We start from the raw sequence: 72,089 nt of genomic DNA, 5'->3' as shown, positions 1-72,089 counted from the left end.
TCTTCTTTCATTCATAGTAGCATTTAACAAAAAGCATAACTCAGAAAAAAGGGAGAGCATTGCCTCAACACACATAAAAAGCTTATCATCTGTTTGAAGCTCAGACTTGGAAAGCTATAATTTCTATCAAAATGAATTATTAGTACCAGACTGTTGACTTCAGGCTTTTTTTTTTTTTACTTCTACTTTTTTTCCAGTGTTAGCTAGAAACACTTCATCTAGTCAAATATTAAACAGCAATTTGAAATACTCAAGAATGCTTTAAGAACTTGTTATAAGTGCCCTTACATGTGGAAGACTCACCCCGAATCGCGGCAAACACCTTAACAGTCACTCATATGAAACAGATTATGGAGGGTAAAAATATTTAAAAGTATTCTTCATAATTTTGAGTTTGTTAGGAATGAATTATTTTGCTCTTACGTGTTATGCTTTTCAAATTTCTCATGTATTTTTGGTGCTCTTTGGAAAGCTCACTGTGACCCTTGAACCAAATGGACAGAATCATGCTGAAGCTATAAAGTCTTTATTTCTAAATGTTGGAAACATATTTCTGTTCTCATGGACCAGAGTTTAACATGATGTTTCTCTACTTTGGCTGCACAGCAGAATCACAGTAGAAAACAAATAAACAACAACAAAATAATCTATTGATCAAATCTTTCCCCTCACCCCGCCTCCCCCCCGAAGATTTTGATTTATGATGTAGGAAGACGCCAGGTACCAGGTTTTCAAAGCTCCCAGACCCTGCAGATTCTAATGTGCAGCCAGGATTGAGAAACACTGATTTCACACTAATAAATAAATTATCTAATATATCTCAAATAAATAAGTAATAAAGTTAAAACTTAAAAATAAAATGATGCATATCTCGGCCGGGCGCAGTGGCTCAGGCCTGTAATCCCAGCTCTTTGGGAGGCCAAGGTGGGCGGATCACGAGGTCAAGAGATCTATACCATCCTGGCCAACATGGCGAAACCCCGTCTCTACTAAAAATACAAAAATTAGCTGGGCCTGGTTGCACGCACCTGTGGTCCCAGCTACTCGGGAGGTTGAGGCGGAAGAATAGCTTGAACCCAGGAGGCAGAGGTTGCAGTGAGCAGAGATTGCGCCACTGCACTCCCGCCTGGCGACAGAGCAAGACTCAGTCTCAAAAAAAAAAAAAAAAAAAAAAAAAGCATATCTCATAAATACTCTAAGAAAGGGAACAATATATCTAGTGCATGGGTAATGCTTTTCAAACATCTAAAATGCTGGTGTTTGCCCAGACATGTTATAATTACCTTGCTATTAGAAAGCAGGGTAATGAATGAGTAGAGATGGCTTAGCAGTCTGCGATTTGTGCTCAAGGAGCAGGCCTCTGGCACTGCCGCGGGCTGCTGGGCACAGAGCGTGGGCTGAAACCTCATGGTGTGCCCCTGTCACAGTCACGCCCTGGGAGGAGAAGTTCTGGATTTCGAAGTGTGATTGTGGAGAATTTTTTCAATGTCTCTTCAAGACGCTAATAATCAAGATTAATCTTTAGTGGTTAATGGATTCCTGACTGAAGAGAAGGCACTGGATTGTACACTCTCTGGAGATGAGTTCCATCTCAGAGGCTGGACAACATCAAAGGGTCAATTACCATGCTGTCCCATATGTCTTGTCGTCCCAAGTCACTATAGATATTTAACTTCTGATGGTCTTATTTTCTTCTGATTATGGGCTGAAAGACGTTACACCTTTAATATTGGAGATCAGGTCAGGAAGAAAAATACTGAGGCTAGGATTAGAGTTTGGGGTAGGAATATGAGATGGATTGATTCTTAAATATATAAGTCTAGAATTCTAGCCAAGAGATGGTCAGAATTTGAATGGTCAATTTAATGGAAGAATAAACCATAAAGGAGAGATACATTGAAAAAAAAGAATTGGCAAGATCGAGTAATAGTCTGAATGGGGGGGCTGAAAGATAAGTAGCTTTTTAGTGATTGTTTTACCAGGAGATACACTTTATTGAGATTAATAAATATAACCAGCCTAAGAGTCAGCTTCAGAGTGTAGACTTTGGATTCACATTGCTTTGGCTCAAATCCTAGATTCACAAGCTACTTAGAATTGGGCAAGTTACTTAACCCCCCTCAGCCTTAATTTCTGCATCTAAGAAATATGTAGGTTGATGGTGAGGATTAAGGGAGTCAACACATGTAAAATGCTTACAACAGGGCCTGACACGTGGTAACTCAATACATGTTAGTTATTATGATGAAGATACTGTTGGATGCAGAAAAAACTATTTCAGAAGAATGGAACGCTTGTCATCAATTATTTGGAAGTTTAGAGAAAACAATTATGTAAACTACGCTAAACTTGTCTTTCATCTCGCCATATAATGAGAGAGACAGACACATCTACTCAAACCTGTTATAAGGCACAATATCCTGTAGGCCACAACAGATATTCTTGGAGCATGGGGAATAGTGTGATCATTGATTGTCTCTTTAACATCCATTTCCCCCTGCTTCCTAGAAAAATACTTAGAATTTTTTTGAGGAATAGTTTCTTTTCTATTTTAATTATGTAGTTTTGCTGTTATTGAGCCTATTCTTAATTGCAAAGGTGAACTCTGATTGACATAGCCTATCAGATCCTTCCTGCCTCTGGAAATTGGTTTAGAGATAAGGCAATGAGATGTAAGATGTGTCAAAGGATCTTCCCCTTTACTGCTCAAGAGACACTGTTTTTCTGTGGACAGTGTGGAGTGAGAATGTGCAGCCATTTTTTTTTTCTATTATGAGGACAGCCTGAAAGCAGAATTGAGAAAATCACAAAGAAAAATAGCAGGATGATGCAATGAGACTCCAGACAAAACTGTCTGAAGCCAGCCCATAACTTACAGCAACATGATCCTATACATTCAAGCTAAAGTGAGTTGGTTTTCTTGTTGCTTACAACTTAAGGAACCCTGACTCTTGCAGGCATGGAAAGAGTAAGTCAGAGGGGGTGAGGGGGAGGAGTAGGGATTCCAGAGACTTCTTGGGGTGTCTTTTTAAAGAGGGGCCAACTGCATATGGGCAGATATTGGAATAAAGCACATTCAAGGCATAGAGAATGCAGTGAGCAAGAGACAGAAAAGTATAAAGCGTTTTCTGGAGGTAGCTAGTGAAATCTAGAAGGTTGAACTAAGACTGTCCATGGTATACTGGGAGGTAAGTTGTATAAATAGGAAGCAGCGAAGAACAACACCTTTAAACAAAAGGCTTATAATTTGGGGCTTTGCGCTGTGTAAATGGTCAACTGTCCAAGGTGAAGGACAGATGAACTTTGTGTTTTAGGAAGATAACTTTGGCAGTGGAGTGAGGAATGGACTGGCATATTTAAAGAAAAAGGCAAACTGGTCATGAGTCAAGGCAGTCTGATGAATGAAAATAGGAGATGGAGATGAGGGAAGTAAAGAAGGTAGATAAAATTAGATTTGAGAGGAAAAGAAAAGGCAGGGGAATACCATGGTTCCATGGAATGAAATATAAGCATTCAGAGGGACTTTGAGCTTGAGAAGGCTGAAGGAGGCAGGGTAGGTGTAAAGAGACAAAAAGTTCAGTTTTCGGCACTTGAATTTAAGAAATGGGTGGAACTTACACAGAGATGTCCAGGAAGAAGTAGAGATTAGAGGCTGGAGCTAGGGTAGAAAATCAGAGTTGGAGAGCACAAATTTTTGAGTTTTCTCCATAAGGAAGATAGTCAAAGGCACAAGAAGAAATAAAATCCCTAAGAAAGTCATGGAAGACTACAAGGGATGGTGACCAAGAATGGATTTGGAGATCCCTGTGTTTAGGGCTGAGCAAAGGCATGTCAGTCAGTGAAGGACATTGGCTGGTAGGTAGGAGTGTACCTATGAGTGTTTCGAGCTTCAGCAAAGACAGAGGTTCAAGAAGAGGGTGGACAATGGGATGGCTGTTGTGGAGATGCTGGCAGAGTCAAGACCAAGAAGTTATTGCCTCTGCGGAGAGAAGGTGAGGGATGGCCTTTTATCTTTCAAGAACTTGTCTGAAGGAAAGGTCAAAGTACCAGACTACTAAAGCTTGCTTTAGGGAGCAGCAAGCTCAACTTTTCTTAGGATAAGGAAATACAAGCATTTTTGCATATATCCAAAGACCATTTTAATGATGAATATTTTTGATGTGGTGCTTTGTTACTAGAATCACTTTCTCCACAGCTGGATCTTCTATTTATTTTGTGTGATCAGATGCATGAAATGACTCCCTTACAGCCTTTCATCTGCCTATAATCAGCCTGACCAATTTTTGGATAATTATCAATTAGATGTAAAGCCGTATTTTTCATTTTGTTTTAAAATTTCTCTTTGTGAACCATTCCTTGGTGAGTTTTAAAAATTATTATTATGTGGGGCAAGGCAGCGATATATTAGAAATGAACGTTCAGAAACACTGCTCAAAGAAAAAAATTTTATTTGTGCCTCCAGGGACTATTCACCAATGTTTTGGAAACTCTGGAGACTAAATTTAAATACAAAAAACATAAAACTTTTCTGCTGTCATTGACTTGCTGTCAACACTGGTGAAGTAGTATTACTGGGAAATATTTTTAGTCTATAAAAATGTGAACAGTATTGCAAACGAATACAACTAACCTGGAAGTGTATATATTCTTCTTGTAAGGGATTGGTAATATTTAGCACTCCTCTGGGAACCAAAAGTATTTTTTGCACTGCAAATTGAACAGATGCAACATTTCAATCACGTGTTTCGTGTATAGTACATACAAATCTTATCGATGCTTTATTTCTTTTCCTTCATTGTACTCAAAATCAAAAACAAAAATCTTCAGTCCCCACTGCTTAATAAATTAGGAATTAACTCTTTCACTCTATTGTGTCTATGTTGACATTGTATTGTTCCATTTATTCCCACAAGTTGCTCTCTGTAAAGACAAAGGCATTTGTGAAGGATACCCAAGAGGCGTGTGATTCTGGAGAGAAAAAAAAAAAGCAAAGAAGGAACAAAGAGCAGCAGAAATGGAAATGACAAAAATAACTTAGGCATCATTAATGTGCTGAGAGGTGAGTATGCAGAGAGACTGTGATAGGCCCTGGGAATACAAAATCAACGTGACCTACTCCCTGATTTGAGGAAGAAACATTTGCACAAATGTGTGATTATGTTATCAGATGTGCATAAGCGCTATGTGTATACAAGAAAAGGAAAATAATTTCCTAGTTCTGCGAATAACAAAATAGTCCACGTTAATTTGTCAATGATAAAGTCTGAATTCAGTATAACTGGGCATATTTATTAAATGGATGATTATTACCTAAATGTGGATTTAAGAATAGCCATCTAAAGTACATTTTATATAGCTAGTACATATAATATTAACCCCAAAGTATCTTTATAATAGTTTTATTTAATTAGACCTACCACAATAAGTCTATAGTATGCAATATGGATTTTGTTAATAGGCATTATCATCATGTCCTTAACCATTTTTATTAGACCTTAACAACCATCCAAACTTAACTATTTGCTCAGGTAAGATTTATCTTTGCCTATTTCTCCTAGGAGGGTCTGAATGGAAGAAGATAGCTGAATAAAAAACAAAACATATCACAGATATTTGCACTGGGTATGGAAGGAGGTCCAGGAGGACAAATGGCAAAAATTCATGGCAGAAAAAAAATGCCCCAAATACGCAAGTGATTATTTGTATAGAAACAACTACTTTTTTTTTTTTTTTTTTTGGAGAAGATCTGTGGTTTTGGGGGTTGGGTGGAAGGTGGATATCCAATCAATGTGGCTGGGATTCTGCAGGTGGAGAGGGCAAGATCTAATTACCTGCTTTACATTCTTCCATGGTCAGCCATCTCAGAGTGCCTCTTCTAGGTCACTCAGCCTTTCTTAGGAAAATGGAAGCCATTGTTATGGAGACGCAGAGGAAGTCAGTGGCATCAATTCACTCATGCCTTGAATGAGATTAGTCCTCAAAAAAACAAAAAAACACAAAAACAAAAAGCTATTTGTATGTGCTTGGAGGGGTCTGTTTTGGATGCTTAATACCTCTCTGTGTTTAAATCCTGATCTGACCACTTACAGTTATGGGACATTGGAAAAGTTACTTAAACTTTCTAAGCCTCATTTCTCCACCTCCCTTAAATGGGAATAATTATAGTATCTTTTCTACTGAGTTATTATGAGCATTAAATAAAATAATCCAAGGGAAATACCTGACACATAGTAAGTGCTCTAAAAATCTACCCCTTCTTTTTATTATTATTGAAAAATGCAAAGAATGCCTTGCCTTTTATCATGTTGCTAATTAATGATGAAAAAACTTTATTGATTATTTACAAAGCAATATAACAACTTTTTCTTGCAAGACTTTTAGGAAGGCAAAGGGCTACTTACTTAAATTAAGAATAAATGTTTTTTCTTTTGCTTCTTTTCTTTCTAAGGAATAATGATAGTGCTTGCCACCTCATGGGATGTTATTAGAAATGATGAAATGAGAAATAAAGTATTCAAAACAGAGCCTGCTCATGATGTGCTCAAAAAGTGTCAGCTCTTATTATTTTTTAGCATTCTTCTCTGGTGCTATGTGGGCTTTCAGTTGATCATTTGAATTCTTTGCATCTTTTACACATTTAAAAATTATTATATCTATTCTTATGTAAGCTATTCCAAGAAACTATACAGGAGAGTTTGGGGCTGGAACATAGTTATACATATTTATAGTAACAGAGGTTTTTTTTTTTTTCCTTTGCAGGGAGCGAGTAATCAAGTTCTCTTCAATCTCTTTCATAAAGGGGATGGAGAGTTTGCTTTCTGTTTACTGCAATATAAGGCTTTATGAATAGAATCAAACACTGTTGGACACATTCAAGGCAGGCCTGGCTTTGTGGTGACATATCAACATTCTTGTTGTGATGACATATTCCATCCTTTTTCTTGAATACACAAATATATCTTAAGTTAAATGTATAAATCACACAGGGAATAAAATAAACTGAGGCGTGTGAAGAAGGCAGATAATGAGAAACAAAGGTCTGCTCACAATCTCCCAAAGCACAGTCGTTTTAAGTACGGATGGGCTGTGAAACCAAACCAACATCTGGTCAGGTAGTCAGAGGTTCTGGTAAGTTGAAAATAAACAAATATGGAAAGTGAAATAGAGTAAACATGAGAAAGTGTCATGCAAATAAGTAATCAATAAATGGTCATATTTAAAAATATAACAGCCCCTAGAAAAACACAATTGATCCCTTTTATAGTATTTTTTATTTGTAAACGTAATACTTTCTTGGTTTGAAAAAAATTATAGAAGTATATGAAGCAAAAAGTACAAGTTGTCATCCCCCTGCCTCTGTGTCTCAACCAATTCCCAAAGGTAGGTATTTTTTGGGTATGTATCCTCTGAGATATTTTCTACAACATTTTCGATTATATATATATATCTCTCCATGCATCTCTTCTCTATTTATATAGCTATTTCTATATTGATATGTCAAAGAAAGATAGGAAATACTTTTTTTTTTTTTTTTTTGAGACGGAGTTTCACTCTTATTACCCAGGCTGGAGTGTAATGGCGTGATCTTGGCTCACCACAACCTCCGCCTCCTGGGTTCAGGCAATTCTCCTGCCTCAGCCTCCTGAGTAGCTGGGATTACAGGCATGCACCACCATGCCCAGCTAATGTTTTGTATTTTTAGTAGAGAGGGGGTTTCACCATGTTGACCAGGATGGTCTTGATCTCTTGACCTCGTGATCCACCTTCCTCAGCCTCCCAAAGTGCTGGGATTACAGGCTTGAGCCACCGCGCCTGGCTTTTTTTTTTTTTTAAGTCAGAGTCTCACTCTGTCATCCAGGGTGGAGTACAGTGGTGCCATCATAGTTCAGTGCAGCCTCAGCCTCCTGGGATCAAGCAAGCCTCCTGCCTCAGCCTTCTAAAGTGCTGGGATTACAGGCATGAGCCACCATGCCTGGCCAGGAAATACTTTTGAACAGTTGATATTCTTAATGTTGAAAACAATTTTCAGGCAATGAAAGTATGTGTGGAAGACACCTAATTAAAGGCCTTGGTAACAAGCACTTTCAGGAAAAAAAATAAACATTTATTCACTCCTTATTACCACCACCACCATTTTACAGTTTATAGAGCACTTCCGTGACGTGATCTCATTTGAGACTTGTAACAGTCCTTGAGGTAGCTAGGTAAGAATTATTTTCATTCACAAATGACGAAGCTGCTACCTGAAATGACTGAAAGCTGCTCAAGGACATTCTAAATCAGGGGTCCCCAAATTACGGCCCGTGGGCCACATGCGGCCCCCTGAGGCCATTTATCCGCCACCCCCCTACCCCCGGCCCCACACTTCAGGAAGGGGCACCTCTTTCATTAGTGGTCAGTGAGAGGAGCACAGTGTGTGGCGGCCCTCCAGCGGTCTGAGGGACAGTGAACTGGCCTCCTGTGTAAAAAGTTTGGGGACGCCTGTTCTAAATCCTTATTTTCACCATATCAAGGAAAAGACAATGGAAAAGTTAGTGTTATATTGGCCTGGACAAAAGGACTTTGATTATAGTTATTTGAAACAGATTTTCTTTTTTTTTTAATTATGGAAACTTTCAAACACATAAAAGTAGACAGAATAGTCAAATGAATCTTTAAGCAACCACTGTTCAACTTCCACAGTTGTTGACCTTTGACCAATCTTCATATTACTTGTTAAGACATGGAGTCCAAAATACTGTTGGTAATGTAACCAAATTTGGACTTCATGGAGGGTAATTTACGCAGTGTGCTTTGAACATGAACAATGTATATTATGTATGTACAAGCCCAGAAAAGTAACTGGAGACAAGAAGTACTTAAAGATTAAATTTGTCTCAGGGAGGCTGTTACAATGATCCCTCATTTAAAAAGCTCATCTTGCCATTATTTTCACCATTGTAACCCCAGTTCCTGGTACAGCGCCTCGCATGTAGTAGGTACTCAAAAACTGTTGTTGAATGAATTAGCCTTCTTTGCAGTTTAGATCTCAGCAGCACAAAAAAAGGCCATGCATTGTAGAGTAACTAAGCTTTGCAGAATGTTTCTTACTGTGTATCTGGTACTCACTATGTCCAGGATCTTGTGCTTACTAGTTGTTGGGGCTTATTCCAAGTGCCTTACATGCAGTAACTCCTTTAAATTTTGATGGAACTCTATGAAGAAGGTATTATTATAATTTTTTGTGTGTTTCATAGTTAAGTTACTAGTAAGTCAGTCAAGATCACACAGATAGTAAGCAGTAGATAACGGGAATAAAATCCAGGCAGTGGCCCCAGAGTCTGTGTACTTAGCTACTACTCTGCTGTTCTCCAGTGAATGTGTCTTAACAGCATCTGTGGAACACTCAACACGTTTGGGGCGGTTTTGCTAGGTGGTTGCGGTACTGCTGGGTTAACTCACAAAAGTCACTCCTTTGCAATGCCAGATAATGAGAGGTTGCTGCACATGGAACAAAACTAACTTTCTTTCTTTCTTTTCTTTCTTTCTTTCTTTCTTTCTTTCTTTCTTTCTTTCTTTCTTTCTTTCTTTCTTTCTTTCTTTCTTTCTTTCTTTCTTTTCTTCTTTCCTTTCTTTCTTTCTTTTCTTCTTTCCTTTTTCTTTCTTTATTTCTCTCTCTCTCTTTCTTTTAAATAGACTTTGCCATTTTTTTGGGAACCTAAGGTACTTCTAAGTGCTGTGTGGGAGGGAATGTGGTAGACTGATTTCATTGAGACCCTGCCAAATTCTGGCCTTGCAGCCATCAAAGATGCATCATTTCCTCCAAGACTTCTAAAGGGGGCTATTACCACGGGCCTGCAGGTTCTGGTTTGCATTCAGAGGAGACACTATCTTCCTAAATGAGACATGGAAGAGGAAGTGTCATGAATTGTAAATAAGGCTGAGATGGAGTTGTTTGGTGAAACTGCCTTCTCCAAACCGGGTTCCGTCTCCCACCCCTTTGTTCAACTCTGCCAGAATCCATCCTGTTTTATTTGCTAAGTTTACCAGCAGGAAGAGAGGAGTTTCTTTAAAGATTCTCTCCCCTCCCCAGATAAATACCTCCCAGATAAATATGAGTACATCTAGACAGTGGAGCACCATGCCAACATTGAAAAGATGGAAAGATGGAGCTTTGTTCACAACCAGCTTGGGCAACACAGTGAGACCCTGCCTCTGTAAAAGTGAATGAATGAATGAATGAATGAATGAATAAATGAAGGAGCTTTAAAGGTTGATGTAGAATGAATCTCCAATGTATATTATAAAGTGAAGACTGGGCAGGGTGGCTCATGCCTGTAATCCCAGCACTTTGGGAGACTGAGGCCGGAGGATGGATTGAGACCAGGAGTTGAAGAGCAGCCTGGGCAACATAGTGAGACCTTGTCTCAAACGAATAAATCAAATTTAAAGAGAAAAAAGCCAAGGCTCAAACAGCATTGATACCAAGCAATTGCGGAAAGAGGAGGGTGATAGATCTACATACTTGTGTTTAAGAATCTGCTTGGGGAAAAAAAGGAAACATAAAAATGCCTCTCCCAAAAGAAAGTCTTTTCACTCTAAACTATTTTGTGTTTTTCCAAAATATTTTTTGCCATGCATATTCATTATATTTCAGACGGTGTTAAAATATTTCAGCTGTCAACCTGGCAAAGTAGAAGCGTGAATACAGTAAATATTTAAAAACAGGTGAAGATAAGCAACAGGCTACATTAATTGTATACAATCAATCTAGTTTGAATTAGGTGTAGAGATAATAATTCTGTGTGTTTATCTTGGTGAAGGATGGTCCTTTAGGTTGTCATTAAAAAGCACCCCTGGGAGGCAGGAGACATAGGGATCTGGAAGATTCATATTTAATGAAGTTAGGGGCCATTGGATGACACTCTCCAGGTGTGGGGAGATATGCACAGAAAACAAGAAGGAACGAATTTGATCAGGAAAGAATTAGAGTTGCCCTCCAAACAGCTGCCTTAAATTAAATTTGTCTTGGGGGAAGACTGTCACAAGAAGTCCACACACGTGGAGACAGTGTTGCAGTTTGGTCACAGAGTGTTCTAGCTGCGTTTGCTTCACTGCTCCTCCACTGAAGCTTGCGGGCAGCTGGCCTCCTTTCCCTGGTCCTAAGGGTATCTTAGCTGGAAGCTCTGCTCTGAAAAGGGGCCTGGCCAAAATTTCACTAGGGCTCTTCACTGGGGAACACGATGGACAAAAGCCCTCTCTCACGGAGAGCCTCAGGCCAGGGACGGCCCTGTATACCTCCAGTTCCCTGGAGCCCTGCTACAGGCTTTCTGGCGAGAGCCAGGCAGGGGTCCCAAATGTAAATGCCTTCTTGGGGCTCGGCAGGTAACTTCAAAATATTTGGAGCCGCCAAATATTGCGGGAAATAGCAGGAATGTTGGCGAACTGGGCGAGTGCGTTTTCTGATTAAGAGCAACCAGATTCAGCTTTTTAAACTACAATTACGCTGGCCAAGCAAAACATCCTAAAACAAACACTCTAATACAAAAAGCGAAAATGCTGGCTGGAGTCGCTGCCAGTTTGCGACCCGGCATACTTGGCTCCGTATCCGCTTCTCCCTCGTGGCTCCAAACTGCAGCAGATCTCGGCCACTTCAGACGCTCGCGATGGCGAAGAGGGTCCTGCACTTTGACGCGCCTGGTGAGGGCGCGGTGCCCTCGCTGCGGTCCCGGTGATGCTCCCCAAACCTCGGGGGCTAGCAAGCGATCGGACCCTGGAGTGGCTCAGCGCCCGTTACTGACTACTTTTTATTTACACCAGAAACAAAGTTGTTGCTCTGAGATGTTCTTTCCTGGGCCACTCGGGGCCCGGCGCAGTCCCGGGCGTGTGGGGTACTGCGGAGATGTAAATCGGCTTGGGGAGTTCTAGATCCCCGCTGGGTACCGGGGTGAGAGGCGGGGCTGGCCGCAAGGGAGAGCCCCTCCCCCGCCCGGTCCCGCCCCGCATGGCCCCGCCCCCGCACTCTAGAGTTTCGGCTCCAGCTCCCACTCGGCACTGAGTCCCGGGACCCCGGGAGAGTAGGCAGTGTGTGGTCGCTGCGTTTCCTCTGCCCGCGCCGGGCATCACTTTTGCGCTGCAGAAAGCCCGTCTGGCAGCCGGGATATCCTCTCCTACTGGCACCCGCAGACGCCCCTGCAGCCGCGGTCGGCGCCGGGGCTCCCTCGCCCTGTGCGCTCTGGGGTCCTGCGTTGCGCGGTGCCGCGCGTTCCGCCTACGCGCCTCCTTCTCTAGACAGGCGCTGGGAGAAAGAAGCGGTGCTCGAGTTCTGGGCATTTCGCCCGGCTCTAGGTGCAGGATGGAGAGGAAGGTGCTGCTGGCCATCGCCCTGTGGCTCTGCGTGGAGACCCGGGCCGCCTCTGTGGGTAAGGAGCCCACTCCCGAGGAGGAAAGTGGACAGGTCGGGTGCGGGCGGAGAGGATCTGGAAGCCCGAACTAACTCGGAATCATAGAGCTGGAGAGTTGGATGGGACTTGACACTTTGCGATCTTTCATTTACCAGTGGGAAAACTGAGGCTCAGAGACCGGCCCAAGATTACCCAGGAAGTCTGTGGTCGCCTGTGCTCTAGCCCAGTTCCATTTCCAGGACTCTGGTCTCCGACTGGGACCTCGGCTGGAGCGCATCTTGAGATGCCGACACACCCTCGGGCTGTCGGGAGGCGGGGGTGGGAAGGCGCCCGGGGCTGGCAGGCAGGAGGTGCCTCCGCCGGCGAGAACAGGCGGTGAAAAGTTGTCTGGCTGCGCGCAACATCCTAGTTCGGGATCGGGGAAGGTAACCGTTCAGGGACCTCAAGCCGGCTCTCCCGGATCGCACCGTACACTCGGTTCTGCCTCTTTTCGAGTAGAGCCGAGATCCGGCTCGCTGTTGTCTTCATGCCCGAACACACACGCACACCCGCTGTGTGAAGTGGGATCTGGTGAGGAGAGAAAATTTTGTCCTTCCTTGGTGCAGGACACCGCTCTTCTTGCAGAGAGAAAAAGGGAGAAATAGGGACTTGTCCTGGGGGCGGAGACAGCTTCTCTAAGTGTCTCCAGGTAACAAGTCAACTGTCCTGCGTAAAGCATTGCACATCTTTCAAAGCGCTATGGTCCTTGGAGTAAGAAGCTCAAGCTCTGAAAACCTTTCCCGAGGGACTTGGTACCTAGTTTTAGCGCCATTCCTTCCTCTCGCTGCCACCTAAAATTTCTGTCTCTTTCAATTAGGAACACACAGGCTCTTGGTGCAATAGCTGTCTGTCTTGTCTTCCTCAGTTCCCTTCCTCTCCCCATCCCTTAGATAATTATTTCTTTTCTGCAGCCAGTTTGCTCATTTCCAGATTTCCACTCTTTGCAGGGCAAGAAAGGGGAAAAAGGGTCAGAGAAAGAAAGAAAAAAAAAAAAGTCGAATAATTCAGGAAAAAAAAATTCTTATTTCCTAAGACAAGAATCTCCTGTCTTAAGAGAAACTCACACCCACATACAGTACGAAGATCATCTGTCTAGGGCTGTTGAATTTTCCTTATAATGACTTGGTTCATCGGGTTCAGTTTCACCATGGACACTCATTTGTCCCTGACAAACCCTCTCTCTCCCCCTTTATGGGAAGAGAGTGAAGGTCTGGAACTTGTGGTTGCTCTGTATTCCACAAACAAGCGAGTTGCTTTCAAGCCTGGGGTGTTTCCTAGCGCAGTAGTAACGGCACTGGGGTTGCCTTGAATATAATGGCGAACTTGCCCTTTTGGAGTGCATTACTTGCTTAATTGGATTGGGCTGTAATTGGTGCCATCAAATTCTAGAGACAGAGGCACTGTTGTTTTTCCTTCCCGTCTTTGAGCTGGAAGGGTAACAGTGCACAAATTAATTAATATTGGTTATGGGATCTGAACATAGAAGGGCTTTTTATTGAGTAGTGGCATATGTACCTCTTACAGTTATTTCTTTAGAACTTTCTGAAGAGTCCAGCTCAAGCTTGCCAATGAAAACTAATGAAGTTTAATGGAGGAAAAAAAAAAACACCCCAGTGTTGGTCTACAGATATGAATTTGAAGTTATTGAGAACCTTGTTGAATAGATTTTTGTTGTAGATGTGTCTCTAGAATAAAACATGAGATACAATTCACACTACAATCCAAATGAGAAAGAGACCATTATTTGGCCACATTCTTGTGAGAAAAAAAAAATGGCAGTAAAAATGACTCTCAATAAGCTACAAGAGTCATTTTAGAATAGTTTGGCATTATCTCAGCTTCCTATGAATGAAGGACATACCTTTTCTTTTCTTTTCTTTTTTGAGACAGAGTCTCATTCTGTCACTCAAGCTGGAGTGCAGTGGCATGATCTCGGCTCACTGCAATGTCCACCTCCCGGGTTCAAGCAATTCTCTTGCCTCAGTCTCCCGGGTAGCTGGGACTGCAGGCACGTGCCACCACACCTAGTTAATTTTTGTATTTTAATAGAAACGGGGTTTCACCATGTTGGTCAGGGTGGTCTCAATCTCCTGACCTTGTGATCCTCCCAAAGTGCTGGGATTACAGGCATGAGCTACTGCGCCTGGCCACCTTTTCTTTTTAAAAAATATTTGTTACTTAGGAAAGTGTGTCTAGAATGTGATCTGTGGCAGTGAATTATGAGGGACCTTCAGGAGTTTCTTATTTTGGTAGCAGAGTGGGCATAGCTTATTGAGAGTCATTTTTACTGCCATTTTTTTTTTCTTACAAGAATGTGGCCAAATAATGGGGTTTTTCTCGTTTGGATTGTAGTGTGAATTGTATATCATGTTTTCAGCATCTTTCTCAACCTAGTGTTCCCCAGTCAGGTTTGAAATCTGTTATCCAAATGAACTGTTTAAACTTTTTTTTTTTTCTTAGACAAAGTGGGACTCCGTTACTGGAAGGTTTCTATTTTGCTTTTAAGCATTTTGGGTTTTTGTTTGCCTGTTTTGCGGGGCAGTTATTTGTTTCATATTAAAAAGCACAGTGGCTCATTGCTGTAATGCCAGTGCTCAGGGAGGTAGAGGAGGGAGGAACGCTTGAGCCCTGGAGTTCAAGAAGTGCCAGGGCAACATGGCAAAATCCCATTTTCAATTTTAAACATAAATATAACCCCCCTTCCACACACAAAATACTATGCAAATTAACTAAACATGACCACCCAGACCAGCAGCTGTCCAAGAGTGGCCCATAGACCACTGGTGGCAGGGTAACTTGAAATGCTTGTTAAAATGCATCTAAAGTCTAAATGATCTAAAAGTCTCTAGATCTCAAAAGATCTATAAAGTCTTAAGAACAAAACTGTCCCAAATGTAAGTCAGTACCAGTGCCAATTAATTTCTGAGATATATTGATACCACTTAGTTTCCAGTTTTTAAAAAAACATGTTATTGATCAACAGTCTATGGTTATGTCAGCACCCTAGTTTGCACATGTGTGCAGGTATGTGAGAACGTGTGCAGTCACTTGTTCATTCTGCCTGCAGTTGTTCACACTGGGGTCCGCAGATTCAACGCATTGGATGTTTGCACTGGGTATTTACTTATGCTCTCTCTATTTATACTGTCTCATACCTCCTTCTATTTATACTGTCTCATACCTCCTTCTATTTGTTCATACTCTCTTATTTGCCTGACAAGGTCAATGCCAGTTTAGGCCTAGAGAGTCAGTTTTTCTTAGTTGATGTGACTTAGAAAGCTTGGGTGCCTGCCCAGCATCAATTACTTTTTTAAAGCTGATATTTTCAAGGTCTTAATATGTGTTAAGACCCTAGCATAGTGGACAGTTTTTCTTTCTCTCATGCTTTTTCAACATCTCATAGCTCTTCACATTTAGTCACAGAGAATTAAATCATCTTGCTGTAGAGTGACCCATGGTGAGGAATCTATGCCACACTTCTTTTCTCGTTCTTACCCCTTTTAGGTAAAGACAAGTTTCTTATGTCTGTAATTTGGTGTCAGGATGAGCTCAGAGCGTTGATGAATAGGTTCAGATCTCTCAATGCTAATTCATTAGCCTTACACTTAAAAATTCATACACTTTTTAAAAAAAGGGTAATGCTAATGAATTACAATAGAGAGAAAAGTATATTAGTTTGCATGTATGTGTGAAATTGGGGAAATTTCACACACACGGAAAAGTATATTAATATGCATGGCTGGGTGTGGTGGCTCACACCTATAATCCCAGCACTTTGGGAGGCCGAGGAGGGTGGATTACAAGGTGAGGAGATCGAGACCATCCTGGCTAATACAGTGAAACCACATCTCTGCTAAAAATACAAAAAATTAGCCAGGGGTGGATGGCAGGCCCCTGTAATCCCAGCTACTCTGGAGCCTGAGGCAGGAGAATCTCTTGAACCTGGGAGGCGGAGGTTACGGTGAGCCGAGATGGCACCAGTGTACTCTAGCCTGGTAACAGAGCAAGAGTCTGTCAAAAAAAAAAAAAAAAAAAAAAAAAAAATGCATGTATGTGTGGAATTGGGAAATGTTTTCTCTTCCTCAGTTCCTCTCCCTTGCTTTTAATGTACAGTCTTTATAAGCTTATTTCAGCTGTGGCAGTTTGGTCACCAGAGGAAGCGCACTAGAAAATCGATAAAGGAAAATGAGACAAGGTCATAGATTGTTTCACTCCCTTCAAGGTACATAGATGAACTGTATAGAAATCCCTCTAAGTGGGATTCACTAATCAGCAATTTAGTCAGATGTGTACATCCTATGTTTTATACGAAATGTCAGTGGGTCCTTTCCCAAGGGAGTGAGATCATCAGATGAAGGTTCATTTGGTTTCTATGTCCCATATCCTTTTGTAAGACCTTGAAGTTGGCAACGCTGGAAAACAGGAACTCCACCCTAGCTCCATGAATTGCAGAACTGTTGTGTTGGTTTATGACCATCTGCCCATTCTTCCTGTTATGACACAGCTTGTGAACTTTTACTGAGAATAGTGAAAAGTAAATTCCCAGTTTCATACAATGAATTGCTGAGGAGGCCTTTTAAAGTATGGAGTATGCATTGTTGATGGAAGGTGTTTCCTATGAGGTCTAACTCAGTGGCAACTACATTCATTTGTTTAATTTGTTTCTAGGTTTGCCTAGTGTTTCTCTTGATCTGCCCAGCCTCAGCATACAAAAAGACATACTTACAATTAAGGCTAATACAACTCTTCAAATTACTTGCAGGTAAGGATTCATTCTAGATCTAGAGATTTCCTGTGTTAAGTAACTCATTGTTTATTGAGCGAAAATAATTTCCAGTAGAGTAGAATTGCAATAGAGCTTGTAGTAATTGTTCATAAGTGGTGAGGTTTCTAAGAAGTGATGTAATAATGAAAAATGAGAAGCATCTTCTCTCAAAGATTCTGTACAATTTTGCTGGTGTTTTTAATACTATTCTCTGCCAACATGGATACACACACACATACACACGCTCACACACATGCCAATAACCAGTATAGCCACGTGGCATATAGTAGACAGATACTCAATAAATGTGAATGAATAAATAAAGTTGCAGGCTATTCCCTTAATACTCCAGATATACATTTAAGGAATAGAGCTGAAGAAATTTGGGACCATATTTATTATGCTCAGTATTACTCTTGGACATCTTATTAGCCCTTTCCCAAAATTTTACTTTATAATACAATTATTAATATAATTTTAATATTTAGGCAGTAATATTTAATAGCAATTTAATATTTAGCCAGTAATATTACTGAGTGCATAAGCTGCATTAATAATGGACTTCAGGATCTGCCTTGGTATTCTGGAATGCCTTTTTCTCCACTTGCGGGCAAGAAGTCATGCTATTGATTTTTGATAACCGGAGAAATAAACTTCTTTGTCAAGAAAAAGATGTAAATTTTGCCTTTCAGCCCTTCCCCCAGAATGAAAGATAGAAGACCCTTGAGTTTAATGTAGTGATCACACATGAAAGGCATAAAGGTGTTTTAGGACCTGTGTGTTTTTGGCAGAGGCTGTGACAAGTAGAGATGCTGCTGCCGCCTGCAAGAGTGCTGGAGGTCCACAAAGGACTTTGGGCGGCTGATCGCCATTGCTTCGTACTTGATGAGTACTAAGCATTAAACAGAATGACACGGATCTATTTTAGACCGCAGTGTAGAGGATACTCTCGTCCCCTTACCCATACCCAGCCCTTTGGGAAAAAGTAGCAGGTGCTGTTTCTCTAACTTTACTAGTTCAAGACAAGTCTCCCGCTAGATTTTCATTTCACCAACCCTCGATAACAAAGCTTATTTGAAATCCCCAAGGATTCCGTGATCCCTTTTTTAAACCCTGCGTAAACATTTCCTATGTTCTGAAAAAAACCATGGAGTATGTTAAAAGTAACCTGATTGATGTAGCCAGAACTTCTTGGAAATTTCAAGTTCTTTGAATGAAAGGCCAATAATGTTACATTCTTGGTGTTGACTCTTCTTATCTTCCTTGGGGCCTTGTAGAGAAATGCTGCATTACAAGCCATCTATGTTTTAATGCGAGGTCCTTACAAGGTCCGACAGTCTTAGTTCCACCTCCTTCCTTCCTAACCCCACTTCTTACTTCCCTTTGCGCACTCTTACCTGGCTGCTCTGGCTTCCTGGCTCTTCCCTTAATACTCCAGATTTGCAGCTGTCCCTGGGCCTTCACATGTGCTGCTTTTGCCCCTGTGTTACTGTTCTTCGTGATGTTCATATGACTAGCTTCATCAAGACCACCTCCTGCAGAATTCTTACCCTTTTCTATGCGTCTTCTATATTTTTCTCCATAGCACTAAACACTGTCTTTCATACAATCAATTTTACTTATTCTTTAATTGCCTGTTTTCTCCAGTTAGATTGAGGTTCCATAAAGGCATTGATGTTTGTCGGATTTGTTCATTGCTCTTTCTCCGGTCCTTAACAAGTTTGGCGTGTAGTAGATGGTTAATAAATATTTGCTGAATGAAAGAATGTATTAATTAACAGAAAACTCAGGAATCTCTGTAAGTGACATCTGAGTTTGTAACTTTTCATCATATGTTGATCCAACTTGTTGTTGGTAGAAGACTTTTTTTTTTTTTTTGAGATGGGGTTGCCCTGTTGCCCAGGCTGGAGTGCAGTGGCATGATTTTGGCTCACTGCAACGTTCACCTCCCTGATTCAAGCAGTTCTCATGCCTTAGCCTCCTGAGTAGCTGGAAATACAGGCATGCACCACCACGCCCAGCTCATTTTTGTATTTATAGTAGAGACGGGGTTTCACCATGTTGACCAGGCTGGTCTCGAGCTCCTGGCCTCAGGTGATCCATTTGCCTCGGCCTCCCAAAGTGCTGGGATTACAGGCCTGAGCCACCATGCCTGGCCAGTAGAAGATTTTGACTATGTCTGGTGAAAAGTTTATTTAAGTCTGAGAACCAAAGTTTCTCTTTTCTTAGAAATAGCCTCATAGTCTGGCAATTCACTTTAGTACCTCCCTGAAATTAATTTTTCAGGGGACAGAGGGACTTGGACTGGCTTTGGCCCAATAATCAGAGCAGCATTGAGGAAAGGGTGGAGGTGACTGAATGCAGTGATGGCCTCTTCTGTAAGACACTCACAATTCCAAAAGTGATCGGAAATGACACTGGAGCCTACAAGTGCTTCTACCGGGAAACTGACTTGGCCTCGGTCATTTATGTCTATGTTCAAGGTAAGTGGTGAAATAAAATCTATTTCCCACGTCTCTTTACCAGTTATAAAAGACAATAGCGTCAAAGAAGAACTGAGTACAACAAAGGGCTTGCTCTAAAGGCTGTTTGTCAAGTGGAATACACAAAATTCTTCTCTCTTGAGGCTTCCTCTGAGAAATAAGACTCATTGATTGATTCCAGAGCTTGGGCAGTGTTACCTCTCTTCTGGCCAATTTGTTTGGGATTGATCGTTGTTTCCAAGGTAAATCTGTGTTCACTATTGGCCATTGAGACTTATAAAAGTCTTCTTATGTTTGAGAAGACAACCTAAAATTCCTGAAATTGAGGAAGATTTGGGGGTGAATTATGAAGAGATTTCTGTGGAGAGACAAGTTATCTACAGCAGAAGAAAAGATTTTCCCAAGAATTCATAGGAAAGCATTTTTGTCAAGGGCTCTAAAGTTTTTTTGCACATAGGAACTTTATTTTTCTTACTAATACTTCATAAAAAACAATTCCCTTACTCATGTGCAAATAAAGACATTGCTTCAAAGAGTCTTTTGAGGACAACGTTTCTTTCCTCTGCTTGTTTAGTCTGAGATCTTGGGTGACATACCCTATTTTTCTAGGATTTGCAACTTGGGATTGATACCGTGGAGGCTGATTTAACAACCATATAGTATAAAATAAATGTCACACATATTCAATATTTATAATGAGTTATGCGTTCTTTTGTGTTTCAAAAATCTTATACTATCTTATTTCTTTCTGTGGAAACCTGATTTAAATGATGAGATCCCTATGATATAAATTTGAGGAATATAAGGGTTGCATCATAGTTTGCTTGGATGTACCAAATATTTTTCTTTTCAGTGAAGATAAACAGACATTTTATGTATTCATGTATATGCCTCTTTACATCCCAGAGTATTTGAGACAGGTCAAGATGACCTAGACCTTTTTCCCAGAAGCAGCTTTTACAGGGCAAGAATTTCATCAGCTTTGGGAAACACACTTGCATATATCTGCTTACATCTCAGTAGTGTCACATATGGTCAGTGCAATGAAAAAGTGGAGACCACATCAAAATAACTTATGCCACTGGATTAATGATGTTTGAGAATTATTTTTGCCAGAGTAAGCACTGTCCAAGATAGAATGCTGTGCCCTTCTCCTCCCCTCTGCAGGATTTTAAAGAGACAAGGCTCAGCTCTTAGAGAATTTCTGACTCCTTTTGATCTGGCAGTCTTGGGAGATGCAGCTCTGTCAGAAGAGTGCAAGGATTTCCTGCTTTTAGCCTGTCTGGAAATACTACAAGATGAACTTCCCCCATAATATCTCATAATTTACTTCTCCTTAAGTCAGGAAACTTGGAGACATGTGAAAATTCATTTCATGAATTTCAGTAAATATTTTATTTTGAGAGGATGGGTGGTTGTTTGGGTTTCTTTTGTTTATTTCCTTCTTTTGAGATACTGAAATAGAATTGATTTACTAAACAGGTTTACTCTTACGTCAAAGGGTTAATTTAAGTTCCAAAGGCTTGCTCTGTAAGCAAGTTATGTAATATTTCATAACATGTGGATGAAAGGTAGGCAATATTAAGAAGCAGCAATCCTTAGCACTGTTTACTGGTACACTGCCTGTCTTTGGGTATACCATTAAATTCTGCTTCCTGTCTAAGCCTAAAGTTTTAGGAGTTGGGCTGTCCAAGATTTTGGCCACGAAGTTAAACAATGGGAAAGGAAGCACTAAAGTATTCTCTATGGATAGGTATTTAATGTCCCCTCTGATCCGCACCTTACTTCCCTAGTCTTCTGACCCCATTCTCTTCAGCAATGGATGGAGCCAGGAAGTGAGCCCTGGCCTTATAAGATAATGGCTATGGCATGTGGCGGGTTAGATTGGCTGCTTTTCTGTGCTTTCCAGCTGGGAAGGAAATCAAACTTCTGCTGTTGCGGGGAATTAGCTGCCTTTGTCCCCCTGTGGTTTAGTTAACTCTTTCTTCTCTTTGACTCACTGTTATGAAGCACTCTGAAAATGCTTGATCAGATGTGTTGGGCATAGCAATGTGAAATGTTATCTCTCTGAGACTTCAGGCATGACTCCATACCACATCATCTCTATCTCTGGGGAATGGACAAGTTTTCCAGCAGTGTGTTAACATTGGATGAGTAATGTTTGAACGGCTTTACAATCTTTTTTCTTTTTTTGAGATGGAGTTTTGCTCTCGTTGCTCGGGCTGAAGTGCACTGATGCTATCTCAGCTTGCTGCAACCTCAGCCTCCCAGGTTCACCTGATCTCCTGCCTCTGCCTCCAAAATAGCTGAGATGATAAGCAGGTGTCACCATGCCCGGCTAGTTTTTTTTTGGTATTTTTAGTAGAGATGGGGTTTTGCCATGTTGACCAGGCTCGTCTCAAACACTTGACCTCAAGTGATCTGCCCACTTCAGCCTCCCAAAGTGTTGGGATTACAGGTGTGAGCCACTGCACCTGGCCAGAATCTCTTCAGTTTTCTTCTCAGTCTTTGGAATGATAGCTTTTCGGATGTTTGTCATTGAAGATATCAATGACGGCTAAATGTTAAACAAAATGCAATCACTATTAAACATGATTTTTAGAAAGAATCATATCCCTAGTGTCCAGAATCTTAAAATGCTCACATACAAGCTTATCTTGAATAACTGAATTCAGAATTGTTAGTTGTTTCCTGTTAATCTAAAGATCCTTTAGGATCCATTCATTTATTTTCATGGCATTTACATTATTTACCTAAAGAGAGAGCGTCTGAGTTTTTTAAACATCAGTAAAACTTGTTGGTAAAGTATATAGATTTAACTTGAAATTTTAAAGTAAATATTATCCTTCATTTTGAAAAAAAGTATAATGATTAATCTTTTAAAATGTGAAATTCATAAAAATATATTCTACTTGTCAATAAACCTTGTGAAAGGAGTCAATCTCAATTGGGAGTTATTTCAAAATTTTTATGTACACAACTATATGCACATGCATGTGCACACATACACACACACACCCCCTCCTGTAGCACATACTTGTAGCCAGGTGTCTATCAACAGAATAATCTGTGGATGCCTTTGCTTGTGTGAGGTGTTACTTCCAGTTATTCACTTGTCTGGTTAGAGTTTTGGAACCTGAAAAATGACCAACTTTTCTAGTAAATACCGTTAACTCACTAATGGAACTAAATTTTCTTCTAGATTACAGATCTCCATTTATTGCTTCTGTTAGTGACCAACATGGAGTCGTGTACATTACTGAGAACAAAAACAAAACTGTGGTGATTCCATGTCTTGGGTCCATTTCAAATCTCAACGTGTCACTTTGTGCAGTAAGTTGCATCTCCTTCAATTGTCTGTTAAGTTTTCATAATTTTAAGCTAATATGAAGATGGGTAGACTGTTTATAATGTTTACAATGGGTCTTGAAGATCCTTTAGGAAGGGTCAAATACAATGAATAAAGTGAATTGGTATTCTTAAAAATAAGGTGAATTCTTCAGCAGTCATTGTACATGGCTCTTATTTTTGCACTGGATTAAATATTTGATATTTCTTTTTATTACCCAGAGGTATCCAGAAAAGAGGTTTGTTCCTGATGGTAACAGAATTTTCTGGGACAGCAAGAAAGGCTTTACTATTCCCAGCTACATGATCAGCTATGCTGGCATGGTCTTCTGTGAAGCAAAAATTAATGATGAAAGTTACCAGTCTATTATGTACATAGTTGTGGTTGTAGGTAAGAGGACAGTTCCTTTCCATATCATTAATAACAGACAGTAAAGAGTAACTCCCTGTATTAAGATCTTGTAGATTAAGATGTACAATGAAGAAGGATATTGAAAAGTATAAGAACTCAGGATATGGTGCCGGGCAGTTCATCTGCCCTTCTCTGCCAAATAAACCCATGTGCAATTGAGTTTGTCTCTTTTCTTGCCAAGATCAAGGATGAAAAGGAATTTTTTTTAAAAAAAGGATGAAAATGAATGGTATTATTGAAGCACATTTTATGAAAAATTCAATGTTGAGAACATTGCTTACTATCAATGATCTTAATTATGCCTATTTTATGGAAAGTTCAGCAGTTTGCTAAAGCTAGCCCTACTGACCTAGGGCTACGGACCACTGAAAGTTTACTACTTTTCTATCCACTGGGTTACAATATCTTTGTGGTTTCTGAAGACAGTACTTTGTAAAGCACTGCTGGCCTTTTTGCTGGGAGCTACCAAGTATTGGTGAGGCCTGCAGGGAAAAACATGTGTCACATTTTAAAGTTGCATTACTTTAAAAAATAACTGTGCAAAGTTATAGGCTTATTCTATCTCTCATCTTTTGTTTTTTTCAATTCACTTGCTCTAGGATATAAGATTTATGATGTGGTTCTGAGTCCATCTCATGGAATTGAGCTATCTGTTGGAGAAAAGCTTGTCTTAAATTGTACAGCAAGAACTGAACTAAACGTGGGGATTGACTTCAGCTGGGAATACCCTTCCTTGAAGGTAACACTAATGATTCAAAGCCAGACCTCTAAATACTTAGATAATAAGCCCCAATGAAGTTTACTTCAGAGATAGGGGCCTCTTTGGCTAGATAAAATATAAGAGCCTTAAAACACACACACAGACGTACACACACACACAGACACACAGACACACACACACACACACACACACACACACATTTTAAGGGAATTGCAGAAGAGATAGCACCCACAAAAAGGTGAAATACCAGGAATTTTGTCCTATTCTGCAACAGTCAGGCTATGAATATTAGTTTTCTCTAGGTGATTACATCCTTCCACATTATATCATTTCTCTGTTCTCCAAAGTTTTTGATTTACATTTCCTTTAAGGGAATTCCTCTTTAAGAAGTGGCATGAGATATGCTGCACCTTAAACATTGGTCGCATTTGCTGGTGTTTCTGCAGTGTACATCCAACTCATTTTCACCATGTGAGGTTTTAAAAATCCTAATTCAATTTGTTCCATTTATTTCTCCTGAAATGAAATATATTTGTTGTCTGCATGAGGTTGAAAGTTCTGGTGTCCTTATTATTAGCATTAAATAATGTTTACCAAAGGCTAAGATTAAATTCTGTGGGTAACTAGAAGCTATTGGTTAATGTTATACCGTGCTTTGGAAGTTCATTCAACTCTTTTTTCAGCATCAACATAAGAAACTTGTAAACCGAGACCTAAAAACCCAGTCTGGGAGTGAGATGAAGAAATTTTTGAGCACCTTAATTATAGACGGTGTAACCCGGAGTGACCAAGGGTTGTACACCTGTGCAGCGTCCAGTGGGCTGATGACCAAGAAGAACAGCACATTTGTCAGAGTCCATGGTAAGTTACGGTCTCCTTGGAAATTACTTTGTGCCTTGACAAGTGAGATAATTTAAATAAATGTAGGTCACTTAGTGATTCCTATTTTGTTCATTTGGAAGATACTTTCGAGTTCTTCTTGTTAGGGAGGCCACATGATCCAGAAGTCAAGAGCATAGCTTTGTCGTCAGGAACTTGGGTCCAAACCTTAACTTTGAAGATGAGACATGCTGGTATATATTAAGTGCTCACTTAGTATTGCTTGTTATAGTTGTTGCTGCTATTAGGTTACTATAATTACTATTAGCTAAGGTAGTTCTAAAATTTTCATTTGATTGCAAGGCTGAGAGGCCTATTTAAATAAGCATGAGCTTTGCAGACTGGGGAAACATTTAGCAACATACAGTTGACCTGTGAATAAATCAGGGGTTGGGACACTGACCCTCTTCTGCAGTCAAAAATCCATGTATAGGCTGGGTGCAGTGGCTCACACCTGTAATCTCAGCATTTTGGGAGGCTCAGGTGGGTAGATCACCTGGGGTCAGGAGTTCAAGACCAGCCTGGCCAACATGGTGAAACCCCCATCTCTACTAAAACTACAAAAAATTAGCCAGGCATGGTGGTGGGCACCTGTAATCCCAGCTACTCAGGAGGCTGAGATGGGAGAATTGCTTGAACCCGGGAGGTTGCAGTGAACCTTAAGATCACACCATTGCACTCCAGCCTGGGCAACAACAGGGAAACTCCTTCAAAAAAAAAAAAAAAATCAAGGTTTAACTTTTGACTTCCACAAAACGTAACAAATAGCCTACTGTTGACTGGAAGCCTTACTGATAACATAAACAGTCAACACATATTTTGTTTATTTGTATTATATGCTGTATTCTTCCAGTAAAGCTAGAGAAAAGAAAATGTTTTTAAGAAAATCATAAGGAAAAGAAAATATATTTACTATTAAGTGTGAGTGGATCATGATAAAGGTCTTCATCCTTGTCTTCATATTGAGTAGGCTGAGGAAAAGGGCGAAGAGGAGGAGATGGTGTTGCTGTCTCAGGGGTGGCAGAAGTGGAAGAAAATCTGCTTGTAAGCAGACTCACGCAGTTCAAATTCGTGTTGTTCAAGGGTCAGCTGGAATTGAACTGGAACTAAATTGAATGGGCTCTGAGTAATCATCTTAATTTTTTGTTTGCTCTCTTTTGTTTACATAAATATCTGAGTTTACATGATAATTTGTGTAGCATCCTACTTACAAGGCTTGGAAAGGATTTTGGATTTTATGCGAATGCATCAATAAAATGAAATTTTAAAAAGACCTTGGATAATACCATTTATTTGAGTGATAATCATAAAAGTGGCAATAACAAGTATGATTTAGTGAGCAGTTACTTTATTAGCTCATCTCACTTTTGAAGTTGAGATTGGAACTCAAGTTCTTGACTACAAAGCTGTGCTTTTGACCTCTAGGTCATGTGGCATCCTTAGCAAGAACTTGAAAGTTTCTTCTGAATGAACAAAATAGAAATCACTGTGTCCTAAATTTATTGAAATTATTTCACTTGCCGAGATGCTCTTGTCAAAATGCACAGAGAGAGTCATGCTCTGGCTTATGTTTTTATAGAATTACTCTTGTCCTCCAGAATACTTTAGGGAAATAAGGGCAGAAGTAAGGAGGTCAGTTAGGAGGCCAGTTGAAATTATCTAGGTGAGAGTTGAGGGGTGGCTTGGACAAGGGTGGCTGAGGTAGAGGTAGTGAGAAGTGATCTGATTCTGGATATGTTTTGAAGGTAGAGTCAAAAGGATCTGCTGATCCATTCATTGGTTGTGGAGTATAAGGGATAAGCAGTGGAAGATGACTCGATCGTTAGCACGAACAACTGAGTAAATGGTGGTGGTATTTACTGAGATGGCAAAGATCGAGGAGGCAGTGAGATTTAGGGAAACAGTGTTAGGTGTGTTTATCTGGAGATGCCTGTTAAACATCCAAGTGGAGATACTTAATAGATCAACCTGGAACCCACAGGAGTCAGGGCAGAAGATACACCTTTAGTAGGTACATGAATGATACTTTAAACCTGAGACTAAAGGATGGTGTAGATAAAGAGGAGGTCTGAGCCCTATTAACACTTGGTGGAAGAGGTGTGTGGAGGGTACCATGGGAGCACAGGAGGGGGAGCACCCAGGCATCTCTGGGGCACTTAGAGAAAGCTGCATTGAGGAACAGGTGTTTGAACTGAGACTTGAGAAATCACTAGGCTTGTGGGAGTGTGCTAGTGGGGAGAGAAAAGCAACACAAACACAAGAGGTGGGGAAGAAACACGGGAGGTGGGGGAGGAACATGGGAGGTCGGGGCGAAGCTGGACTGTGACCCACAGGGAACTTTGGAGCTGCAACTGCTCAGCTCCTCAAGGTCTTTGACTTCTCACTTAAAATAAAAAACTAAACCAAATGACCATTTACAGCAAGTTGACATTTATGAGAATAATTATTTTTATTTTCTTCCAGAAAAACCTTTTGTTGCTTTTGGTAGTGGCATGGAATCTTTGGTGGAAGCCACGGTGGGGGAGCGTGTCAGAATCCCTGTGAAGTACCTTGGTTACCCACCTCCTGAAATAAAATGGTAACTACTGGAAATAAATGCAAAGCATCATTTCTTGTGAGAGTAAATCCTTCGACTGTACTAATGCCTGAGAATTCTTGTTCATAGGTATAAAAATGGAATGCCCCTTGAGTCCAATCACACAATTAAAGTGGGGCATGTACTGACGATTATGGAAGTGAGTGAAAAAGACACAGGAAAATACACTGTCATTCTTACCAATCCCATTTCAAAGGAGAAGCAGAGCCACGTGGTCTCTCTGGTTGTGTATGGTGAGTCCATTCAGTTTTCCTCTCTGCCCAGGATTTGTTATGATATGTTGTCTTCCTCATCAGCTAAGCCACCATTCCTCTGCCTCCTGCTGCTTCACTCACATCATGGCGGGGCCTTTGTACAAAAGTCATCTGGGGTGGGGAAGCCGAAATGTAAGACCGTGTGCTCTGGCCATGTTTGTTTAAGAGGCCATGTAAATGAGCTTCATAGTGGTCAAATGCAAGATTAGAGTAGTGATACCCTCGACAACGAAACGCTGTGAAATAAGAATGCCCATAGGGACAGTTGTCAAGCTAAGTTATAATACCATTGTTCCCCTCTCATGGAATTGCCCACCTGGTATGCAGATGTGTAAGACCCTTCTCCTTGGATTTTGTGCAGAGCTTCTAGTTTGATATTGTAGTTGATGTATCAGTGAGGTGCAGGTGGATCCCAACTCTGAAGGCTTTTGAAGTTGACACTGTTGGCCTGGTTGGGATCTTGTTTTCTTTTTTGATGGGAGTTCAGGATCTGATTTTGCATCTATAAAGGAAAGATAGTAAGTTTTTGATTTAAAGATGATTTGAACTTTGTTTTCGGAAACCAAATGATACAAAGTGTTTTGAATGGAGTGGGGAGAAGGGTACCATGGTCAAGTGAGTGTGAGAGGTGCCAAGGTGACGTGTAGATGCTGAACAGGTTTCTTCATTGCAGGACTTCTCAGAACCTTTAATATGCTAATGCATATTGGTGTTCTCTAGGAGGAGAGACATAGAGAATTCAAGGTTTAACAAACCTATTTGACCACAGCCCACTTTGTCCCCAGAGCAAATTCGTTAATCTTTCATTCCAAACAGTTTGAGAAATGCCTCTCTGTTGTAATTCTTTGTACTCCCTTCTGGTATGGCATATTAAAACTTCAGGATGTTTTCTCATGACATTAAGGTGCTTCCATATGTGTCCTGATACTCCTCTGTATGCCTGCTGAGCTCGGCTTTATTTCATTTTTCAGGGAATATTTTAAAGATAACGGGTTCCAGAAAGGTTGCTTAGAAGCAGTGTAGGTGTAGGGGACTGGGGAGAGGAGGAACTGAAAAGTGTGTAAGTAGGATGGGAGTAGGAAATGAACAAGAAATAAAGACAAAACATGGACAGCAAGTAGCCCATTTTATCAGTTCGCAAAGCCAGTAAATATTTGATTCACTTTAGCATATACTCTGCTATATGAACTGAAGATAAAAAAGAAGTCAAATCTTGAAAGCATCATCTGAGGCTTTAGGTTGACAGTAATAAGGAAATAGTTTTGACTGTGCAACCAAAAAAGACAGAAAGGCGTCCGGGCGCAGTGGCTCACACCTGTAATCTTAGCACTTTGGGAGGCCGAGGCGGGCGGATCATGAGGTCAAGAGATGGAGACCATCTTGGCTAACATGGTGAAACCCTGTGTCTACTAAAAATACAAAAATGAGCCGGGGGTGGTGGCACGTGCCTGTGGTCCCAGCTACTCAGGAGGCTGAGGCAGAAGAATAGCTTGAACCCAGGAGGTGGAGGTTGCAGTGAGCCGAGATTGCACCACTGCACTCCAGCCTGGCGACAGAGCAAGACTCCATCTCAAAACAGACAAACAAAAGACAGAAAGGAAAAAGGGGGTGAAGAAAGGACAGGAGAGAGGGGAGAAGGGAGAAAGGGGAAGAGAGAAAGGGAATGGAGAGGGCAGGAGGGAGGAAGAGAGAGAATGAAAAACTCAGATGATGGTGGCAGGAAGGCATTCTCTAAAGATTTACACCTTCCTTTAACATGAGGCGGTTTAAGCATTTGGGTTCAGAAGTCAAGAGTGTCTAGGTTTGTTCCAGGTTTTGCCACTCATTAAATGAGTGACCTTGGGAGAGTCATTTAACTTTTCTATGTTTAATTTTTTTCTCATGTATAAAGCTGAGGACAGCAATAGTGGTTGTGAAGATTAAGTGAATGAATCCATGCAAAGCACTTTGAACAATGCTTGGCACATAATCCATGTACTTACTGTGCTATCTCAGCTATTTTCTGTAGCCTTGCCTTGATCTTGTGAACTTGAGGGTGCAGAGAGAACTAGTTCTGTAATGCAGATGAGAGGCACAGGATTTCAAGACTTGCATGAAGCCATTCAGCTTGTTAGTTTATTATTATTATTAGTTTATTGTAATTTTTTTTTTAATAGAGATGGGATCTCACTATGTGGCCCAGGCTGGTCTTGATCTCCTAGGCTTAAGCGATCTGCCTACCTCAGTTTCCCAAAATGCTGAGATTACAGGCATGATTACAGGAATGAGCCCCGATACCTGGCTAGTTGTGGTTTTTATGAGTATCGTTAGAACTCAGGTTTCTTGTTTCCACATCTAGGTATTCTTTGAAAAAGAAAGTGGAAGCAAGATCATTATACTTAAACAAAGTCAGCTTTAGTTGCTGAAATCCCCTGCTTCCCATTCTTCAAAGTTGATTGACAATTCAAAAGTTGTTTTTCCTGACTTCAGTCCCACCCCAGATTGGTGAGAAATCTCTGATCTCTCCTGTGGATTCCTACCAGTACGGCACCACTCAAACGCTGACGTGTACGATCTATGCCGTTCCTCCCCCGCATCGCATCCGCTGGTATTGGCAGTTGGAGGAAGAGTGTCCAAGCAAGCCTGGGTGAGTGAGGCCACGTGCGATTTGCTTTCCTGCCATCTTGCATTTCTTACAGCTGAGCTATGATGTGACTCCATCCTAAATGGAGAAGCCTAAACCGAAGAAAGCTTTCTCTCAAGGGGTACCCTGAATCTATCCATCTTTTCCTGTATCTTACATTTTAGGAGATGTCTTTGCTTAGAGTATCCTACTTTGGGATTAGCTAAGCTCAGCCTTATTAGATCAGCCCAGAGGTACATTACTCCAAACGCAGGCTATTTTCTCAGTTTGCTAATTGCCAATCTTTGGTTTTTCTCCCAATACCAATCAATTGGTGAATACCACATCGCTCTTTCTTATCTGTGAGTTCTATCTCTCAAAGGAAGTGCTGATAGATGAGAGGCAGTGATTGACCCAGCCCCAGTCCTCAGGGTCTCAGGCCCAGCTTATCATGATCTGACACAAGTCCAGACATCCTTAGGGAAAAACATAACAGGAGCATCCAACCTACCAACACCCTAAGCAGTCCACTTCCTGTTGTTGTTTTTGAAAGGGCCACTACGAGCTTCTTCCTTAGCCACTGATCATTTCCTTCACAGAGACCGTGGTTCCAGAGAAATTACTTCAAGGAGCCCAATGGCTTCTAAGTTTCCTTGCCTTCCTTTGAACTAAATTAACTTGAATTGTCTTGTTGGTCCAATTTATGAATGAAGGTTTGTTCCCAGAATAGCTGCTTCCCTCCTGTATCCTGAATGAATCTACCTAGAATCTTTTCCTTGTTAATGCCTATTTTTAATTGGCGCCAAGTCTTCCACCATGGTAGGCTATGTTGGAAGTTATTTCTAAGAACAGAGTAACCAAAGTCTGAATCTTTTCCTTACTCCTGATGTGAATGAAGGAAAAATTAAATCATAACATGCTCTGTTATCTCTTTCTTATAGCCAGGCTGTCTCAGTGACAAACCCATACCCTTGTGATGAATGGAGAAATGTGGAGGACTTTCAGGGAGGAAATAAAATTGAAGTCAATAAAAATCAATTTGCTCTAATTGAAGGAAAAAACAAAGTGAGTTTGAAGTTTTTAAATTGGAAAATTTGTCTCTCTTTAATGGAAGGATGGTACAGTAATGCGTGAGGCGTATTGGAGATTAATAACCAAATAGTCTGGTTGATAAAATAATAGCATATGAAGTCACTTTGAAAAGACCATTGACTTTTAGTAGTACCGTTAACTTATTAATAGCTTATCAGAGAAAGATAAAATATCTATGACATTAAATCTATGCATCTGTGTAAGGTGATTCTGATTTTATAAACATGAGAGTAAAAAAATGTGGATCATGTCATATTAAAACACATCATCGGTTTATGGTTTCCAAAGCCCTTTTTATATAATGTGTGAGCTCCACAGTAGCATAATTATACAAATTGAGTAAGTATCCCAAATCTGAAAACTCAAAATCCAAAATGCTCTAAATTCTGAACCTTTTTGAGTGCTGACATAATGCTCAAAGGAAATGCTTGTTGGAGCACTTTGAATTTGATTAGGGAAGCTCAACTGGTACGAATACAATGCAAAGGTTCAAAAATCTGAAAAAATTAAAAGTCCAAAACACTTTTGGTCCCAAGCATTTTGAATAAGAAGGACTCAACCCGTAATTGCATAAATTCGACAGTGTCCAATCAGTGCAGCGGTGGGAATGGCACAGGCTGGTTGGAGTGATTGTGGAGACTGCTGGACTTCAGTCTGAGTGCTTGTGCACAAACAGCCTGCATTGTTTACGGCCTGGGATTTGTTTTTTCCCCTACAGACTGTAAGTACCCTTGTTATCCAAGCGGCAAACGTGTCAGCTTTGTACAAATGTGAAGCGGTCAACAAAGTTGGGAGAGGAGAGAGGGTGATCTCCTTCCACGTGACCAGTAAGTACTCTTCTCTGGAGGTTTGGGTTGGATCACTCGCACAGCGGTTACTAAGCTGTGTAATTCCCTCTTATTTTTGCCATTCATGTGAGTGGCATGGCATTTAGGAAAATGGACTTGGATTTGTCATTGATGGTTTCATTCATGAACTGAAACTCCTCAGGTATCTCCTGGGTTTATGTGAAGTCAGTGCATCCAACTTCACTGGAGAGAGAATGGTTTCACAGATGCTTTAAACCACGTTTACGTCTCAGGCCTCAGAGTCTGATGCAGTACATGACTTACTGAGCTTCAGTACATATTGATGGGCTTGCTGTGGAACAGTTGATGAGGGTGGGCTTTCCGGAGGCGATCCGAATGAGAGAGGAGCAGTGCCCTTCCAGTGCTGCTGATTTTGCCTGTGCATCTTAGTTTTATAGATAAGCATTAGCTGACTCTGCTGGATGGAATATTTTAGTCAGGGTGAATTCGTTGGCATAAATGTAGCTTTCATGTCGTTGAGCGTTAGTGTTGATTAAGACCTAATTGTTAAAATTCTTTTAGGATTAGAGATTTTGCTTTGAATTTTTAAAATCTTAAACATTACATAGAACTCAAAGTGGAGATGTGGTAAATATCTGAGGAATTTATCTACATTTTCAAGTAATACATTTTGGCCAAATAAGATATTTTGGGACCTGAATTGTCTAGTTTGTCGAGTTGTAGTACATCATCTGGGACTGACAGAGCTTCATTTCTCTTGGTACTTTGTATTAGGCCGAAAGCAACAAGATGATAGTGAGCTGTACCAAGTTAAATCACCATTCAATAACTATGGCTTTTACATTTTAGGGGGTCCTGAAATTACTTTGCAACCTGGCACACAGCCCACTGAGCAGGAGAGCGTGTCTTTGTGCTGCACCGCAGACAGATCTACGTTTGAGAACCTCACGTGGTACAAGCTTGGCCCACAGCCTCTGCCAGTCCACGTGGGAGAGTTGCCCACACCTGTTTGCAAAAACCTGGAAACTTTTTGGAAATTGAATGCCACCACGTTCTCCAACAGCACAAATGACATTTTGATCATGGAGCTCAAGAATATATCCTTGCAGGATCAAGGAGACTACATCTGCTTTGCTCAAGACAGGAAGACCAAGAAAAGACATTGTGTGGTCAGGCAGCTCACAGTCCTAGGTAGGGAGATAATTCTGGATCATCGTGCAGAGAGGCAGTTGGAATGCCTTCAATGTAGTGCCGTTTAAGTGCGATGCAAAGATTACTGTCCTCTAGGAGCTTATGTTGTAAACTGGTGCACACTTCCTCACCAAGTCATTAAGGTAGAAAGAAGCTAATAATAATGAAATGGGGTATTAAAAAGAGAAAATAACGTGGCTCTTTCTAACCATGGTGATGGAGTAATTCACTAGTATATATAAGGGATTAGCTTGAACCAGGAAAATTTCTACTTTATCTTGGGCATCAGTTTATTTAAGTAGACACGTATTTGTGGAATGCCTGCTAAGAGCTAGGAGAGTGTCAGAAATTCACAGTGGTGAACATGAAGGACAGGAGGAGAGCACAGGCAACCACTGGGAAGTCACGGCACAGTGAGGTCGCTGTGTCCATGAGGACAGGAATTGTTCTCTCTTCTGCTCCCTGCTGTAGTTCTAGTCATAGAGCATAGCAGCATACACTAAGTGCTCAAGAAGGCACCTGCTGCATGAAGAGTGGGATGATGGGCTGAGTTTAGGACCTAGAAGATTCCACGGGAAGGAAGCTACAGTCACTATCTGTACCTCTGGGTGATCCCACGTGGTTCGGCATAGCCTAAGGTCAATGGGTTGATCGCTTCAGTGAGCAGATAGCTCTGTAAATTCCTCATAGATGCACTGTCTACCTCTTGTCTAACCTCATGCCCTATGCAAAAGCCGGGCGGTCATGGCTCTGTCTGTGGGAAAATCCCAGGGCAAATGTGGAGAGCGTCTCTTTGTGCCACTTCTCTCCATCTTCTCCTCCTTTTGGTGTCCCTTTTCAATTCTTAGGATGTATGTGCCCTCAGTTTTTTTACTGTTAGGAAGTAAATTGCTCAGGTAAATTACCCTCCACCACAGTTTTAGAGGGATAACGTCATCATCAGAGTTCTTGTCATATTTGAAGAGGTACCTTCTGGCAGACACTAGCATAAAGTTTGCTAGTTTTAGGACTCAGGTGTTATAAGAGGAGATACTTTGGGGTCAAGTCATCCCTGGGACCCTTTTCGTCACACCCCATAGATGACCACGGATTTTCTGTTGGCTGGTCTGTCTTCAAGGTTATGGAAGAATTCAGAAAAAGCTGTGAAGTAGGCTCCTGGCCTAGCGGTGCTCAGAAAATATGTGCTCGCAGTTAGCTCGTTTACTTCCCTCAGGACTCCTAAGTTGTTTTCCTAAAATCTCTTCTTAGAAGTAGGCTGGAGTCCAGTACATTTGCTTAGACTTCAGTGCAGTATGCTGTTGGGGTAATCTCATTTTGCTAAGTGTTGAAGTAGATTTTTTCAGCATGATCCCTTTTGATGTTCAGTTGGTTTGGACCAGATATTCCAACAGCACTTTCATAATTTGAAGGAAGAATAAATCTAAATTTTTCTTGTACACTTAAACAAATACTCCTGGGCTTCATTTTCTTTAAATCCATGACTTTCCTTAGGGTATTGTTGTTTTGTTTGTGTTTCAGTGGAAATAGCACTGAACTGCTCTTTTAGCCTCACCAGATTCAGTAACAGTTCAACTGTTTACTTAGTTATAGGGACATGGACAAGTCATTTAATGTCCCTGAACATCATTTATTTCATCTGTGAGATAATGCTAATAGTCCTGTTCTGTTCGTTACGTAAGATCAATGTGAGGAACACAAATTGTAGCAATGAGTTTTGTAAGAATTGCCAAATAAATGCAAGGCATTATTTGTTGAATGATAATAAAGTTTGGCACTTCCAAGAGAAATATGAAGGGATTCTACTGTATTATTGGCTAGAAATTTCATAGGATGGGAGTATTCCGCTGGAAAGGTTGTATCTGATTAGGGGAAAAATCCATATAGGTGACTCTGAACCTTTCTTTTGTGATGAGATTACCAGCTAGTATCACTAATATGAATGTTAAAAGCCATTAATCTGTTTGCAGTGTCCTGACTGACTTGTTTCACTTAACTTTACCCAGTGACCAGTGGTGCCGTTATCAACTTCTGCCTATTTTGAGCTTAATAAACCAACAAGTTCCTTTTCACTAAATTTAAACTGTTTAAAAGTTGGCTGACACTCGAACCATTTCAAAAGTTATGACTGCATGTTTTGTGATTTTCTTTTTGTATGTTTAGAGCGCATGGCACCCATGATCACAGGAAACCTAGAGAATCAGACGACGAGTATTGGCGAAACCATCGAAGTGTCATGCACAGCATCTGGGAACCCCCCTCCACAGATCATGTGGTTTAAAGATAATGAGACCCTTGTAGAAGACTCAGGTAGATAGAACTTGGCTACCACACTTGGGTTGCAGAACTTTCCCAGGGTTGCTATCTAAAATGCCGTATTATTTCTTAATGTAATGTAGCAAAAAAGCAGTATTGATGTCCATGGCCTGGTTCATTTCACAGACTTAGAATTGGAATATGGGGCCTTGTTGAATTCTCATGAAAGCCTTATAGGAGATCAGTCAGCAATATATCCCACATGACTTTACAGAGTTAGGTAACAGACCAAGATGAAGGGCGGCATTTATATTTGCTAAATTTCCCTGAAAAACTTCACAGACCACATCATCACAAATGAGAATGATCATTTTCTTCCTCTCTTAGGCATTGTATTGAAGGATGGGAACCGCAACCTTACTATCCGCAGAGTGAGGAAGGAGGATGAAGGCCTCTACACCTGCCAGGCATGCAGTGTTCTTGGCTGTGCAAAAGTGGAGGCATTTTTCATAATAGAAGGTCAGTGGGATAAAGAAAATGTGGTACGTGTATACCATGGAATACTATGTAGCTGTAGGAGGGAATCTGATCAGGTCTTTCGCAGCTGCATGGATGGAGCTGGAAGCCATTATCTTCAGCAAACTAACACAGGAACAGAAAATCAAACACCACATGTTCTCACTTATAAGTGCGAGCTGAACAATGTGAACACATAGATGCAGGGAAGGGAACAACACACGGTGGGGCCTGTTGTGGGGTGGGCAGAGGGAGAGCATCAGGAAAAATCGCTAATGCATGTGGGACTTAATACCTAGGCGATGGGTTAATAGGTGCAGCAAATCACCATGGCACATGTTTACCTGTGTAACAAACCTGAGTATTTTGCACATGTAACCTGGAACTTAAAAGAAAGAAAGAAGGTCAGTGGGAAGTCGTAGATACATCCTGCAGGTTTTAAAGATTAGTTTATATCTTATAGACACACATTCACTTTGAGTAGGGCAACTCCAAATGATTTTTAATATTTTTGTACTTTGTAAATTTTCTCAGTAAGCATGTATTCTTTTAACCAGCAAACATAATTAATATTGTTATGATTCTGCTTGCATCACATTTCCTATTCCTGTAGTTCTTACTGTGGAAAAATTCTTAGCCAGGCAGAATGAATAGCCTCCTCTCCCTGATTCTGTCTTTGTTTGAATGGCTTGATTAACTTATAGAAATGATGCCTTTATATTTATTTGGAAACATATTAGAATTGCCGCCTAATCATGGCAGTCCATGCTATCCAGATAGTCACAAGGGTTCAGAGTTTTAATTGAACTAGAGATAATTAAGATTCACTTGTGAACAAGAGACTATTGCTCTTCTGACATGGAGAATTTTTGATTTTTATCTAAGTATGTGTGTATGCAGGAGTGATGTGGAATAGGAAAAGTAATTTGTAGCAGAATATTTTATCTTAAGAAGTACATTCCTATGGCTTCTTTTTAATGGCCCACCAGGGGAAGAATAAAAAACTGTGTTGTGTGGGTAACGGAATGGTATTCAAGGGTAAGAAAGAAGGATGGCGACAGAAGGGAGAATCGATGGATTTCTAGGAACTCGTTCTAACTTGTCTCTCAAAGTCTAGATTTTGGTCCCTTTACTCTGCCAAATCTATGATGCCAAGTATTGCATCGAGATATGTTGACATATTTTCAAGTGTATAAGTTTATTAGAATTTCATAAACCACACTTGCAAATAAAGATTTCAAAGATCGTGGCAGTTCTGTCATTTCCAAAGTGATTCATGTTTTAGGGCAAATATGCAGAGAATCCACTAGATTCTCTCTGACGCTCTGCATTCTCGCTTGTTAGTGGTCTGCAGCTGGTTACAGATGCCTAACTAGGCAACACTGGCACAGAGATTATAGTTACTTGTTACCTGGAGTGAATGCTAAGAAAGGCAGAGCTAGATATTTAATCCTCCTGCTAGGTTCCCAAATGTTATGTGAGAATATTAATATACAAACACATAGAATATAGACTCTTGGATCTTTTCACCCTCTGTATACAATTGGACTTTTAAATCTGTGTGTATAAATAGAGAATTACTTCCCTAGGACCACCAGAAAAACAAAATCTACTCCAAGCATACTCGTGCTTGCTCTCCATGGTTAACTTAACTTTTATTTTGCAAACCAATGTATTACTTATTTTGCAAGCCAGTTTGTCACTTGTCTTCTGCTCTCTCGAGGCTATAGTGGGCCATCCGCACAGCTTGTGGCCCGGTTTGATTCCCCTTGCACTCTTCTGATGGGAGGCCTCAAGTGATGATTGCTTTCTCATCATCTCTTTGCTAATCACTCTTGGTTGGAAAGCCTCCTTCTGCGTTTTGTTTCTCCCACCCAGAGCTGTCCTTTGAAGCCCTGAGCATCTGCAGCTTTCCTTGCTGACCTCTAGTTTTCTCTTCTCTTTCCTTTCATGAGTGGTTTGAAACTCCCATTACCAGGCCATGAGTGATACGCTCATCTTGGCTACTTCTCTTTTCCTCACTCAGGCCCCTGACACAGGGACGGGGTAGTGTAGGTAATGGTTAGCTTATGTTGGACAGACCTCTTTATCTCTTGACTGAACCATTGACTAGCTATGTGCTCTCAATCAAGTCACTTAACCTCTCTGATCTTCTGTTTCTTCATCTGAAAACTGAGAGTTGTTGAAGAGATTAAGTGGAACAGTATATTTAAAGTGTATTTTTTTAAGTATATATATATATATTTTTTTTTTAAGAGAAAAGGCATACAAATTTATTAATGTACAGGGCTGGGGGCCACAGAATGATTACTCCAACCCCTTGGCGGGGTACAGAAGCTTATATACCCTTTGTCAGAGGCAAAAGAGGAGATGGGTAATGTACACAATTATTTGAGGAACAGTGAATGATTATAAGCGAGAAGGAATGAACCAGGGAGACAGAAATTAACTTGTAAATGATTCTCTTTGAAATCTTTGAGACCAAGAGGCCAGCTTTATCTTGTGGGAAAGTCCATCCAGGTGCGGTTGCATTCCTCAGTCTTCTTTTCTGCAGTAGATAATGAGGGAACAGAAATGATGAGTGCATAGTAGATACGTGGTCATTAGTAGCTCTTGGGTCAAAAAACTTGGTTTATTTCCCTATTTGGTTTCTTACATGATCCTTTTTCAGACATCGACTATCAGTTTAAAAGCAGATTTTTGTTTTCCTTAAATACATTTTTTTTCTCTGTAAAGAATGATCTGTTTTCTTTCCATCAAAGACTGCTCTTCCTCTAAACACTTCCTAAATTTGGCTCATAAGACATTACTACTCCTGTGCTTAATTACTTTAGAATTGCATTGTTGTAAGTTTTCATTAGCAATGTTTCGCAAGCTTTAAATTTTCCATTGACAATTCTGTAGGCCAGGTGTGGTGGCTTATGTCTATATTTCCTGCACTTTGGGAGGCCAAGGCAGGGGGAAGGCATGAAGCCAGGAGTTTGAGACTAGCCTGGGCAATGTAGTGAGACCTTGTCTCTAACAAAGTAAAAGAAAAATTAGCTGAGTTTAGTGCTATGCACCTGCAGTCCCAGCAACTTGGGAGGCTGAGGTGGGAGAATCGCTAGAGCCTAAGAGTTGAAGGCTACAGTGAGCTATGATTGTGTCATGGTACTCCAGCCTAGAACATAGAAACCATGTGTCTAAAAATAAATAAATAAATAAACATTAGGTTTAAAAAAAAAGAATTCCGTAGACCCCATCCAAGTTAGGGGTGTGTGACTATTGTCCTCTAGGATTTTTCCAAGTTGGCAAGCTTGAGATCTTGCTTTAGTGCTAAAATGTGTCATCTTACCAAAAAGAAAAAAATCTATCTATCTATCTATCTATCTATATTATATATGTACGTATGTAAGTTTCCACTGGTTGATACTCATTCAGTTGTGTCTTTCCAGGTGCCCAGGAAAAGACAAACTTGGAAATCATTATTTTGGTGGGCACAGCGGTGATTGCCATGTTCTTCTGGCTACTTCTTGTCATCATCCTGCGGACCGTTAAGCGGGTAACAAAATAATTTCCCTTCTGCCCATGCACATTGGTTTTCATGATTAATGAAAACTGACTGGGGTTCTTTGAGTTGCTTCTTCCCATTGTTATTGGCTCAATGGGAACATTTTTATTTCAATACAATAACATTCTTGCCCACTTTCTTTTGGCTGGATCTCAGGGATTTAATTGATAGAAGCCACTAGAGGGGAAAAGCGCTTGGACTGTCTCATGTAATTAGGCTTTAAAAACTTAATTCTGAGCTCCTTTGGGGGATAAGGGGACACCAGAAGCAGGGTTATAATAGGACCACTCTCAAACTCCATGAGTTTTATTGGAAAATGAGATAGGAATGAGGATCCAATAAACAGCAATAACAAGCATACGAAACAACAGCCAAACAGCAGTGTGAATATGACTGGAAGGACTGATGCTTTCCAGGCCAATGGAGGGGAACTGAAGGCAGGCTACTTGTCCATCGTCATGGATCCGGATGAACTCCCTTTGAACGAACACTGTGAAAGACTGCCTTATGATGCCAGCAAATGGGAATTCCCCAGAGACCGGCTGAAGCTAGGTACATTTTCAGTTGCTATTAATTTGATATTGTGTTTACCAGGCCATCTCTGCCTCCATTAGAATGATGACAAATGTGGTCTATTCAGATGTTGGATTCTGGTTGAGAAATATTAATTCCATCTCTTGAATTTGGATAATCATTCATTTTGCCACTTAGAGGTAGGGTCCCTGTGTAGTCATCCAAAGCAGGACATTTGGCGAGCTAAGGGGGAATTATTAAGTAATTAAGCCAGGACAAAGGAGTAAACTGGACTATCCATGTTAAATTGGGATGTATGGTCACCCTATCTAGTTGACACCTCTGCATATCACTTTGGTGGTATAATAATCCAAGTCCGTTTTCTTGTTGCTATTATTGATTCTAGGTAAGCCTCTTGGCCGTGGTGCCTTTGGCCAAGTGATTGAAGCAGATGCCTTTGGAATTGACAAGACAGCAACTTGCAGGACAGTAGCAGTCAAAATGTTAAAAGGTAAAAGCAAAATTATATGGTGCTCTATCTGTTTTGTCTAGGCTTTAAACAGTTTGCAAGGCTTCTGTCAGTAGCTTTGTGCTTAGGTGGGCCTACTAGCCACACATGCAGCCAGCCTAAATAGTGCCCTGTGCAAACTGGAAAAAGGATCCTCCTTTCTAGCTTTATGCCAAGGTGCACGGTCTGGCAAGCAAAGGTGGGGATGGGTTTCACCTCCTTGCCTGGTTACCCTTATGCAGGTCTCAGCCAACACAATTGTACTTAGTGGTTCTGGTTACAGGAAAAAAGCACTGTGATTTTATTAAAATGGTTTCTTAATATATTGTGGAATCAGATAATTACAGACCATCTAGAGACAGGGAAAGAAAAATAGTGGAATGCAAAACTAGTATGTTCTCTAGAATTGGAATATGTAAAAGATGTTCATATGTAAAAAAATAATTTACAAAGTAAGAATGGTTGTGTTAGAAAAAATAATGGGTTATATTTTTAAAATTAAAAGCTTTATAAATAATTGTTAATCCTAGTAGTAATGGAATTCTCTTCTGGCCATTTTCATTTCAGGATGTTAGACAATAAAGCTTCTTTATTCTTTCATTGATGAAGACAGTGCCACTGACCCTTTGCCAATAGATTTTGTGCATTTCAAAGCTATCTTTCTCCATTCGCCTTTCTTCCCTTGTGGCCAAGGGAGCATGTAATTTTGAGGTGGCTCATCAGGGCCTGAGGTGTGGACTGTGCCTGTGAATTCGAGGGAAGTGTAGCAATCCATACAGGATCAAACATAGTCTTAGTGCCATCAGCTTCACGTGCCAACTGGTCTTGCCAGCTGGCCCTAATTTGCTTACACAGTTCGGCACAGATTGGCTGGAACATTCAGGATAGCCTCTAACACGTGAAGATATTTAATGCATGGTGTCACTTCCGTATGAGGAAGCACTAAAATGATAGACCCTAAGAATCATAGTGAACCTGAAATGCAAAAATCCAGTTTTGTAAAAGAAGAGAATCTGGGCATGATTGCATTGCAGATGTATTCTTCACTTTACAAAAGATTTCACAATGGATTCCTTGAAATATCAAACATTCTGGCTCACTTAAAATATGAACTTTGTGGCTGGGTGTGGTGGCTCATACCTGCAATCCCCACACTTTGCACTTTGGGAGGCCGAGGTGGGTGGGTCATGAGGTCAGGAGTTCAAGACCAGCCTGGCAAACATGGTGAAGCCCTGTCTCTAAAATATAAATAAATAAACAAACAAACAAATATATATATATATGAAAATAGAATTTGCACTTAACTTTTCACTTTTGAGGAAACACGTGTGGTCTGTAAACTAGGTCACAGCTGTGTTACCCCTGGAGGGTAAGCCGTACAGTGACATGCAGGGAGGGGAAGACCCCCAATTACCTGAAGGTAATGTCCACACCTATGATTTCCCTCTTTGTACTGTATTTGTAGAAGGAGCAACACACAGTGAGCATCGAGCCCTCATGTCTGAACTCAAAATCCTCATTCATATTGGTCATCATCTCAATGTGGTCAACCTTCTAGGTGCCTGTACCAAGCCAGGAGGTGAGTAACTGTGGATGGTTTTTGTCACCCAGTTTTAACATTTCTCTCTGCTAGTGTTTGAGGGAAAGCAGTTAATTCTCATGGAGTTGATTTTCTTAGCTTAGAATACTGTGTGGATTCCTAGGAATAAATATATTTCATGGAGGTTTAATGGACACTAGAATTAAATTATTCTAAAGCTTTCCCTGAATTAAAAAATGTCATGCCACTGTGATAGTTTGCTACCTGTGTAACAGATGTCCAGAGAAGAGTAAACTTCCACAAAACTTGAAAGTTTAAGGGTAGTTACCCCCAAAATGGAACCATATTAAGTGATTGCACTGAAAAGCAAGCAGATGGGTGGGTTTTCTTCGGAAATTTTGGTTAATCTCGTGAAAATGTCTTCTGGAAAAAAGAAAAACTACAATATAAGGGGATTGGGACCAGCTGATTTCTACATCGCTGTCCCAGTGAAAGGTTGTAGCCCTCTTCTAAGGTATTTTTGGGTTCATCACTCTATTAAACACTTAATGAGAAACATGCGTGATAACCCATTTTCCTTCCTGGACATGCACTGTCTACAGGGCCGCTCATGGTGATTGTGGAATTCTGCAAGTTTGGAAACCTATCCAGTTACCTGAGGAACAAGAGAAATGAATTTGTGCCATACAAGGTATGTCATTTCCTAATCCCGCTCTGGCCATGTTATAAAATGAAGGGAAACTCAAAATGGTACAGGTTAGTTTTGAAATTTTATGAATTTATGAGGAATCTTCTCATATTATCTCTTGGCTGTTGTAACTTCCTCTTTTACCTTCTGGGGGCCATATGCTTCTGTTTAATTTTTGTGATTTTAATCTACTGACCCATTACACCCCCTGCACTCAGGCACTGGGGAGAAGGTAGGTATGATCGAGGAGAGGGGAGGGCAGAGGGTACGACAGCACTGGGTTATTCTGTCTTTCCCCAACCATATTTGGCCGCATGGAGTGTAAATCCCTCTGTGAAGAGCACCCTAATGCTGAAAGTGTGTCTGAATGCAACTCGAAATGGGGCATTTGTCTCTTTAAAGAAGGAGCTAGGCTTTGTGGAAGAAACCCTATTATGCACTAAATTGCCCCGTATTTCAGCTAAGAGATTGCATAATCCTGAAACTGAAGTCCTTCTTGTCTGCTTTTTAGTAGTTTCGGTTATCTCCATGGTTTACTACATTTAAAAGGTTGTAAACTTTTAAAGACCCATTTTATATTTAAGGAATTTGTTTGTTCCTTTGCTTTTTTATAGACCAAAGGGGCACGATTCCGTCAAGGAAAAGACTATGTTGGAGAAATCCCTGTGGATCTGAAACGGCGCTTGGACAGCATCACCAGTAGCCAGAGCTCAGCCAGCTCTGGATTTGTGGAGGAGAAGTCTCTCAGTGATGTGGAAGAAGAGGAAGGTACTGGCCAGTGCTTCCTGCACGCTATGGCATGCTCTCACAGGAGCAGACAGGGCGATAGAGTATTACAAGAAATTTGATCATGGGAAAAGTCCAGTACTACCTCACAATTTGAAAGATACCTGAATTTCTAAATAGACTGCCTCCATTCTTTCTCCCCAAAAGCGAAGTGTAGAAGCCCTAGACAGGAAGGCGAAGCAGGGCTAGCCTGAGAAATCTTGGTGGCTCAGGTGGTCTAAGCAGTCAGCTACAATCATAGCAGTGTTCATAAAATACTGGTTGAATATTTATTAGTGGAAGAGGCTACAAGCTTTCTGGTAGTTGACTAGCTGCTCCATTGCCTTGGAGAGCCCCAGAGTGGCTCAGCCCCACGTTGCATGCTTTACCTGTGCAAAAGTCTTTCTGTTCATTATACCTAACCTTCTCCAAGGCAGTTGAGGAGCCATCTGTTGTTTCTATCCTACCCCAAGTGGCTTATCAAGTCTTCCTTCCAACCATCAAGACTCCCTTCCTTCCAAGGGAGTCTTGATAAATATCCTGGCCTTTAAGTTATATTTCCAGTGTTCGTTTGTTTATTTATTTATGTATTTATTTATTTATTTAACTTTTGAGATGGAGTGTCTCACTGTGTTTCTTAGAAGAGCACGATCTTGGCTCACTGCAACTCCCCTTTCAAGTTCAAGTGATTCTTGTGCCTCAGCCTTCTGAGTAGCTGGGATTACAGGCATGCACCACCACGCCCAGCTAAACTTTTTTGTATTTTTAGTAGAGATAGGGTTTTACCATGTTGGCCAGGCTGGTCTCGAACTCTTGACTTCAGGTGATGTGCCTGCCTTGGCCTCCTAAAGTCCTGGGATTATAGGTGTGAGCCACTGTGACTGGCCTCAGTGATATTTTGTGCTCTTTATGGTGGAGCTGTGGTCCCAGTCTAACTTGCAGAGCTTCAGCTGTCTCCAGAGCACACTATCTGCTTCCTTCAGAAGGAGCAGAGACAGCGCCATGGATGTAGTTATGGGTGACAGGCTGGCTCCCCTTGAGACATGAGTCTAGAAGAATAGTGGAAGAAATCCACGCTGCTTCCCTTGACATGAAGCTTGCCTTTAACTCCTTTTCCTTAGAAGCTGAGAAGGTAGTTTGAGGTTGGAACTTGGTCTAGAAGCACATGGGAAGATGGTCTAGGCTTGGTCTAGAAGCACATGGGGAGGTGGTCTAGGCTTGGCCTAGAAGCACATGGGGAGGTGGTCTAGGCTTGGTCTAGAAGCACATGGGGAGGTGGTCTAGGCTTGGTCTAGAAGCACATGGGGAGGTGGTCTAGGCTTGGTCTAGAAGCACATGGGAAGATGGTCTAGGCTTGGTCTAGAAGCACATGGGGAGGTGGTCTAGGCTTGGTCTAGAAGCACATGGGGAGGTGGTCTAGGCTTGGTCTAGAAGCACATGGGGAGGTGGTCTAGGCTTGGTCTAGAAGCACATGGGGAGGTGGTCTAGGCTTGGCCTAGAAGCACATGGGGAGGTGGTCTAGGCTTGGTCTAGAAGCACACGGGGAGGTGGTCTAGGCTTGGTCTAGAAGCACATGGGGAGGTGATCTAGGCTTCACATAGCTGGGACCACACTGAGTGGTGCTGACTCTACCCTGCTCTTTCTCCTTCAAAAAACAGTGGCCAGTGAGCCAGAAACCTGAGATTGAGTTGTTGAGGAAAAAGGCTCACAGCCTTTTTAGTACTTATAAGGTTATTATTACAACTAAGTTTTTGTTTACTCTGGTATTTCTCTCCAGGAAAGAAGCCATAAGTCTTATCTGACCAAAGAGATGATTTTGAAACACCCATTTAATGTCTTAGTGTTTATTTGTACCAGTTGCACTGAAGTAAATACCACTAATTTACGTAAATTTATTTTTCCATGCTTCTGTTATCTCTCAAGAAAAAACATCCTCCCAGGCCAGATTTAATGTCGTTACAGCACTTTTTACCATCTTTTTTTTTTTTTTTTTTTGAGACAGAGTTTCGCTCTTGTTACCCAGGCTGGAGTGCAATGGTGCCATCTCGGCTCACCGCAACCTCCGCCTCCTGGGTTCAGGCAATTCTGCCTCAGCCTCCTGAGTAGCTGGGATTACAGGCACACGCCACCATGCCCAGCTGATTTTTTTTTGTATTTTTAGTAGAGACGGGGTTTCACCAGGTTGACCAGGATGGTTTTGATCTCTTGACCTCGCGATCCACCCGCCTCGGCCTCCCAAAGTGCTGGGATTACAGACGTGAGCCACCGCGCCCGGCCTACAGCACTTTTTAAGTTTGAAAATGAATTAAATATATTTCTAGTATTTTTAGTTATTCATTGCGGATTATAGTTTGACTTTTGGCCTTGGTCCCAGGACAAAGCCTGGAGAGAAGAGATTCAATGACCCTGAATATTATTGTTTTATTTTTAGAGTCCTTGATATGAAACTATTGTTTATCCCTCTGGGTACATGAAAAAAAAAAAGTGTAAGTGGCACGTTTGGAAAAGTCCTCTTTCTTTCCCAGATTATTTAGGTCAGTATTACCTTATTCTACCTCCTGGATTTACTGGTTCAATTTGGCTAAAATGGGAAAAAACCAGTATTATTCTTAAGGGGTATGATGAAGGTTAATGATACTGGGAATTCAGGCGATTTACAGAAGATAGAAGCATTGACTCTCTGCTTCTATTTGCTGAAAATGTTACTCCCAAGTCTTAAAAAGAGTATTGCTCTAGCAAACTTAGAAACAAATCACACCAGCTGGCGGAAATACTGATCTGCATCCTCCTGCCTCTTCGGACAGCTCCTGAAGATCTGTATAAGGACTTCCTGACTTTGGAACATCTCATTTGTTACAGCTTCCAAGTGGCTAAGGGCATGGAGTTCTTGGCATCGCGAAAGGTAAGACAGGTTGAGGGGAAATCAGCTTTCTTTTCAGACCACAGGTTTGGAAATAAGATGTCCGGTGTCAGCCACTGGTACCTGTTTGGGATTATAATTCATTCGCCACTTCTGCGTTTCTTAGAAGAGCTCAAACGGGAAGCCTCTGTGTCTGCTAAGTTTCGGTGGTTAGACAGTTCACGTAATTAAGCTGTATGATAAAGACTTGTCAAACATTTACTAAGCTGTCTGAGCACTGAGGATACTGTGGTGAACAGACAGGCCAAGCTCTTCACCTTCATGGAGTTTACAGTTCTAGTGGGTAGAGCAAACAAGAAGCAATATAAACAAGTAAAATGCATTGCAGGTTAGATGGGAGTAAATGCTATGGTGAAATAAAGCAAGAAGAATATACGGGAGTGATTTATTTGCGTATGTTTATTCTTCTGTTCATTGTGTACATTCATTTTAAACAAGATAAACAAGGAAGGCTTTCCTAAGGAAGGCTTTACTTTATTGACATTTGAGCGATGGCCTGGAGAGGGGAGGGACTGAGCCTTACATATATCTTGGCATGAGAGTCTATTTTTTATTTATTTTACATTCATCAACATCCATCAAAAAGTATTTGTTAGGAGTATAATTAGAAGCCAGGAACGACAGGCTTCAGATGAGAGCGATTAAAAGAGCTAAAATTAGAAAAATAGGCCAAACAAAAGCTGAGGTAGCAACGTGACAAGTCACAACTATTCCAAAGGTTGTAAACACCAAGCAGGAACAGGCTGGTGGCAGTGACTCCTCTGGAAATAGTAAAATGTATAATTTTATATTAGATAAGAAAACTTCCAATTAAGGATCAGGAAGAACTATCAGTTGACAGAATGTATTCATGCAGCCTAATGAAGAAAGAAAGACTTAAGTTATGCATTTTTTGGTTTTTATTAAATTAGAGTGAGATCTTCAACCCACGTTCTCCCCTGAAGTTTAAAGCTTCTCACAGCATTCAAGGCCTCAGGCTCTTCAGTTTCTGCTAGTAGCTCTTGTGTTCGCTCTCCCAAGGGGAAGGGGGAGAACTGAGGATTTATAGGGTTTTCCCAAAGGGAAAAGCCCTTTGCACTTCTTAGAGATTATGATTTATTATTACTATGTTTTAATGGCCAGAATTCACCACTTAGGGTTCCTTTCGTGGACTAGGAAAAGAACGGGCATGAATGTGGGAATCCCTTAACTTCCCTTACAACTACCAGACGATGTCTTGAATCCATTTGGTTGGTGGGTTAAAAAAAGGAAGCTTTTTTGTTTGGGGGGAAAAGTCAAACGTACTGTCTGTTTTTTGGAATTCCTGGTGTTGCTCCATTGTGCTAGAAAATGTGCTTTGAATATGCCTTGTTCGGAGGAGAGTGCCATACAGATTTGAGGTATGGGAAGATCAGCAATGCCCAGTTTACATGATCACAGTGACTTAAGAATTATCCTCTCAGCCAGGCGTGTTGGCTCACGCCTGTAATCCCAAGCACTTTGGGAGGACAAGGTGAGTGGATTACCTGAGGTCAGCAGTTTGCGACCAGCCTGGTCATCATGGCAAAAGCCTGTCTCTACTAAAAATACAAAAATTAGCTGGGTGTGGTGGCGCACGCCTGTGGTCCCAGCTACTTGGGAGGCAGAGGCAGAATTGCTTGAACCTGGGAGGTGGAGGTCACAGTAAGACAAGATTGCACCACTGCTCTGCAGCCCGGGTGACAGAGATTCCTTCTCAAAAAAAAAAAAAAAAAAAGAAAGAAAGAAAAAAAAGAAAAGAAAAAGTTTGATTCATTTCTTGTGCTCCCTAAGACTCATTTCCTTATAAAATATCACGTAGAGTTAAAGCTGCTGAGTAGTAGGAAGTTAGATGAAGTTTAGAAGATACAGAGAAAGGGGAAACTGACAAACTAAAAGGAAGAGAAAGAAAGCCAAGGTGAATCTCATTTTATTATTAGTGCACTAGAGAATCAACCTGACTCGTGTTAGGCTGAAATTGCCTTAATAGACCTTTATAATAATGTAGCACTTTGAAATCAGTGGAAGCCCCACTGGGAAGTGTTTATCAGAGCCAGTCGGGCTTCAGCTTCATACAGAAGGGGGAAATCAACAAAGAGCGCTAAACCAATGAGAGCCCCTTGTTTCTGATTTCCGTGCATTCATTCAAAAAATAAATGCCATTCTGGGACCTCCTTAGAATAACACGCTTTTAACCAAATATGGGGCCAGGCAAAAGGGATGTGTGGATGTGACCAGAAACACATTTTTAATTGTGTCCTACTGAAGCCTATGTATGATTCCATCATCATATTATAACTTAATTATTTAACTCCAAAGGCTGGGGCTGTTTATGGAATAAGCAGATGTGTGTCTCAGCAAAGCTCACAGAGTTTTTTACTGAAGCGTTGATAAAAGGTACTAGCCCAGTCCTTGTTAATCAGTTGGCTTTCTGATGTGGGATTTTTTTTGAAGCATGAGATCACAACAGATGTGAAAGAGATCAGCTGTGCTGAGAACTAATGCACACACAATTCTCTTTGCAGTGTATCCACAGGGACCTGGCAGCACGAAATATCCTCTTATCAGAGAAGAACGTGGTTAAAATCTGTGACTTTGGCTTGGCCCGGGATATCTATAAAGACCCAGATTACGTCAGAAAAGGAGATGTAAGTTTCAAACATGAACCCAGTGCTCTGTTAAGTAACAGTATTAAAACTACTGGCTGGGTGCTGTGGCTCACACCTGTAATCCCAGCACTTAGGGACGCCGAGGCAGGAGGATCACCTGAGGTTGGGAGTTCGATACCAGGCTGACCAACATGGAGAAACCTCATCTCTTCTAAAAATACAAAATTAGCGGGGCTCATGCTATAATCCTAGCTACTCAGGAGGCTGAGGCAGGAGAATTGTTTGAACCCAGGAGGCAGAGGTTGCACTGAGCCGAGACTGCACCACTGCATTACAGCCTGGGCAACAGAGCGAGACTCCATCTCAAAACAAAACAAAAAAAACAACTAAACTCCTCGTAGTGAGCTTCAGGACCTGTGTTCAGGAACAAAGGAAGTTTTTTCTTCAGATATTTGCTTATTTGGGCTGTAAGTCCTTGTTTTCTATCCCACAGGCTCGCCTCCCTTTGAAATGGATGGCCCCGGAAACAATTTTTGACAGAGTGTACACAATCCAGAGTGACGTCTGGTCTTTTGGTGTTTTGCTGTGGGAAATATTTTCCTTAGGTGAGTCACTTCTCTTTGTCCTTCCATCCAGACTCCAAAAAATTTGCCTTTTCCTCTCCTGTACTTCACGTCTATCAGGTAAAACTTTCTGGAAGCTTTGAAAAAGAAAAAAAAAGATAAATACGTAGGTGATGAGGATGTGCAAGATTCAGGCTCAGGGTTTTCTGTAAGAGAAAATCAAATCAAAGAATGGCTCCCCCTCCGCCCCCGTTTAATTCTAGGTGCTTCTCCGTATCCTGGGGTAAAGATTGATGAAGAATTTTGTAGGCGATTGAAAGAAGGAACCAGAATGAGGGCCCCTGATTATACTACACCAGAAATGTAAGACTTTAAGAAGTATTCCTCTGTTCTCTTTCTTTGCTCACAAGTTCTCCTAGCCTGCAAGTCTTTCCGTTATTTAAACCTTTTTCATGGCCCAGTTAGTGTCTTGCTTTTACTTTGAGGCCTTTCTTTTTTTTTTTTTTTATTGCATTTTAGGTTTTGGGGTACATGTGATGAACATGCAAGATGGTTGCATAGGTACACACTTGGCAGTGTGGTTTGCTGCCTTCCGTCCCCTCTTGATAATTTCAAGTATGGAGTCATCCCTTCTTGAAAAGAATTTTATTATTCAAAGCAACCAGTTAGTTTTTACTAGACACTGCTTTTAATGTTTTCTTTTCTATACACCTTGAGCCTCTGGAGGGTGGGGCTCTGTGTCTTACACAGTTTTGTATCCCTATTTAGCATCTCAACTCGTGGTGGGCTCTTTATAAATGTGTATTCATTTAAGTGCTGATTTTCAGCATCCCGGAAGAAAGAGGCATTTAATGAAATCAGTGTTTTGCTGCTCTAGGTACCAGACCATGCTGGACTGCTGGCATGGGGAGCCCGGTCAGAGACCCACGTTTTCAGAGTTGGTGGAACATTTGGGAAATCTCTTGCAAGCTAATGCTCAGCAGGTTTGTCACCTGTATCCAAGAAGCTTCTACAAAGAGTACTTAGATGTTAAGGACTCCCCTACTGCCTGAACCGTCATCTCATGGCCACCATGCCATCCTCTCAGCACTGAATAATCTACTGTGTTCTTCTTCATTGGCGTAACAATGCTTTTCTAAAAGCTGTAATGACCCTTTTAGACAGATCGGATTCTAATTTATAACCTGGTAGCAGACCACTCTGATTTCTACCTACTTATCTCTTTGTTATATCTTCAAGTGCTCTTCTAAAGCTAAAACAAACCAACAAATATCTGGTTGATCCACAGAAGATCAACAATGGAAGAAATTTCAAGAAATTTTAATAAATTCTGCAGGCAAAAATACATCTAAGCTATGCAAAAGAGATGGTTTCTGTCTTGGTACCGTCCCAGGCTCTTATAACTTCCACTGGAAGATTTTAGAGTTGTAGTCTTTACTATCAGAATGTTATTTAATCTCCAGTCAATGCCTCTTACTACAATGGAAGCCAATTTCCTCTTTCTTTTCTTTTGAACAGCTGGCGAACACTAGGTCAGCTCTATTTTTGTCAATAAGCCTCCCAAACATTTATAGGTATCCAATAGCCCTTTATTTGTTTTTCTATATGCAATACTATTTCTTTTTCTCTGTGCAATACTATTCAATTGTGCAAACTTTTCTCAGAAGTCCCATTTGCTTACCCATTTATTGCTTTTCTTTAGACTGTCATCAGTTTTTCCATTGCCTTGAAATGTGGAGGCTAACACTGGATACCGTGCCCTCTGAAGCGCTTGCTTGCGCGGTTAGGGCTTTGTGGAGGCGCTTTTGTTCTCTCTAGCTCTGTGTGTTCTGTTGCTACCTCTCTGAACACAGCCTGTGCTCTCTTCATTGTACCTGCCCTTCCCTGTGGGCTCCTTACCCATCTTGTTTTTAGTTCTCTCCTGTAATATACCTTCCATTTCGATGCCCTTTTGTTTCTGACACATGATTTGTCACGTTGTCTTTACGTTCTGTGTTCAGATATGAAAGCCACACACCCTATGTAGCCAAGAAGCCCCCGTGGCCTTTGTTTTTCATGAAAAGGCGCTTGAAGAACAGAAGCCATAACAACAGTCTTCTGTGTTTATTGTTTCAGGATGGCAAGGACTACATCGTTCTTCCGATATCAGAGACTTTGAGCATGGAAGAGGATTCTGGACTCTCTCTGCCCACCTCACCTGTTTCCTGTATGGAGGAGGAGGAAGTATGTGACCCCAAATTCCATTATGACAACACAGCAGGAATCAGGTAGTGTATATGGCCTAACATCCCCTGGGGAAGGGTGACTTCAAGGCCATCTTGGGGAGGGGGATTGGAAGTGGAAGGAAGACCTTGTCTAAGGCTACTGTATTATCCCACTTCCACGTAACCTTAGCCCCGAGGCTAACATAATGGGGAATGCTCCTGCAAGAGGGTCTGGGTAGGTGTGCTTCCTCCCATCTGCAGCCCACGCTGTTGCCACAGCATTGCCTTTAAGAATTCCAAGCCCTGCAGCTGCAATAGCTGGAATGCCACAGTTTGTTAATCTCCAGAATAAAGAGACCAGTTTTACAAAGACATCTGCATTTAAATTATCCCCATGTACGCTTTTATTAATGTGAATTAAATGGCTTTGGAGAGATTCAGAAGAGTTCTGTGCATGCATGAGAACATACTTATAGCTCTCTGGCAAGGGTACAGAATGCCATGGGTCTGTGTCCTGAATTAGAGTGGACACTGCATCTCAGAAGCCCCTCCCAAGTCTGAGTTTCAGCATTGTATTTGCATAAGGGGATGTCTGGGCTTATTTAAAACACATGCACCGCAGCCCTTGGCTGATTGGCAGAGGGGTTCTGAAGGCAGCTTTCTTTTTTCTCTCTCCCAGCACCTGTGCATAAGGAAAGAGTTGGTGTGGTTTTCTACAATATGATATTAAAATTGCCTTTTACTAAGGCTGGACTGCTTCGCTTTGCTTTGTTTCTTTACCAGCCCCTTTGGGCGTTTTCCTTCGTTCGCTGGAACCCCTGACAGCACCGGGTCCAGCCTGCCAGCCCGAGCGTGCCGGGCTGCAGGGAGGGCAGGGAGCTGTCTCGTGTCTAGACCTTGGCCAGGTTGCCACATGGCAGGAAATGCTAAGGGGAACTCATGGACAGTTTGCCCCTGGAGTCGTGCGGGGCAGCAGGAACACTGACGAGAAGGAAGAAAGCTTAGAAAGGTTAGAAGCCAGCAAGTGAGCTGACCATTCCATCGAAGTCAACAGCGTTAGCATGTTTTTAAAGAACTTTGCCGTGTATTATCAGATGCTGCCCATATCGAAACACTCAGAGCCAGGTAAAGTAGAAACAATGACCTTTTTTTTTTTTTTAGATGTATCGTTGATCACGAGGCTCAATTCTATTACCTGAGGGCAGTATAAAATTGAGGTTAAAGATGAGGTATTAGAGTCAGATAGAACTGAGTAGGACCCCCCGACATTGCCTTTTAGCAGCTGTGCAACTTGGGGCGAATCATCTAGCCTCTCCCTCAGCTTCCTTATTTGTGAAATGAGACAAGGCCAGTGGTGCTATTTGAAATGGCTGTTTTGAGAGTTGTAAGGTAAAATCTATTTCTAAGCACCTCTCCCTTGAAAGCACTCAGTAAAAGATACCTATTAAGCGAGCTGCTTAAAATCACATCCTTGAGATGAATCCAGTTACCCTGACTCCTAAGTCCGTGCTGTTTCCTCCCATGCCAAGGGTGGGGGGCCCTCAGAGAGAAACAGAAATGAAATGAGACTAGGGTTCCACTCCTGTGTTTACACATTTCCAGTTCAAGTTCAGCCGGCCTTTTGGTGTGACAATTGTTCCCACACGCTATTACTGCCTCCCCCTTTATCAGAAAGCCATTTGATCATGAACTCTATTCCATGTGTTTTCTGTGACCAGATCCAGTGATGATCTGAGTCGGCAGCCTCCTGGCTCGCCGGGTGCTCTGCATATGGTGCTGAGCAGGAGATGAAGTCATGTTTGTGTAATGGAAGCACCGAATACCGTGCTGGATCTATAAAAGGACTGCTAACGTTTATCCCCAGAAGCGTGGGCAAATGAGACACGGCCCTGCCAGCACAGGCCTGGCTCCTATTTTCTGTGATTTTTGAATTGGTTTTTCCAGTCCAGTTTCTCTTTTATCCAGCCATAATTTGAAAAATAAAATGGAAATTAGAATCTTTTGTCTGCATTTCCTCTCAACTTCCTCCACCTTTTCTTCCCTTTTTATAGAAATAAAACTCACAGTCACATTTTAATCATCTGGTTTCAAAGAAAAGCAGGTAGAGGCATTTGCACAAGGCATGCTTCATTCTGTTCCTCTCCTGGGGTTCTGCTTCTTTGGGGAGAATGAGTTGAGGCTGGGGTACTTCTCAGGGGGCTTGTTCCATCTTCTTAGGCATTTCTGGCCAAGTACAAAAGCTGAGCAGTCTTTCTCACTTGCTTCCTCCTTCTAATTTTCAATTCCATTGCATTATAAATAGAGCTGGACAGAGGCATCACTGTGGGAGCTAGCCTCATGATTTGTTGTCTCTTTAAACCATATGAAAAATATTTACTTAGCATTTATTTAGAGAAAAGGCTGAAAAGTGTGTGGGGGAACGACCACTCATGTCTAGACATAGCTTTGTCTCTAATTTCCCCTGTGGATCAGCTCTGGTCTCAAGTTTGCATGCTTCCTGCAAGAAAACACATACTCACTGGGCTCATCTTTCTCTGAGGGCAGTTTGGGGACCATCTGCCATTGCTCTGTCATTTTCTCTGGGAGTTTCACCTCCCACATCAAGCAGCTTATCAGAAATTTCTTCGCAGTTCTCTTTTAGAGAACTAGTTTTGGTTTTGATGCATACCATTCTCTCCATTTTGGTTAATTGTTAGTGACGATTCAGTGCCCCTTGTAGACTGATGCTTGGGATAGCCTGCTAGCTAGGTATTCCTGAATGTGAGCCTACCGTTAGACTGCTTGAAGTGGGACTGTCCTTTCTGTACTTTTTGTCCGTTTCATACCTGATGCTTGCACCCCATACCCTGCCCCCTGCATGATCAGTGCCTGCATGACAAGAGAACGGCACTGTGCACATACTGGGTGCTTAATAAAGGCTTGAACATCGTGTCTGCTGTTTTCTTCTTCCTTTTCCTCCTGATACCCTTCCAAGGGAGTCTGTTTGGAGTAGAGGAAAAGAAAAACAGAAAGTTCACATGGGCTTTGGTGTCTGAAGGTCAAAGTTTGAGTCCCAGTTCTGCCTTTTATTAGCCATTTTCTCCCTAATCCTTGGCTCCCTCATCTCCAAAGGGGAAATAGTTAAAAGATCTCTTTCTCTGTCTTATGAGGAACAGAGGCACCCATTGTCTGTGGAAATGCTTTGTCAATTGTGACAGGATCATGCCGTTTAAAAAATTGCTGGAATCAGAATTTAAGGAGCTGTCCTTTCTGAGGCAGCTGAATTATTGTCCAGACTCACCAATTCTAGTTGATTCTATCCCCTAGATATCTCTAGAATGAGCCCATGTCACCAAACCTCATGGGCATTCCCTTCTCCTAGCCAAGCTGTCTTCTTTCTCCTGAGGAAGTGCAGTATCCCTCTCATGGGCCTGACACCTCTAGTCTTATCCTTTTCAATCCAGAGTCAACTCTCTAAAGGGCAGATCTGATCTTATCCGTCCCATGCTTAAAACCCTTCAGTGGCTCCTCATTGCCCTCAAAATAATAAGTCATACATTCCAGTTACGTGCTTTTGGATAAGTTCCTTAACTTTTTTATGCCTTGGGTTTCTCATCTGAAAAGTTAGGGTAGTAATACTCACCCCTAAGAGGTACCGTGGTAAGCAAGACATGAGATGCTGCTTAGACAGCATCTGGCAGAGTGCTGGACATGTGGCAGATGATCAGTGAGGGCTTCCTGAACAAGTGAATGAAGGAGTGATTGACTATGGTACTAGTCATTTTTGATAACCATTACTTTTAGGGGCTGGACTTAGGAGAAAGTAGGCTTCCTTATACCCTGTGTATCATATCCTCTAACCTGTGGAGTTTCCTGAGTGAAGATGTCACCAGTAAATCTCATTCCCTCTTCTCTGCATAGGGAGGAGCCAGCCTCTTGGGGTAGGGGAGAGAGACTCAATTTCCATTCTTCTCATTTGGCCCAAGGTCTATGCAGCGTGTTCCAGAAGGCTGCCTGTAGTGGGAAGTAGGCTGGTATAGGAATGAAGAGAGTGTATTTTCTGAGTTGGTGGGTCTTTCCGGTGAATAAGACTTCCTTTCCCTCTACTTGGGCTGTAAGCGATTTTGATAGGATCACCTAGACTCACCCAAAGCGAAAAGACCAGGAAGGAGCACTCCCAAGAAGGAGAGGATCTGTTTTCTGACAAGTCTTATTCTTTGGACTCCCGAAGGAAGCTTTGGAATTCAAAGGAAGAAAATGAGCTTTGTCTGAGAATCATTATTCTTCCTTAGAACAATAAGCCCAACGTTCTCCATGTCGTTCATCTTCCCAACATCCCTGTGAGCTAGGCTGGGAGTGCTGCTGCCAGCACATCTCACAGATGGGACAGGAGGGGTACGAAAATATGCATGACTTTCTTCTGCAGTCAGTGGTAGACTCTGAAATAGGCAAAATATCTTGTGACTCTCAAACCACCGCTCTTTCCTGAGACAGCAACTCTAGAGGCTAAAACCAGGGGACAGTGAGACTCAGCCCACCTTCCCTTTGCACACTAAGCTTCTGTTACCTGGAGGAGGAAGAGGTTGCCTTCAAATCACTGCTGGGTTCAGTATTCTTTAGGAGATCTGCAGATGTTTCCTCTGCCCATCTTTCCTTGAACGGTTGCTCTGTGAGCATTATCCAGAAAACCTTTCCCAGGAGATGGTCAGACAGATGTGAAACACTCGGTAATGTATCCAGAGCCCTCTGGAGGAATCCCAGGCAATCAGGAAGCCAAGTAGAAGGCAGTTGATCACTCCATCTGCTGTTACTGTCTTCAGTCCAGGACCGGACCTCAGAAGTAGAATTCAAAAGAACAGGCTCATCAAGACTCCTCAGTTATATTATACTTTTAAATGGAGTTTCTCAGGAAATTAAGCTTTCCATGTGTGCTAGCAGAGATAGATTTTTATTTTGTTTTGTTTTTCTAAAGGATGTTTTGAAGGTTGCTATTAAACCTGTGGTTGAAAGATAATGAACTTAGGTATCACTTGGGGTATCTTGCAGCCAAATATACCACCAGTAAAATATAAATATTTGTTCTTTTGCAGTCAGTATCTGCAGAACAGTAAGCGAAAGAGCCGGCCTGTGAGTGTAAAAACATTTGAAGATATCCCATTAGAAGAACCAGAAATAAAAGTAATCCCAGATGTAAGTACACTTTTAAAAATAGTCTTAGAAATAATACAAAGGATGAAACACTAGCTAGATAAATATTAGCCTAAGTATTAAAGTCTTGGAGCCTCATTAGAAGGCTGTCCTCGAGTGTGTATATCATGGGGTCATTATGGAGATGGAACTTTGGTTTTTTCATAAGTAAAGCCCCTGGTACAAGGTTCAAGACAGTGTATCTTTCTGACCAATTTCACTAAAGTGAAGTAGGGTCACGGTGAAGAGAGTGATGGTAACAGGCGTTCTCAGCTGCTGCTTTGTAAATGTTCTCACCTCCCTGGCCTGTGTCTACTCATAGGAAGCAGTTGCTTCCTTTTGTAGCTTGGACAATTTGTGGCTATGATACCTTTGTGTTCCTCCACAGGACCTTACCTGATAGACATGATAGACGGGTTGAGAAATCAGTTTAATAGTTCGTCATTGTATACGCTCAATTAATTGTGCCATCTCATTGTCTCTTAAAAAGGACAGCCAGACGGACAGTGGTATGGTTCTTGCCTCAGAAGAGCTGAAAACTTTGGAAGACAGAACCAAATTAGCTCCATCTTTTGGGTAAGACTCAGCCACATTAAAAAGAATTTCAATAAAAAATTTTGGCCGGAGCTTAGGACTTTCAGTGTAAGTGCAGAATTTTCCCTCTGGGGTCTTTGTTGGCTGGAGAAATTAGCATCAATTTGACAAGTAAAAAGTGGAAACAAACCACACAATAAAATTAAGTGACAAATCTAAAATAATCTTAAATAAATTAGAGAATTTGGTCAATTTTTATGAGGATTCATGAATACTGGGGAATTTCTGAGTGTATTTACTGTGGTCAGTAGTTTGTAGGCTGTTGACTAAATGATAAGGTCATTGGATGTGATCCCTAAAGCTATCAATGTGATTAAAATATTTCTGGACTCTGAAGAATTTTTAAGCCTGTATACAAATGGGTACATCCGTGCTTAAGAAGTATGATATATAAATAAGCCAATATCTATTTGTTTGAGACATTTAAATATTACTGTCTGAATTAGTAAGTATTTAATTATGGGGAAAAGTATTAAAATTGGTTTTAAATATAATCTCCACTCTGTGGTTCAGTAGGAATTTGTAGTTGTCTTGAATACATGTATGTGCTCTTAATATAACAAATAAATGAAAATCTATATTTATAAGAATAATAGGATAAGAGTAGTTATTTATTTGCTGGAGTTTATTTGCTACGGTATTCTTACCTCCAGGTAAGAACAGGGGAGGTTTTGATTTGCTTATAATCTAACTTTTATATAAAATGGGAATACTTTTGGGATTTTGAATAATGCTCATACCAAAAAAAAAAAAAAAAAAAAAAAAAAAAAAAAAAGCCCAACACATTAAAATGTGCCATTATACTATTTTATTGTTTCCTTTAAGGCCCAAGGTAAGAAATTGTGAAAGTCAATGATATGTTTCATTCATTGATTCAAAAAATGTTTATTCAGCAAGTATCATGTCCAAGCACTGTGCCATTGCTTAAGACACCTAAAGTAGTTTTAATGGGGTTGAACTGAAAGAAAAAATTATATTTCCCATTATTTGAAGTAACTTTTAAACTGTATATAAACGCGGATTAATAAAATTCCTTTTTGCAGTTTTTAACATCAAGAATTTGGGTAAACCACCTATTACCGGGAAAAAACACTTTAGAATGGCTTGTGAAAGTGTAAATCCTCAAGTTTTAGATCAACACAGCCTACATTTCTAAGCTTTGATGTGATTACTGTCTGTCAGTATTCCATGCCATTGAAAATATTCTCTGGTTGCTGCTGAGTGACTGGGGTCCTCAGTCCTTCCAAGGAATGTGGTTTTGATGAGTAAAAAGCAGTGTTTGACATATCTGGCTTGATTGCACACACGCTTCAAATTATTAAAGCTTAAAGTTGCTCAGGAGCGTTATCACCACCACACACATGCCCCGTAGTTCCCAATTTGCCAGAATGGGAAAAGCACAAGTGAAATTTCAGAACATCCCAAGTTCCTTGAATATCATGCAAGTGGCCCTTCGGCTCCTGTCCCTGTATACAAGCTTGTCAATCTGCGAGGCCATAAACATGTTCCATGGGTTGGGGCCTTTGCATAACTCAGGAGAACTGCCTTTCATCTCATCTGAGGCTTGAAAGACTTGGACCTGAATAAGAGGACTTATCTGCAACTAATAATTCATGCGAGTACCTGAAAATAGACCTTGTCCCTGTAAACCTGATGTGCTGATTAACAACTGGGAAAGAAAGGCGGCTGGGGTCTCCAGGGAGATGGCAGTCCATGTGGAGCTGGGAATCGGGTGAGTGTAAAAAGCAAAAGAACTGTCCTCTCTCCGCCAACTCATTTGTCTGCTATTTCTTCCGCAGTGGAATGATGCCCAGCAAAAGCAGGGAGTCTGTGGTATCTGAAGGCTCAAACCAGACAAGCGGCTACCAGTCCGGATATCACTCCGATGACACAGACACCACTGTGTACTCCAGTGAGGAAGCAGAACTTTTAAAGCTGGTAGAGATTGGAGTGCAAGCCGGCAGCACAGCCCAGATCCTCCAGCCTGACTCGGGGACCACACTGAGCTCGCCTCCTGTTTAAAAGGAAGCACCCAGGCCCCCAACTCCTGGACATCCCATGAGAGGTGCTGCTCAGATTTTCAAGTGTTGTTCTTTCCACCACCAGGAAGTAGCCGCATTTGATTTTCATTTCAACAACAACAGAAAAAGACCTCGGACCACAGGGAGCTAGTCTTCTAGGCATATCCTGGAAGAGGCTTATGACCCAAGAATGTGTCTGTGTCTTCTCCCAGTGTTGACCTGATCCTCTTTTTCATTCATTTATAAAGCATTTATCATGTTCCCCACTGTGGGTCTCACCATGGGTTAGAACAAAGACGTTCAAGAAATGGCCCCATCCTCAAAGAAGTAGCAGTACCTGGGGAGCTGACAGTTCTGTAAAACTAGAAGATAAACCAGGCCATGTAAGTGTTTGAGGTGTTGAAGATGGGAAGGATTTGCAGGGCTGAGCGCCCCCGAGAGGCTTTGCTTAGGATGTTGGTCCCAAGCCAAGCCTTAAGTGTGGAATTTGGATGGACAGAAAGGAAGACTAAGGTCAGCTTGCTTTGAGGGAGCACTGGAGCCTGCAAATGCATTGTGTTGGCTGCGGTGGAGGTGGGCATGGGGTCTGTTCAGAAACGTAAAGGCTTCAGATGGGGCTTCTGGTTTTAGAAGGTTGCGTGCTCTTCGCATTTGGGCTAAAGGACAGTTCCTTGTGCTGTTTCCGACTCCTAATGAGAGTTCCTTCCAGACCCTTACGTGTCTCCTGGCCAAGGCCCAGGAAGGAAATGATGCAGCTCTGGCTCCTTGTCTCCCAGGCTGATCCTTTATTCAGAACGCCACAAAGAAAGGACATTCAGCTCGAGGCTCCCTGCCACGTTGAAGAGCTCTGACTGCACAAACCGGCTTCTGGTTTCTTCTGGATGAATACCCTCATATCTGTCTTGATGTGATACGTCTGAGACTGAATGCGGGAGGTTCAGTGTCAAGCTGTGTGTGGTGTCAAAGTTTCAGGAAGGATTTTACCCTTTTGTTCTTTTCCCCCTGTCCCCAACCCACTCTCACCCCACACCCCGTCAATATTTTAGTTATTTGGCCTCTCCACTCCAGTAAACCTGATTGGGTTTGTTGTTCACTTGCTGAATGATTATTAGCCAGACTTCAAAATTATTTTATAGCCCAAATTATAATGTCTATTGTATTGTTTAGACTTTTAACATATAGAGCTATTTCTACTGATTTTTGCCCTTGTTCTGTCCTTTTTTCAAAAAAGAAAATGTGTTTTTTGTTTGGTACCATAGTGTGAAATGCTGGGAACAATGACTGTAAGACATGCTATGGCACATATATTTATAGTCTGTTTATGTAGAAACAAATGTAATATATTAAAGCCTTATATTATATATAATGAACTTTGTACTATTCACATTTTGTATCAGTATTATGTAGCATAACAAAGGTCATAATGCTTCTAGCAATTGATGCCGTTTTATTAAAAAACATTGAAAAACTTGAAGGAATCTTTTTGCAAGGTTGCATTACTGTATCTATCATTTCTAAAATGGAGGAGGGCAGTGGCTGGACACAGCGGCTCACACCTAAAAACCCAGCACTTTGGGAGGCCGAGGTGGGAGGATCACTTGAGTCCAGGAGTTCAAGACCCAGTCTGACCAACATGGTCAGATTCCATCTCAAAGAAAAAAGGTAAAAATAAAATGGAGAAGAAGGAATCAGACATAATTTCCATGTGGTTGTTTATCACTTTTACTGGTTTCCTTCTTCTTCTTCTTTTTTTTTTTTTTGAGACAGAGTTTCGCTCTTGTTACCCAGGCTGGAGTGCAATGGCGCGATCTTGGCTCACTGCAACCTCCGTCTCCTGGGTTCAAGCAATTCTCCTGCCTCAGACTCCCAAGTAGCTGGGACTACAGGCATGCACCACCATGCCCAGCTAATTTTTGTATTTTTAGTAGAGACGAGGTTTCACCATGTTGACCAGGATGGTCTCGATCTCTTGGCCTCGTGATCCACCCGTCTCAGCCTCCTTATTATTCTTATAAGAGATATTTTCATAAACTGGCTATATACTTTACAAACCAATAAATGAATTTGTAGTACAAAGCATGAGGGTAAAATATCACAACTATTTTGAGGTTAAGTATGTCTGATTGAAGGTTTAACTGCTCCTTCCCTCTTCTTCATTGCAAAGAATTCATACAGACACAAACACACATACACTCCCCCACACCCACACCTCCTGGCATCCCAACCCCTCTCACACTGACACCCACACCCCACATCCCCCAAACCCCCTTTACACCCCCCACACCCACCCATCCCCCACCCCCCACATACCTCCCCACACCCATCCATATACACATACCTTCACACACACACACATCCATCCACACATGCACCCACTGACACACCCAAATTCCCCCCACACTGACACCCACACTCCACACACACATCCACACTTAACACACACATCCACACTCAACCATACCCCACATACACCCACCCCCACCCATCCACATGCAAACACCCACACACCCTCCCCCCAACTTTTTCATATTCTATTCTGGGCACTTTTAAGATTGTTAAATCATAAAGATATGTGATTCCTTGGCCCTCCAGTGAACCCATGTCTGTTAGAAGAGCCAATCATGAAACCCAGGGGGTGAAAGACCCCGAGACAGGTGATCAGACCCATGATAGGGCAGGGAGGTATGGACCAGATTTAGAATCTCTGGTAACATTATACTCTATACTTACTCTACCTAGGGTGAGAACATCAGATCCATTATTGCCATTTTGAATGATTACTTTCACCCGAATTCAATAGGTACAGTTATTTAATAAATCATTGGCCCCAATAAGTGACTTTATTTTTTGTGATTTTTTTAATACAAGATTTTGAAATGTTTATCTAGTCAAATATGCCTCTCTCTTTTTTTAAAAAAATGGTTCCTAGGAGGCCGGGGGAAATGGCCTACGCCTGTAATCCCAGCACTTATTTATATATCATACTTCTTAAGCACAGATGTACCCATTTGTATACAGGCTTAAAAATTCTTCAGAGTCCACAAAGATTTTAATCAAATAAGATGGCGGATCATGAGGTCAGGAGATTGAGATCATTCTGGCCAGCATGGTAAAACCCTGTCTCTACTAAAATACAAAAAATTAGCCGGATGTGGTTGTGTGCACCTGTAGTCCCAGCTACTAGGGAGGCTGAGGCAAGGGAATGGCTTGAACCTGGGAGGTAGAGGTTGCTGTGAGCTGAGATCATGCCATTTGCACTCCAGCCTGCCGATAGAGCAAGACTCCATCTCAAAAAAGAAGGGCTTCTAGATTAAAAAAAAAAAATTTTTAAGGAAGATTATTCCAATTCTAAATTTTCTTCTCTTACTGCATTTAAATCCATTCGGGATTATTTTCATATATGGAGTGAAGTGAAATAGGAGTCTAACTTTATTCTTTTTTTCAAGCAGATTATCAACCCTGGCCAGCACCATTTATTAAATATCCCCGTTTTCCCTGTGGTTGGCCACAACCCTATTGTATCATTGTTCAAAACTATCCTGTCACTGAGATGTTCTGCACAGCTTTGTGATGAAGTGTGAGGCTGTGGCTTGTGTGTTCTTGGGAATGGCACTTCCAGATCAAGGATGAGAACATCTGGGTCTCCTGCCAGCCACTGGTAAACAGTGGGTCAGGCTAGCCCTGCAGCGTTCCTCCTCTGTCCTGTTGTTACAGTCTCTTTCAGTAAATGAATGGAAGAGTCTAGGTTATTTGGGATGGAGAAGACCTTCTATAAAAACACAGGATTTTCCTCACTTTAAGAAAAAGAGAAGATTTTTCTCTCTCCTAAGTGGCTCCTGGCATTGCTTCCAATGCCAGAAATTTGGATTCAGCTGAAATTTCACACTTGATTAAGAAATGCTTTCAGCACCTCAGGCAGAATGGTTAGGAGGTGAGGTTTGGCTTTCTTCCTCTCTTTTCTGTCTTCCATGCCTCTTGTTCTTCGCTCTCTCTTTTTTCTCCTCATTTGCCCCTGTGTTGAAGAAAAATTTGTGGTTTTTAAACACGATTCCTGCAGGATCTGATTTTCAAAGCTTTCCTTGGAGGCATTTGGTGTGTTTTAGGTGAGGCTACTGCTTCTCCCTCCTTGGCTCCCTTGATTCGCTTCTGTCCTCCCTCCCTTCAAACCCTCTTTTCTCCCTCACCTTCCATTTCTCTCTCCACTCACCTTCTTCTCTGCACCCCCGACCCCATCGGGAGAGGTGAGAGCTGTGGGGAGGTTTCAGTTCATTACCCCTGGATTAGGTTTTCCTATCAATGCACATTCCTTTGTCCTCTTCAATAAAAGGAAAGAAGAAAAGCAAAAAACCACAAACCCACAACTTTGCAGTTGCTGACTTAACGCGATTCTCCTGTGCCCCCAGCATGTCTTTCTTTTTACCTCTGACTCAGATCAGCAGAGGCTAAAATGCAGGCAAACCCAAAAAGCTAAAGTCTTTGGAAAAAAAAAAATAGCTATTCATCCACATCTTTGCATATTTGTATGTTCCTTTCTCTTAGGGGAGACTGGGAAAGTCCATTGCATTCTTGGGTACCCAGTGAACACAGCTCAAAGGGGGTTCTAACGCATTTTTATAAGATTGCATTTCCTAAATGAATCTCTTCCATTTAAGGGTTTAGGCATAAGTAAAAATCTGTATAATTTTTGTGAAAGCAAATTTAAATTTTAACTCTTGGAAAAGTTACAAGACTCCACTTAGGCGATAAAGAAATTAAAATGGTACAATACGGTCTACACTATTTTTGACTGAAATGGAGAAAAGTGGCGGAATCTGGGAGGAGCAACCCAGAGAAAAATTAACAGTCAAGTTGACCTGAGGTTCTGGTAGGAGAACATACCCGCCCCAGGAGTGGTCTGACTCAGAGATAGGGAGTTATCTGAGTTAGGAAAAAGTATTCTAATGAAGACTACTGATAAGACAAGGTTTACAGTAAACTGTGGTTGGTATCAAGTGAATGTTACTGAGAAAGCACCAAATTGCACCTTAGACTTTATCTGCTTTGTAACACAACATATGACTTCCATGTAACTACTTAACGGCTTCAAAACAACGTTAAATTCAGCAGTTTCGTGAATTTTTTTGTTTAAAAATGAAAAGAAAATATACGGTTTATTTTTTTTTTAATTTTATACTCACCTGTTGTTTATGCCAAGCCCTTTAGAACATCTAATCAGTGTACTTACCAAAAACTGATGACCGTGGACCCTCATACCTTAATTGTTTGAAGCTCTCTCGGCTTTTAAACATTGCAATAGAAAAAGCCTACAGAATAAGAAGAATTGTTTTTGCTCTAACTTTATTTAATTTTTTGCTCTGTTTACCTTTTTCTTTCTTCAGCAAATAATATTTTGGGAAGATAAATTCAGGAAAGGCACCAATTCCAAAACAATTCTTATTACATATTTACTGTTCAGGGTAAATTTATTTGAGAGCTTTGATTATCTCTAGGGAAAATAAACATGCAGGGACATAGGGAGCTAGACACTAGCGGCCACATTTCCTTTTAGTTATATCTCTGGAAATCAACCCATTATTTTCCTTTAGCATAATAAGAACAAAGAAACCCATGCCATCAAGCCTCACTGACTCATAAAATTATCCTTTCTTAATCACGTCATTCAGGACCAACACTTTCAATAATGCCAAACTAGCTTATTTCCTCTATTTTTCATGATTTCGGATTTTAGTTAGAAAACACATGTGTATTTGTAGAAAGGGCCTCTTGTGGTTGAGTTCTTCGGTTCAAGGTACTCTCACAATGCCTGCCTCTGGGTCTATGTGCAGCTCATGGGACCCAGACATGGAATGACTCACCAGGAGCCCTCCCAACAAACGTTACCAGGAGAGGTTTAATGAGATCCTGGTGCTATGCACAGGAGATCTCTGTAAGCTCAAATAACTTACCCTGACAAAGGGGATTGAAAACATTCCATTCATTGCCACAGAGAGAACATAACTGAGAATGAAAACCCAGATACGAGGCACAGAACTCAAGCTAGACAGAAAGTGAACGGCAATATCTCATAGTCATTCCCCAGGTTAACAAGAAAACTGGCAGACATCCCAAAACACACAATGGGAAAAGCAAGGCCTGCCATAGAAACAAGGTGTCATATTCAGATTCAGCCCTTAATACTAAACTTTAAGTGAATATATATATATATATATATATATATATATATATATATATATATATATGCTTATATTTAATTGTATCTATAAAATGCTTAAATATACCAGACATTCTAAAAAGTTGGTTAATGTCAGGCACAATGGCTCACACCTGTAATCCCAGCACTTTGGGAGGCCGAGGTGGGCGGGTCACAAGGTCAGGAGTTCAAGACCAGCCTGACCAACATGGTAAAACCCCATCCCTACTAAAAAATAATACAAAAATTAGCCGGGTATGGTGGCACTCGCCTGTAATCCCAGCTACTCAGGAAGCTGAGGCAGGAGAATTGCTTGAACCCGGGAGGCAGAGATCGCAGTGAGCTGAGATCAAACTACTGCACTCCAGCTTGGGTGACAGAATGAGACTCTGTCTCAAAAAAAAAAAAAAAAGTTGGTAAATATGAATTCATTTAAGTAATTGGGACCCTAAGCAAGATGTAGGTGTAACAGTGTAGGCCAGGTGGGTAGGCCAGAGTAGGATGTGCAAAACGAGCCTCATTAATGATTTCCACAAGCATTTGTTAAGGATTTACTATGTGCCAGACAACCTGTCAGGCAGTGGTCAAAATTATTTCCTTAGCATCATGGGTTAAGGTTTATCAGGAGAACCACGGAGAGGAGGAAGGCCACTCTTATTCCAGAGCAGTCTAGATATCTTTATGGTCTTACCTTAATGAATCAAGAATAGCTTTCACTATGGCTCACTTCTTTATTCAGTCATTCTTAAGTAAAGATCTGAGTTCAAGAACTTCTTTAGGTGTTACAATGCACAGATTCACCTTGGAGGCACCTAAGCCAATTTTAGAGTTAGGGAAATCATGGGAAAAACCCAGGTAGGAACCCTCTTACATAAGGCTGAGGAAATTAGACTTCTTTTGTCTGGTTCACCTCATGTTACAAAATTTACATTTCACTTGCAAAGCAAGATGAGATTGTGTTGGATTCTGGAAGACTTCTATGTTGGCTGGGACTAACGGCAACACAGAAGAAATCTTTGGTGTAATAGTAAGTAATGCTGTATTGTCCTTTATATTACTGTTCTGCATTTTACTTTACTTCACTTTTTTTTTTTTTTTTTTTTTTTTTTTGAGACAGAGTCTCACTCTGTCACCCAGGCTGGAGTGCAGTAGTGTGATCTCGGCTCACTGCAACTTCTGCCCCCTGGGTTCAAGCAATTCTCCTGCCTCAGCCTCCTGAGTAGCTGGGATTATAGGTGTGCACCACCATGCTCAGTCGATCTTTGTATTTTTAGTAGAGACAGAGTTTCACCAATTTGGCTAGGCTGGTCTTGGACTCCTGACCTCAAGCGATCTGGCCTCCTCGCCCTCCCAAAGTCCTGGGATTATAGGCTTGAGCCACCGTGCCCATCCTGCATTTTACTTTTCTAATGGATGAACATCCAGAGTACAGAAAGAATACATTCTATCATTTCATTAGTTTTATTAGGAATTATTCAGTAAGGATTGTTTCATATAATGATTTTCTTTTGGGGGTTTAAAAAATATTATCAGGTAACACACACAACACTTCACAAATACATTTGTTTCACCAAGCAAAGTGTACTCCTGTACAAATCACCTTGAGAATCTTTTCAGCAGCCTGTACTTGAGTCAACAAAAATGAATTTCCCCTCAATTCAATCATTGTGGATAGATCATGATGTATTGCTGTGCCGTTCCCCTGCTCCTCTGTCTAATATGGTTGGCAAATTACCTTGAGGATCTGTCATGAAGAGAGAAAAATCATCCTCATTCTTCTCTTATCGTCTTATTCATCAGTGAATTTCAGAGTTTGGTCCAGCTTTTTTTCCTGTGACCTTTTGTACTGGAGGAAGGCTTATTGCTACTTTGACAGAGGAGCAAGATGTGATGCCAGAATCCATTCCTAAGTTGGCTCTTACAAAATTAGCTAATAAAGCTCACTTAAAAAAATACCAGGGAGCATTAATTTTAGATAACATATATGCTGGAGCAGGTTTAATCACAGCCTAATAGAATTTTAAAATAAATATATATAAAGTACTTCATTTGCATTCTTTTTGTCTGTTTCACAGTGATAGGCATCTATGCAGCTCTGTAGTCACTCAGGCATGAGCAGCTGGAAGGGTGGAAAACTGCTATTGATCATCTGCCACATGCCAGGCATCGAGCCTCATATATTATCTCATTAAATTCTTGCAAAGGCCCTTGCATTAGATGCTGTTATCACCATGTTACAAGCGAAGATTGGCAGCTAAGGCTTGAAGCCTCAGTATGGAAGGTCATACATCGCAGGACTGAATCCAGTCTACCGAAGACATGGGAGACATATTCTTACTTGAGATAAAAGCCAGGATGAGATCTCTCTTGATGGCAGGCAGTGAGCTGACTTATCTTATAATAAATCAACCAACCAAATGACAGGTACATATTAAGGTGATATGGACCTTTAAGTGTCTTAGTCGATATGTCTTGGCTTCAACATTCCCGTCTTTAAGACAGCTTTACCTATGAGATCATCCCACTAGGCAAGGACTAAACATAAAAGTGTTTGTAATATACATTACAATAAAAACACAAAAGTGTTGTAATATACATCTAACTTCAAGAGGAAAGAGTGTGCTACTCACTAGCTGTGTGGTCTTGGGCAAGTTACTTAACCTATCTGTGTTTTACATTCCTAGTCTGGATGAAGATTAAATGAGACTTGTATAAAGCAGGTAGCACGCTACTTCATATATGACAAGCGTTCAAGAAAGTGTAGCTATTTTTATTTTCTTGTAATGGTGCTAGCAGTAGTGAAGTGTGGTAGACGTACCTTGTTGAACAACAGTTCTCAAAGATTGTCAGTTAACCTGCCATCACCAAACTTCACGGAGGCCTTCAAAGAAATATACTGCTCTTCCCGGTTCCTTTGGTTTAAAGACCTGCACAAAGACTTTTTAGCAGGAAGAACAAATTGCTGGGTGACAGATGCCTGGGAAGGCTAAAGTATAATAGTCAAGATTCACAAAGGGCTCACTGGTCAGGATTCAAAGGCTGTATCAGATAAATCAACTAGATATTTCTGCACCAATTTTGGAGTGGGACACCAGGCTTAGCAACAGGTTTAAGTTGGTTAGTTTGCTAATTAGTTATGTTAGTTTGTCAAAAATCAATTAGCGAGTCATCAATTTACTAAAGCTCAGGTTGCCAAATCATCGATCTGCCAAATGACTGTCATCACGTTAATCAGAAGACCAAAATTCTCCAGCATCATTTATAAAGTTTATAGCAACTTGAATTGATGATTTCTATGAAGTCTTAATGGGTTGATTTTCACTCTGCCTTCATAGCAGGATTTATGAAGTTTCAATTTTCCAAAGGTTGAGGAATACAGGTATAACCTTTCATAAATACATTTTATCATTTTCAATGGCTTATTCAAATTTATTCATTTTGGTATAAAATTATGTTACAGATTTTCCATTAATATGAAAATTCCATGGAAGGACTCAAACTGATCGTATTAATTGGAGTGCTGAATTTTTCTCACCAATTGGTAGAGACGCAAAATTAAAAATTAAGTCTTATTTACCAATTGAGGCATCATTGAAAGAATGGTAAAAATGTCCAAATGTTGAAAACATTTCAAATGATATTCCAAAGGAATCGGAAAAACTCAAAAGTGGCTGAAGCAATTCTAGAATGTTTTTGTCTATGGTGTTGACTGCTTTGTGTCCAGCACCTAGAACAGTGTCTACAATAGAAGGCCCTCAATAAATAGCTGTGGAATGCAATAATAAAATTGGTCATTTGGTGAACAGAATTTTAGCCAGTCGACTCTCAGCAAATTGATTTTTAGCACCTTTAAGTTACTATCCTTGACACCAACCAGAACAAAAACACTTAAGGACTTCTGTTGAATGCGTTTTCAGAACATGCTTGAGTTTCCAAGGAAGCAAGGGGAATTATCAACTGTATAACTAGATAAACAGGTAGAGACAAGAAAGTGAATTATCCTGTTGCCTACAAGCTGGTCAGACCCCTTGGATTTTGACACTCAATGCTCATGCTCACATTTAAGAGGCAACTTGACAATCTGCATCATACCCAGTAGAGGCTGAACAGGATGGTCTTACAGAAGAATGGTTGGGAAGCTGGGAAGTAGATAGGGCTCTCTTTCAATATATGAAGAGGTTTTTAAGGAAAATGTTCTTTTTTTTTTTTTTTTTTTGTCTTTCCAAAGGGCAAAGTTAGACAATGGATAGAAATGAGAACGGTAAACCCTAGGTCACCTGATTCCCAATCACGTGCCCTTTCCTTTATATCTTTCAGGTTCTTCCCTTCCTGAAGGAGAGGAGGTTGTCCTGTAAGGTTGTTGGAAAGGAGTTAAGAAATTGCCAGGAGTTAAGGAGTCAGAGAGGCACTTGGACCAGGGGGCCTCCAAGTTCAAGTTTCCTTTTACATCAGCACATTGGACACTAAGCAGCTGGACTCTCAAGTGAGACAGACCTGTGTTTGAATCCTGGCTCCACCATTTAGTGGCTGTGTGATCATGTGCAACTTGCTCAACCTCTCTGAGCCTCAGTTTTCTCATTAATAAAATGGAGATAATAATAGTATGCACCCCATAAAGTTGGTGTGAGGATTCAATGAGATACTATATGTAAAGCACTTAAGACAGTGCCTGGCACATAATAAGCAATAAATGCCTTAGCTTTTTTTTTTTTTTTTTTTTTTTTTGTAGAGATGGGATCTTGCTGTGTTGCCCAGGCCTCAAGTGATCCTCCTTGGTCTCTCCTTCTCAAAGTGCTGGAATTATAGGTGTGAGCCACAGTGCCTAGCCAAAATCACTGTGGTGAAGATGCCCATTCTGCTATAATCCTATGAGGAAAATGTGTTTTCCCCACTTTGCCGATGAGAAAACTAGGGCATACAAGTGGAATCAAACCCAGGGCCATTCAGCTCTAGAGCAGAGCAATTATCCCCCAGGCCAGCTTGAGGGGCCACCTTACCTATTATTACAGATCAATGAAAATGAATGCACTGTGTCTACCTTGCCTTTTTTCAATAAGTGATAACCACGGTTTCTGTTTCAAATGGTTAAGTGAGACACTTCTAAGAGCTTACCAAGTTCTTTCCGAGGGCAGGAAAGTTATTTTTTTTTGGTTTTCAAAATAGCTGCTTCCACAGATGACGCCCAAATATATACACAACACTTCAGTCTTTGCTGCGGGCTCCAGACTTCTGCTTTGTTCAAGGGTCCGGGCGGAATGGAGACAGGAAGACGAGCTGAGACACAGTGGCCGAGGGGCCGAGTCCGGGATGGGGGAAGCAGGGAAGTGACTCTGTGAGTCACAAGGCTGGAAAGCTACAGTCTGCCCCTCTGCTCTGGGCTCTTCACACAGGGAGACATTTCCTGCTCTTTGCACTCTGCACTGCCTCCCTGCATGAGTTTCTTAAGACAAGGTCTTTAGCTGAATTGTTATAAGCCAAGGGAAGGAGTGTTTTTAGTGTCTGCCAAGCCTGGGAATCTCCCAAGCCTTGAGAAAATAGTATGTGAGGCAAATTGGCTTCCTTGCGGGGACCTCCCTTGCCATGGTGGTAAAAGGAAGCCAGGAGCACTGACTTGTTTCCTTGGGGGTTGGAAGGGCTTAGCTAGCTGGTGTTAAAAAGCCAAAGACTTTTATCCTTTAAACACAAGTATTACTATTATAATAGTCCTCCCACCGGCAACCCTGGGAAGGACAAAGACTTCACTTTGACTTTGGCTAAAGGTGTCCCATGACCCCCTGGGACTTGCATATCCAGGCTCCACACTGCGTGAAGGTTGATGTCGGATGTGCTGGTCACCTTGTGAGTAGAACCCACGTGTGGTTACCTGGGTCTGGACCCTCGACCTTTGACTGGTTTATGGAAGACAGAAGGCAGGGAGG

At 41.2% G+C, this 72,089-nt stretch overlaps 1 protein-coding gene across 1 annotated transcript; it reads left to right on the top strand.

The window, feature by feature from the left end:
- The first annotated feature begins 12,023 nt into the window (after nt 1-12,023).
- On the top strand, nt 12,024-61,455 carry KDR (kinase insert domain receptor). Its single transcript, XM_003933616.4, has 30 exons — nt 12,024-12,401; nt 17,091-17,184; nt 19,474-19,670; nt 22,873-23,003; nt 23,241-23,409; nt 24,030-24,169; nt 24,835-25,012; nt 27,494-27,608; nt 27,696-27,859; nt 30,350-30,506; nt 31,424-31,547; nt 32,293-32,401; nt 33,233-33,574; nt 35,735-35,881; nt 36,215-36,346; nt 39,778-39,884; nt 40,310-40,445; nt 40,813-40,917; nt 42,380-42,493; nt 43,057-43,145; nt 43,757-43,910; nt 46,712-46,809; nt 49,350-49,472; nt 49,927-50,038; nt 50,260-50,359; nt 50,874-50,979; nt 52,112-52,263; nt 57,270-57,369; nt 57,857-57,942; nt 59,760-61,455. Exons 1-30 carry the CDS (start codon nt 12,335-12,337, stop codon nt 59,980-59,982), a joined length of 4,071 nt encoding a protein of 1,356 aa, XP_003933665.1. The 5' UTR covers nt 12,024-12,334; the 3' UTR covers nt 59,983-61,455.
- Nucleotides 61,456-72,089: the final 10,634 nt, after the last annotated feature.

Source organism: Saimiri boliviensis, chromosome 3 (assembly GCF_048565385.1).
Source record: "Saimiri boliviensis isolate mSaiBol1 chromosome 3, mSaiBol1.pri, whole genome shotgun sequence".
NCBI classification, from domain to species: domain Eukaryota; kingdom Metazoa; phylum Chordata; class Mammalia; order Primates; family Cebidae; genus Saimiri; species Saimiri boliviensis.
This window is presented reverse-complemented; position numbering and strand designations above follow the sequence as displayed.

Excerpts from the sequence above, each read along its gene's own strand:
- KDR (XM_003933616.4), top strand. The coding sequence starts at position 12,335 with ATGGAGAGGAAGGTGCTGCTGGCCATCGCCCTGTGGCTCTGCGTGGAG. Across the intron at positions 27,860-30,349 it reads GGTCTCTCTGGTTGTGTATG|TCCCACCCCAGATTGGTGAG; the intron begins GTGAGTCCATTC and ends TCCTGACTTCAG. Across the intron at positions 30,507-31,423 it reads GAGTGTCCAAGCAAGCCTGG|CCAGGCTGTCTCAGTGACAA; the intron begins GTGAGTGAGGCC and ends TCTTTCTTATAG.